This window comes from Monodon monoceros, unplaced genomic scaffold (genome assembly GCF_005190385.1).
Source record: "Monodon monoceros isolate NGI ecotype Baffin Bay Population unplaced genomic scaffold, NGI_Narwhal_1 Super_Scaffold_11, whole genome shotgun sequence".
NCBI lineage: Eukaryota > Metazoa > Chordata > Mammalia > Artiodactyla > Monodontidae > Monodon > Monodon monoceros.
The window spans coordinates 121,890,645-121,962,733 of NW_021703767.1; the positions used below are offsets into that span (position 1 = coordinate 121,890,645).

The window sequence follows — 72,089 nt, forward strand, 5'->3', positions numbered from 1 at the left end:
AAGGAATGAAAATGTAGTCATGCATAGATTCACAGCAGCTGAAGAACTCTGTTTGGGACTCTATTTTGCTACCTTCTACACTTTGGTAAAAAATTCAGGCTTCTGGGCTCGGTTCAGCTGTGCAGTAACCCGTGTCCCTTGGGCTTCTCCCCAAATTGCATCTTTTCCTAGATTCAGTCAATTATTTGCCTTGGAGTGCATTAGTCTTTCTGAGAACTTCTACACAACCTGACTCTTCCGGTTGTTCACTGGCAAAGAAATCCTTTGATTTCAAACCAGAATGTCCTCACAGATCATTTGGAACCCAGGGTGACAGGGAAATGTCCCACCTTATCCCTTCCATCACGTCAGCCCTCCCTGTTCCTTTCCTGTCACAGAGCTGTGCCTCTTTATTTTTTATTGGAGTAGAGTTGATTTACAATGTTGTGTGTTGGTTTCAGGTGTACAGCAAAATGATTCAGTTCTATGTGTATATATTCTTTTTTCAGATTCTTTTCATTATAGGTTATCACAAGATATCGAATACTGTTCCCTGTGCTATACAGTAGGTCCTTGTTGTTTATCTATTTTATATACAGTAGTGTATATCTGCTAATCCCAAACTCCTAATTTATCCCCACCCCCCTCCAGCTTTCCCCTTTGGTTGCTATAAATTTGTTTTCTATGTCTGTGAGTCTGTTTGTTATGTAAATAAGTTCATTTGTATCATTTAAAAATATTTTGAATTTCATTTTATTTATTTTTTTATACAGCAGATCCTTATTGGTCATCAGTTTTATACACATCAATGTATACATGGCAATCCAAAACGCCTAATTCATCACACCACTACCACCACCACCCCACCGCTTTCCCCCCTTGGTGTCCATACGTTTGTTCTCTACATCTGTGTCTCCATTTCTGCCCTGCAAACCAGTTCATCTGTACCATTTTTCTGGGTTCCACATATATGCGTTAATGTACGATATTTGTTTTTTTTTTTGACTTACTTCACTCTGTATGACAGTCTCTAGATGCATCAACATCTCAACAAATGACCCAATTTCGTTCCGTTTTATGACTGAATAGTATTCCATTGTATATATGAACCATATCTTTATCCATTCATCTGTTGATGGGCATTTAGGTTGCTTCCATGACCTGGCTACTGTAAATAGTGCTGCAATGAACACTGGGGTGCATGACTCTTTTTGAATTATGGTTTTCTCTGGGTATATGTCCAGTAGTGGGATTGTTGGGTCATATGGTAATTCAATTTTTAGTTTTTTAAGGAACCTCCATACTGTTCTCCATAGTTGTTGTATCCATTTACATTCCCACCAACAGTGCAAGAGGGTTCCCTTTTCTCCACACTCTCTCCAGCATTTGTTGTTTGTAGATATTCTGATGATGCCCACTCTAACTGGTGTGAGGTGATACCTCATTGTACTTTTGATTTGCATTTCTCTAATAATCAGTGATGTTGAACAGCTTTTCATGTGCTTTTTGGCCATCTGTATGTCTTCTTTGGAGAAATGTCTATTTATGTCTTCTGCCCAATTTTGGATTGGGTTGTTTGCTTTTTTAATGTGGAGTTGCATGAGCTGTTTATATATTTTGGAGATTAATATTTTGTCTGTTTGCAAATATTTTCTCCCATTCTGAGGGTTATCTTGTCTTGTTTATGGTTTCCTTTGCTGTGCAAAAGCTTTGAAGTTTCATTAGGTCCCATTTGCTTATTTTTGTTTTTATTTCCATTACTCTAGGAGGTGGATCAAAAAAGATCTTGCTGTGATTTATGTCAAAGCGTGTTCTTCTTATGTTTTCCTCTAAGTGTTTTATAGTTTCTGTCTTACATTTAGGTCTCTAATCCATTTTGAGTGTATTTTTGTGTATGGTGTTAGGCAGCGTTCTAATTTCATTCTTTTACATGCAGCTGTCCAGTTTTCCCAGCACCACTTATTGAAGAGACTGTCTTTTCTCCATTGCATATCCTTGCCTCCTTTGTCATAGATTAGTTGACAATAGGTGTGTGGGTTTATCTCTGGGCTTTCTATCTTGTTCCATTGATCTATGTTTCTGTTTTTGTGCCAGTACCATATTGTCTTGATTACTGTAGCTTTGTAGTATAGTCTGAAGTCAGGGAGTCTGATTCCACCAGCTCTGTTTTTTTCCCTCAAGACTGCTTTGGCTATTCGGGGTCTTTTGTGTCTCCAAACAAACTTTAAGATTTTTTGTTCTAGTTCCATAAAAACTGCCATTGGTAATTTGATAGGGATTGCTATGAATCTGTAGATTGCTTTGGGTAGTATAGTCATTTTCACAATATTGATCCTTCCAATCCAAGAACATGGTATATCTCTCCATCTGTTGGTATCATCTTTAATTACTTTCACCAGTGTCTTACAGTTTTGTGCATTCAGGTCTTTTGTCTCCCTAGGTAGGTTTATTCCTAGGTATTTTATTCTTTTTGTTGCACTGGTAAGTGGGAGTGTTTCCTTAATCTCTCTTTCAGATTTTTCATCATTAGTGTATAGGAATGCAAGAGATTTCTGTGCATTAATTTTGTATCCTGCAACTTTACCAAATTCATTGATTAGCTCTAGTAGTTTTCTTATGGCATCTTTAGGATTTTCTATGTATAGCATCATGCCATCTGCAAACAGTGACAGTTTTACTTCTTCTTTTCCAATTTGTATTCCTTTTATTTCTTTTTCTTTCCTGATTGCCATGGCTAAGACTTCCAAAACTATGTTGAATAATAGTGGTGAGAGTGGACAACATTGTCTTGTTCCTGATCTTAGAGGAAATGCTTTCCATTTTTCACCATTGATAATGATGCTTGCTGTGGGTTTGTCATATATGGCCTTTATTATGTTGAGGTAGATTCCCTCTATGTCCACTTTCTGGAGAGTTTTTTATCATAAATGGGTGTTGAATTTTGTCAAAAGCTTTTTCTGAATCTATTGAGATGATCATATGGCTTTTATTCTTCAATTTGTTAATATGGTGTATCACATTGATTGATTTACGTATATTGAAGAATCCTTGCATCCCTGGGATAAATCCCACTTGATCATGGTGTGTGATCCTTTTAAAGTGTTGTTGGATTCTGTTTGCTAGTATTCTGTTGAGGATTTTTGCATCTATATTCATCAGTGATATTGGTCTGTAATTTTCTTTTTTTGTAGTATCTTTGTCTGGTTTTGGTATCAGGGTGATGGTGGCCTTATATAATGAGTTTGGGAGTGTTCCTTCCTCCGCAATTTTTTGGAAACGTTTGAGAAGGATGGGTGTTAGCTCTTCTCTAAATGTGTGATAGAATTCACCTGTGAAGCCATCTGGCTTTTGTTTGTTGGAAGATTTTTAATCACAGTTTCAATTTCATTACTTGTGATTGGTCTGTTCATATTTTCTATTTCTTCCTGTTCAGTCTTGGAAGGTTATACCTTTCTAAGAATTTGTCCATTTCTTCCAGGTTGTCCATTTTATTGGCGTAGAGTTGCTTGTAGTAGTCTCTTAGGATGCTTTGTATTTCTGTGATGTCTGTTGTAACTTCTCCTGTTTCATTTCTAATTTTATTGATTTGAGTCCTCTCCCTTTTTTTCTTGATGAGTCTGGCTAATGGTTTATCAATTTTGTTTGTCTTCTCAAAGAACCAGCTTTTAGTTTTATTGATCCTTGCTATTGTTTTCTTTGTTTCTATTTCATTTATTTCTGCTCTGATCTTTATGGTTTCTGTCCTTCTGCTAATTTTGGGTTTTGTTTGTTCTTCTTTCTCTAGTTCCTTTAGGTGTAAGGTTAGATTGTTTATTTGAGATTTTTCTTGTTTCTTGAGGTAGGCTTGTATAGCTATAAAATTCCCTCTTAGAACTGCTTTTGCTGCATCCCACAGGTTTTGGATCATCATGTTTTCATTGTCATGTGTCTGTAGGTAGTTTTTGATTTCCTCTTTGATTTCTTCAGTGATCTCTTGGTTATTTAGTAATGTATTGTTTAGCCTCCATATGTTTGTGTTTTTTACGTTTTTTCCCCTATAATTCATTTCTAATCTCATAGCATTGTGGTCAGAAAAGATGCTTGATATGATTTCAATTTTCTTAAATTTACTGTGGTTTCATTTGTGACCCAAGATGTGATCTATCCTGGAGAATGTTCCGTGTGCACTTTAGAAGAAAGTGTAATCTCCTGTTTCTGGATGGAATGTCCTATAAATATAAATTTAATCTATCTGGTCTATTGTGTCATTTAAAGCTTCTGTTTCCTTATTTATTTTCATTTTGGATGATCTGTCTATTGGTGTAAGTGAGGCGTTAAAGTCCCCCACTATAACTGTGTTACTGTCAATTTCCTCTTTTATAAATGTTAGCAGTTGCCTTATGTATTGAGGTGCTCCTATGTTGGGTACATATATATTTATAATTGTTATATCTTCTTCTTGGGTTGATCCCTTGATCATTATGTAGTGTCCTTCCTTGTCTCTTGTAACATTCTTTATTTTAAAGTCTATTTTATCTGACATGACTATTGCTACTCCAGCTTTCTTTTGATTTCCATTTGCATGGAATATCTTTTTCTATCCCCTCACTTTCAGTCTGTATGTGTCCCTAGGTCTGAAGTGGGTCTCTTGTAGACAGCATAGAGATGGGTCTTGTTTTTGTATCCATTCAGCAAGCCTGTGTCTTTTGGTTGGAGCATTTAATCCATTCAAGTTTAAGGTAATTATTGATTTGTATGTTCCTATGACCATTTTCTTAATTGTTTTGGGTTTGTTTATGTAGGTCCTTTTCTTCTCTTGTGTTTCCCACTTAGAGAAGTTCCTTTACCATTTGTTGTAGAGCTGGTTTGGTGGTGCTGAACTCTCTTAGCTTTTGCTTGTCTGTGAAGCTTTTGATTTCTCCAACGAATCTGAATGAGATCTTTGCCGGGTAGAGTAATCTTGGTTGTAGGTTCTTCTCTTTCATCACTTTAAGTATATCATGCCACTCCCTTCTGGCTTGTAGAGTTTCTGCTGAGAAATCAGCTGTTAACCTTATGGGAGTTCACTTGTATGTTATTTGTCATTTTTCCCTGGCTGCTTTCAATAATTTTTCTTTGTCTTTAACTTTTGCCAGTTTGATTACTATGTGTCTTGGTGTGTTTCTCCTTGGGTTTATCCTGTATGGTACTCTCTGTGCTTTTTGGATTTGGGTGGCTATTTCCTTTCCCATATTAGGGAAGTTTTTGACTATAATCTCTTCAAATATTTTCTCAGGTGCTTTCTCTCTCTCTTCTCCTTCTGGGACCCCTATAATGCAAATGTTGTTGCATTTAATATTGTCCCAGAGGTCTCTTAGGCTGTCTTCATTTCTTTTCATTCTTTAGTCTTTATTTTATTCTGCAGCAGTGAATTGCACTATTCTGTCTTCCAGGTCACTTATCTGTTCTTCTGCCTCAGTTACTCTGCTATTTATTCCTTCTAGTGTAGTTTTCATTTCAGTTATTGTATTGTTCATCTCTGTTTGTTTGTTCTTTAATTCTTCTAGGTCTTTGTTAAACATTTCTTGCATCTTCTCGATCTTTGCCTCCATTCTTTCTCCGAGGTCCTGGATCATCTTCACTATCATTATTCTGAATTCTTTTTCTGGAAGGTTGCCTTTCTCCACTTCATTTAATTGTTTTTCTGGGGTTTTATCTTGTTACTTCATTTGGTACATAGCCCTCTGCCTTTTCATCTTGTCTATCTTTCTGTGAATGTGGTTTTTTTTCCACAGGCTGCAGGATTGTAGTTCTTCTTGCTTCTGCTGTCTGCCCTCTGGTGGATGAGGCTACTAAGAGGCTTGTGTAAGTTTCCTGATGTGAGAGACTGGTGGTGGGTAGAGCTGACTGTTGCTCTGGTGGGCAGAGCTCAGTAAAACTTTAATCCACTTGACTGCTGATGGGTGGGGCTAGGTTCCCTCCCTGTTGGTTGTTTGGCCTGAGGCAACCCAACACTGGAGCCTACCTGGGCTCTTTGGTGGGGCTAATGACAGACTCTGGGAGGGCTTATGCCAAGGAGTACTTCCCAGAACTTCTACTGCCAGTGTCCTTGTCCCCACTGTGAGCCACAGCCACCTCCCGCCTCTGCAGGAGACCCTCCAACACTAGCAGGTAGGTCTGGTTCAGTCTCCCCTGAGGTCAATGCTCCTTCCCCTGGGTCCCAGTGCACACACTACTTTGTGTGTGCCCTCCAAGAGTGGAGTCTCTGTTTCCCCCAGTCCTGTCAAAGTCCTGCAGTCAAATCCCACTAGGCTTAAAAGTCTGATTCTCTAGGAATTCCTCCTCCCTTTGCTGGACCCCCAGGTTGGGAAGCCTGACGTGGGGCTGAGAACCTTCACTCCAGTGAGAGAACTTCTGTGGTATAAGTGTTCCCCAGTCTGTGAGTCACCCACCCAGTAGTTATGGGATTTGGTTTTACTGTGATTGTACCCCTCCTACCGTCTCATTGTGGCTTCTCCTTTGTTTTTCGGTGTGGGGTATATTTTCTGGTGAGTTCCAGTGTCTTCCTGTCGATGATTGTCCAGCAGCTAGTTGTGATTCTGGTGTTCTCACAAGAGGGAGTGAGAGCACGTCCTTCTACTCCACCATTTTTGTTCCTAATCTGTCACTGATTCTTATTGAGGCCTTTCTTATATATTTTGCCACCAGGTGACTCCTAAACTGCTTGTTCCAAGTGGAAGGTAGTGTGGGGCTGTCAAATGGGGATCATGTGCATGATGCCCTGCTTTTCCAGCTTCTAGGGGATGCTCGCATTATGTATTCTGTGGCCCCCTTCCCGGCAACGGTTGTATCACTCCAACCTCTATCTTCACATCCCCTGCCTCTCCATTTGTATCATTTTTAAAGATTTCACATATAAGTGATATCATGATATTTGTCTTTGTCTGTCTGATTTACTTCACTTAGTACAGTATGATAATCTCTAGGTCCACCCTTATTGATGCAAATGGAATTATTTCATTCCTTTTTATGGCTGAATAATATTCCATTCCATTAATATTTGATTACATATGCACATATATAGTACAGTGTGTGTGTGTGTGTGTAAAATTTCACTGACCTTGGAATGGATGACATGGTTCAGATGCAGTGAATGTGGAGCACTTGTGTGCATATATGTGTGTGCCCGTATGTGTGTACATGAATGTGAGTATATTAGTATATGTGTGTGTGTGTGTGTGTGTGCGTGACACAGCTGAGTGTGTGGGTCTGGGTGCTGCTGAGAGTTTGTACCAGGAAGACATGGCAGTGGGCAGAAACAGGGGTACTTGTGGGTAGCAGCACTCCTGCCATTTTGGGGTTCATATTATCTCTCTGTTCCCTGCATATACCCCTTTATTTATCTTGGAGCAGAGCAACTGTTGAAATGATATTGATAATTTAAATGATATCAACAATTTCCCCACATATCCTGTTTTTCATTATCTCTCAAAGCAAAAAGAGAGATATATAGCACAGGGTAAACTCAGAGTTTAACAACTCAAATCAATGAGCATTTTCTGAGGACTTGTGCTGCCCAGCTCCCCATTCATTCCTGTCTCCCTGCCCTTTTGCAAGCCGTCCTTGTGGTGCCCTTCCCTCTGGCCTGTGCCTTGTCCAATTCCTGCCCATTCTTCAAAGGCTAACTCTGGTCCTACTGCAGCCAGGAACCATCTTCCCATAACTCAGGCCACCATCTAGTGGGTCCCAAATATTTGCTGGTCTGGGAGAGCGCTGCTCCTCATGGTCATCCAGAGGCTTTTAGGAAACACCAATGCCCAGACCCCTGTGCTATATAATCTGATCAGTGGCTCTGGGGCGGGCTCAGGGCATCTGTATTTTTAAAACGCTCCATCGGTGATTCCAATTCTCACTTGGGGTGGGGGTAGCTCCAGAGGCCAAGCAATATGCCCAGTTGCTTTCCAGTTGGCCTTGTGGTTAGGAAGCAACCCGAAGATGGGAACTAGCTTTAAGTCTCTCTGGTCTCTCCTGAAGAGCCTAGCTGAGCTGGGGACAGTTGATGCCATTAGCATTCTAGCAAATCACAGAGTCACATTCACTGATGATTCGAGTTTGTGTCCCTAGCCCAGGCCTATCCTTTGGGTCCTAGTCTTACAAAACTGTGCCAATTATTAAGCTGGTGTCTCCCAGCCCCTACCCCGCCTTTCTGGACTCGGTCTCTGATGCTGAGGCTGGGGCTCTGCAGATATAGCTTTTTTTTTTTTTTTTTTTGCCAACTGGCTCCATGTGGTTCTGCTACTAGGGGACACCAGAGGAAGACTGGATGCCTTGAAGGGGGTGAAGGAAAGAGCTCCTTTCTGTCTTGCTCCCTCTTCTGGGTGGCATCACTGCCCTTCCCAGTGATGGTCCTTCCCAGGTTGTGGTAGTTTAGCTGTTACTGTCAGTTTCCAGATCTTTTCCCCACACTCCTAGAACTGGCCTCCTGGAACTCCCCCAGAGACACCAGCACAAGTCTGGCAGCGACCCTCGCTCAGAGATCTGGGCCCCAGCTCAGCAGGGCTCCTCCTCTGAGCCTCTGGTTCTGATAACCCCATCCTCTTCCCTTCATTTCCCCAGTCCTAGGGGTGACAGTGGCTCCTAGGGGTGATAGTTGCCACCTCTGTGTTATCCCAGTGTCTCTTTTCTGTCCCGAGTCCTCCAACATCTATTGAACCAATTCCCATATTCAGTTCTCTCTGTTAAAAGGACTGGTGTGTTTTCCGTTTTCCAGATTGAATCGGGCTGATACAATAACCAGCTGCTGCTGTTTGATTCTGCTCACTAGTCCCTCAAGTATCTCCATTCATCCAAGGCAGAACTCTAATACTTCCCCAAACTGAAACTTGTCCATTCTTTCCTGTTTGGATCCGTCACCCACCTGGTGCTTAATCCAGAATCTTCGACACCATCCTTGATTACTCTCTCCTGCTCACTCATACACACCCCACTGGTCCGAAAGGGCTCTTGATTCCACCTCGAATCTGTCCCCTCAGCCCAGGTAACCACACTTGTGCTAACAGCCCTCCTGCCTTTTCTCTTGGCTCCCTGCAACTCACTGCCCATACAGAACCGAAAGTAACACTACTGAAATATAAATAGGGTTGTGACATTGCCTGGCTTACAACTTCCTGAGATGCATGACCTCTGTGATGGCCCACAAGTTCTGCCAAGGCCATTTACCCATCCTTCTTTCCTCCTTGTTTCTTGCAATGCAGCCTCCGGGGCTGTGTTCCTGTTTTTCTTCCTGCCACAGGACCTTGGCACCTGCTGCAGCTCTATCAAAAATGCTTTTCTCCTCTGCTTGTCACATGACTGATTCCTCTCCATTCTTAAGGAGACAGGTTTAAATTCACCTCTTGGGAGCCCTTCACTAACAGCCTCTGTTTTAGTCCGTTTGGTTGGCTATAACAAAGTATCATAGACTGGGTGTCTTACAACAACAGAAATTTATTTCTCACAGTTTTAGGGGCTTGAAGTCCAAGATAGGGTGCCAGCATAATCAGGTTCTTGTGAGGACCCTCTTCTGGGGTGCGTATGGCTGTCTTCTCGTTGTGGTGGAAAGAGAGTGAGCTAGCTCTCTGGCTTCATCTTATAAAGGCACTAATCCCATTCTTGAGGGCCCCACTCTCATGACCTAATTACCTCCCAAGGTAATTAGGAAACACCATCACACTGGGGTTAGGGTTTCAACACATGAATTTTGGAGAACACAACATTCAGGCCATTGCACCCTCTTTAGAATCGATACCTCCCAGCTCCATGCTCCTTTCCTCCCTAGCACTTTTCATCATTTCTAGTCATCTATATACTTATAGCTTTATCTGTCTTCCTCATTAGACTATAAAATATGTGGGGCAGGGACCATGCCTGTTGAATTTCCCACTGCGTTCCTTGCACCCAAGTCTCATTACAGATGTGTTAAATGAATGAATGAATCTAGAGTGAATATAAAAAGAAAGAGAAAAAGAAAAAAAGTAAGAAGAGGAGAGGTGCCAGAAAACTACCATTTTCTTAGCTATCAACTGTACTAATATACTATAAGCTCTTTTCAAGTAGACACTGCCACTAATTATCTGTTCCTATAGCCATACACTGTTCTCTAAAGAAAGACTGATAGAGATGCTGAAATACATAGATATACAGAGAGATTATGGCTGGACACAGTGGTGTATATAGATGAATCTCTTTGTTATATTTGGCACATAAATATATATATATATATATACACACACACAAACATATATGTCCTACTGTGCACGTGCAGAATTACAAATCACTATATTGTATGCCTGTAACTTACATAATATTGTACATTAACTATACTTCAATTAAAAAACTTTCCTCCTTAACAGTATTTTCCACTTTGTAACACGCTTTCGTGTATATTACTCATTTGAATTTGACAACAATCCGAAGAAGCAGGGAAAGAAACATTATTCTTATTTAATTAAAGATCAGCTCTAAAATACCTAATCAAACCACATCATCATATAGACAAAGAAACTGACATCCAGGGTGAGAGAGGGACTCGCTCAAGGCCATGCAACTGGTTAGTAAAGATAAAGTGCTGGTATTACACCAGATCCTTGCCTCCCTTTTTATACCACAGGAAGGGTCCTGGGAGGGTACACTCTGTGTGAATCATAACCCCAGGGAACAAATGATGTGCAAGGGTTTCTGCATCATTAAGAAATTTCATCTTGTGTTTGGAAGAACAGCTCAGCTACCGCTTAAATGGGCCTCTCAGAGAATGCCACTAACTTCATTGTTGCTGAATGCAAGTTTACACGTTCTCTAGAGAGGCAAGATCAGGGTGCTGGTGCTTATCTGATTCTGGCCACCCTACTTGGCTCTGTGAGTAGGTGTGATCATTGTAATGCAAAATTCATATCATTCTTTTTTTTTTTTAGTTTAATTTCCTTTTAGTTTATCAGTAGTAAAATCCCTGCTGGCATGTCATTTAATTTGCTCCCCGTGCTAATGATGATTTTGAAGGCTTTTACAGAAATGATTATATGGTATTACCAAATCTGATGGTGGATTCAAGCCAGCATTTATAGTAATAGGATCATAACGAAGCTCCCTCGGGTATTCCTTCTTGTAGTGCTGTTTGGGGGCGGGGCAGGAATCTGCTTGGCTTCATCTCACATTATTAGATCATCACTAGGGATCCTTCACAGGGAATGGGGCTTTTCTGGCTCTGATACTGAGCCTCCGGGCAAAATAATGGGTTGCAAAGCCATGGCCCTCCAGGTGAAGCCAGATGAGCTGGCCACACCTGCCACGGGACAGCTCATGAAAAGGATGGGATTAGAGGAGGTGGAGACCACTGACCACCGGTCCCTTTCCATGCGCACTCCCACTTCTCTGTGTAGACCCTCATGGTGCAAACTGACATGTCGGGGATGGGTTCACAGGAGGGTGACTCTGCGTGCCTGCCTTCCAGCAGTAGTTCCTCTGTCCCTGGTATTAATGTGCAATGTGAGTTTCATTGAGCCACCCACTGGGACAGAATGAATGAGATGCCATCTCTGTCCTAGAGACTGGGGACCAATGAGAGCGCCTGAGCATCACGGGCTGGAAGAGATGTCCCTGTGGGGGATGGGGTGGGGGAGGAGGGCTCGGGGTTTAGTGAGAACCCAGGAGAAGAAGGAGGTATCATCCCCACTTAGACCACCTGGAGAATCAGCAAAGGCTTCACAGAAGTGGTTGAGCTGGGTCTTGAAAGACTGGTGGTATTTTCTAGGCAGCAGTGGGGTGGGGTTCACGAGTGGGTCGTTCCAGGCAGATGGGGCCTTGTCAAGCTTGGGTACTTCACCTTGTCTGAAGGGCCTGGCCAATTTCAGTGAGGCTGGAGCTGACACATGACTCTGCCATTCTTTCTTGCCACGCTTCAAAGAACCATAGGGGGGTGCCTCCCACCAGGCCTTCTACCGCTCTTCCTTTGCCTGGGGATCAGAAAGAGTGAGGAGAGGGAGTACTCTCCTTCTTATGGCTCTGGGGCAGACCTCAGACCATGGGGTTAAAGTTATGGGAAGGCAAGTTGAGGCTCAATAACGAGGAAGCGCATTCTAACAACGTTGGCCTTTTCATATTAAAATAGTCTGCATAGTGAGGGAATGAGCTCCCCATCAATCAGTGACTTGCCCAAACACCGACAGCTAGTTAGACCAGGGTCAACATGCATACCCAGGGAGGCTGACTTCAAAGAGAGTGCCTTTTTAATTTTTTTCAACCAACGCTACCTCATACAAAACACCACAGAATTCTGAGCCTAGGATTAGGTCTGAGCTCATGGAAATGTAGCCACTTGCTGACTTTTGTATCTTAGTTTCTATTTAATGAGCAAACAGCAAGCCATGACATCAGGCATTTCCTTTTATTAGCTCTTAGTAGACTTCTGCTGAAATGGCTCAGATGTCCTGGGAACATGGTCTACAACCTCATTGAAGAATGTGGGGAGAAAGATACATATACACACGTGTGTGTGTCTACATATGTCTATTTTGTGGTATGTCTCTGAGGTTGCTGCCTGTCCTGCGGGGGGCACTCAGAAGCGTTTCTGGAGGGCAATCTGGATATTCTTCAGCAGGCCCCACTTAGCTCGGCTCTTCCCACGCCCATCCGGTGTTACCACCTGCAATCAGAAGCAGAGATCCATGGCACCAGCCACAAGGGAAGCAGCAGCTCCCAGGAGCCCGGCCCCGGCTGCGGGCCAGGCGCTACACACATCACAGCATTAGCTCCTCATGTCGACAGCCACATGAGGCCGGTGCCATGGACCCCATTTTACCAATGAAAAAACGAAGGCACAGAAGAACCAGGTAGCTTTCCTGAAGTCCCGCAGCTAATATGTGGTGGGGTTGGGATTTCACAGACAAGGTCCCACTTCTTTAAGGCAGGTCAAGGACTGACTGCTGATTACCGTGTTGTGGTTGTGACCCCAGGTGGGCTTCACCAGAGATTAGCCCCAGGGGTCCTCCCCCCAGTCCCTAGAAATTGCTTCTGTCACAGCTCTTATCATTTGTAAATTTCAGTGAGTGTGTTTAATTAATTTTCTTACCAGACGGTGAGCACCTTAAATGGGGTGTGGAGGCAATGACAGTCTTTCCTCTCTGTAATCCCAACAGTGCTTATGGTACAGAGAAGTTTCTTACAAAAGTGAATGAAAGGTGAATAGAACCATTATTTGTACATCTGCCAACTGTTTCTCTTTGCAGCATCATACTATCTCTGATCACAGTGAATAGTCAATGCTCCCTAGAAAAGGCAGCTTACATTGGGTAGCAGAACCCTCCTAGAGGTCTCACCAACTCAGCTTAGATGTGGAGCTCCGTGCCTTACCTTGAAGGTGGTGGACTTCTCCACAACTCTGGTCTGGCAGCATTCCTATTCCTTCCTAATACACATTTACTGAGAAGGCATTTAGGGAGTGAGGTCAAGATCCAGGTATGAGAGACAGCCCACAGGATCAATCAGGATTCATGGGGCAGATGGGGCTAGGGGTGCAGTGTGGATGAGGAAGAGCAATGTTTGTACAAAGTACAAAGTATATGCAAAGGCTTTTATGTTTGTTTTCAAAGGGAAAGGGCAAAAAATAGACACCATTATTATTATGCTCTCTAGTTTTACAAAATTTAGTTTTAGAGAAAACAGGGCTTCATGCAAGATAAAGATTATGTTATACCTACGATGTTAGATCACTCATTGCTGGATAAAAATGGACATAACACATAGAGATAATCCTGATAAGGGTGGTATAAATGTGTAAGATATACACACAGAGCTATCAGGGGGCAATGAGGAAGGAATAACAGTGTTATGGTGGGTTGGGAATTGATTCATTAAAAATAGGGAATTGAAGTTCTGCCTTAAAGTATAGTCAGGATCTCCAGAGATAAAGACTTGAGTGGGACATGTGAATGGGGCAGTGGGGAATGAGGTGTGTCTGTGAATCAGAAGATCAGATGAAACAGGACAGAAGAAACAGAGAACAGAACTTGAGATACTAAAGAAATTGAAATGATAGTTGGCATTCCTTCCCCTGCCCAAAAGGCTCAGATGGTTTTCCAAATGAATTCTACCAAACTTTTAAGAAAGAGTTGTTCTAGAAAATAGAAAAAGAGCAATAGTTTCCTAGTTCATTTTTCAAGCTAGTAAAATATTGATTCCAGAACCAGACAAAAGAAATATAGGCAAAGTATTATAGGTCTGGTTCACAAATGATGAGAGATGCAGTACTCCAAAACAAAATATGAGCTAACTAAAACCAAGTATATTAAAAAAATAATACATCATGATCACATAGGGTTTAGTCCATGAATGCAAGTAGAGTTTAACATCAGAAAAATCAGTGTCATTAATTTCATTAATGCCTAAAGGAGAAAAGTCATATGATTATCTCAAATAATACAAAAAATTCACAAAGTTGCACAAGCTCTCAGAAATTTAGAAGTAGAAACAATTTTCCTTAACTTAATAAGGTTTATATATAAAAAATTACCACTGAATTATACACTTCAAAAGAGTGAATTTCTTAGTATGTGAACTATATTTTAATAAAGGTTTTATAAAAAATGAAAAGTCAGAACACTGTTAAAAAAACTAAATCAAAAATCATCATAGCTCAATGGAGAAACATTAAGATCAGGAATAAGACAAGGATATTAACTCTCACAGCCACCATTTTCTGTAGGACCACTAGCCCTGGCCAAAGCTATAAGGAAAGGAAAAGAAATAGCGGTTCAAGACTTGTAAGGAAAGAGGTAAAACTATCATTATTTATAGACGATAGGATCATACACCTGGAAAAACAAGCAGACTCAACAGAGAGACTCTCAGAATAATGAGATATTATTGATATTGCTGGAATCAAGATTATCCTACAAACACAGTAGTTTTTATTCTAAACCAGCAGTACATTAGAAAGTATAATCAGATATAAAAATAACATTAATAATATCAACTGAATCTGTAAAATATCTGGTTTAACCACGAATATATAGTACCTCTATGGGAAGAGTTTAAAAGCTCCATGCTATTCTCCATAGTGGCTGTACCAATTCACATTCCCAACAGTGCAAGAGGGTTCCCTTTTCTCCACACACTCTCCAGCATTTATTGTTTCTAGATTTTTTGATGATGGCCATTCTGACTGGTGTGAAATGATATCTCATTATAGTTTTGATTTGCATTTCTCTAATGATTAATGACATTGAGCATTCTTTCACGTGTTTGTTGGCAATCTGTATATCTTCTTTGGGGAAATGTCTATTTAGGTCTTCTGCTTATTTTTGGATTGGGCTGTTTGTTTTTTTGATATTGAGCTGCATGAGCTGCCTGTAAATTTTGGAGATTAATCCTTTGTCAGTTGCTTCATTTGCAAATATTTTCTTCCATTCTGAGGGCTGTCTTTTCATCTTGTTTATGGTTTCTTCTGCTGTGCAAAAGCTTTGAAGTTTCATTAGGTCCCATTTTGTTTATTTTTGTTTTTATTTCCATTTCTCTAGGAGGTAAGTCAAAAAGAATCTTGCTGTGATTTATGTCATAGAGTGTTCTACGTATGTTTTCCTCTAAGAGTTTTAAAGTGTCTGGCCTTACATTTAGATATTTAATCCATTTTGAGTTAATTTTTTTGTATGGTGGTAGAGAGTGTTCTAATTTCATTCTTTTACATGTAGCTGTCCAGTTTTCCCAGCACAACTTATTGAAGAGACTGTCTTTTCTCCATTGTATATCCTTGCCTCCTTTATCAAAGATAAGGTGTCCATATGTGTGTGGGTTTATCTCTGGGCTTTCTATCCTGTTCCATTGATCTATATTTCTGTTTTTGTGCCAGTACCATACTCTCTTGATTACTGTAGCTTTGTAGTATAGTCTGAAGACAGGAAGCCTGATTCCTCCAGCTCCGTTTTTCTTTCCCAAGATTGCTTTGGCTATTTGGGATCTTTTGTGTTTCCATATAAATTGTGAGACTTTTTGTTCTAGTTCTGTGAAAAATGCCAGTGAGTTTGATAGGGATTGCATTGAATCTGTAGATTGGTTTGGGTAGTATAGTCATTTTCACAATGTTGATTCTTCCAAGCCAGGAACATGGTATGTCTTTCCATCTATTTGTATCATCTTTAATTTCTTTCATCAGTGTCTTATAATTTTCCGCATACAGGTCTTTTGTCTCCTTAGGTAGGTTTATTCCTAGATATTTTATTCTTTTTGTTGCAATGGTAAATGGGAGTGTTTTCTTAATTTCACTTTCAGATTTTTCATCATTAGTGTATAGGAATGCAAGAGATTTCTGTGCATTAATTTTGTATCCTGCAACTTTACCAAATTCATTGATTAGCTCTAGTAGTTTTCTGGTAGCATCTTTCGGATTCTCCATGTATAGTATCATGTCATCTACAAACAGTGGCAGCTTTACTTCTTTTCCGACTTGGATTCCCTTCATTTCTTTTTCTTCTCTTATTGCTGTGGGTAAAACTTCCAAAACTATGCTGAATAATAGTGGCGAGAGTGGGCAACCTTGTCTTGTTCCTGATCTTAGTGGAAATGCTTTCAGTTTTTCACCATTGAGGATGATGTTGGCTGTGGGTTTGTCATACATGGTCTTTATTATGTTGAGGTAAATTTCCTCTTTGCCTACTTTCTGGAGGGTTTTTTTTTTTATCATATATGGGTTTTGAATTTTGTCAAAAGCTTTCTCTGCATCTATTGAGATGATCATATGGTTTTTATACTTCAATTTGTTAATATGGTGTATCACATTGATTGAGTATACTGAAGAATCCTTGCATTCCTGGGATAAACCACACTTGATCATGGTGTATGATCCTTTTAATGTGCTGTTGGATTCTGTTTGCTAGTATTTTGTTGAGGATTTTTGCATCTATGATCATCAGTGATATTGGCCTGTAGTTTTCTTTCTTTGTGACATCTTTGTCTGGTTTTGGTATCAGGGTGATGGTGGCCTTGTAGAATGAGTTTGGGAGTGTTCCTCTCTCTGCTATATTTTGGAAGAGTTTGAGAAAGTTAGGTGTTAGCTCTTCTCTAAATGTTTGATCGAATGCGCTGTGAAGCCATCTGGTCCTTGGCTTTTGTTTCTTGGAAGATTTTTAATCACAGTTTCAATTTCAGTGCTTGTGATTGGTCTGTTCATATTTTCTATTTCTTCCTGGTTCAGTCTCGGAAGGTTGTGCATTTCTAAGAATTTGTCCATTTCTTCCAGGTTGTCCATTTTATTGGCATATAGTTACTTGTAGTAATCTCTCATGATCCTTTGTATTTGTGCAGTGTCAGTTGTTACTTCTCCTTTTTCATTTCTAATTCTATTGATTTGAGTCTTCTCTGTTTTTTTCCTGATGAGTCTGGCTAATGTTTTATCAATTTTGTTTATCTTCTCAAAGAACCAGATTTTAGTTTTATTGATCTTTGCTATCGTTTCCTTCATTTCTTTTTCATTTACTTCTGATCTGATCTTTATGATTTCCTTCCTTCTGCTAACTTTGGGGTTTTTTTTTAATTCTTCTTTCTCTAATTGCTTTAGCTGTAAGGTTAGGTTGTTTTTTTGAGATGTTTCTTGTTTCTTAAGGTAGGATTGTATTGCTATAAACTTCCCTGATAAAACTGCTTTTGCTGCATCCCATAGGTTTTGGGTCATCATGTTTTCATTGTCATTTGTTTCTAGGTATTTTTTGATTTCTTCTTTGATTTCTTCAGTAATCTCTTGGTTATTAAGTAATGTATTGTTTAGCCTCCATGTGTTTGTATTTTTTACAGATCTTTTCCTGTAATTGATATCTAGTCTCATAGCGTTGTGGTCGGAAAAGATACTTGATATGATTTCAATTTTCTTAAATTTACCAGGGCTTGATTTATGACCCAAGATATGATCTATCCTGGAGAATGTTCCATAAGTACTTGAGAAGAAAGTGTATTCTATTGTTTTTGGATGGAATGTCCTATAAATATCAATTAAGTCCATCTTGTTTATTGTATCATTTAAAGCTTGTGTTTCCTTATGTACTTTCATTTTGGATGATCTGTCCATCAGTGAAAGTGGAGTGTTCAAGTCCCCTACTATGATTGTGTTACTGTCGATTTCCCCTTTTATGGTTGTTAATATTTGCCTTATGTATTGAAGGTGCTCCTATGTTGGGTGCATAAATTTTACAATTGTTATATCTTCTTCTTGGATTGATCCCTTGATCATTATATAGTGTCCTTCTTTGTCTCTTGTAATAGTCTTTTTTTAAAGTCTAATTTGTCTGATATGAGAATTGTTACTCCAGCTTTCTTTTGATTTCCATCTGCATGGAATATCTTTCTCCATCCCCTTTCAGTCTGTATGTGTCCCTAGGTCTGAAGTGGGTCTCTTGTAGACAGCATATATATCGGTCTTGTTTTTGTATGCATTCAGGCAGTCTATGTCTTTTGGTTGGAGCATTTAATCCATTTACATTTAAGGAAATTATCAATATGTATGCTCCTATTACCATTTTCTTAATTATTTTGGGTTTGTTATTGTCTTTTCCTTCTCTTGTGTTTCCTGCCTAGAGAAGTTCCTTTAGCATTTACTGTAAAGCTGATTTGGTGGTGCTGAATTCTCTTAGCTTTTGCTTGCCTGTAAAGGTTTTAGTTTCTCTGTCAAATCTGAATGAGGTTCTTGCTGGATAGAGTGATGTTGGTTGTAGGTTTTTCTCCTTCATCACTTTAAATATGTCCTGCCACTCCCTTCTGGCTTGCAGAGTTTCTGCTGAAAGGTCAGCTGTTAACCGTATGGTGATTCCCTTGTATGTTATTTGTTGTTTTTCCCTTGCTACTTTTAATATTTTTTCTTGTATTTAACTTTTGATAGTTTGATTAATATGTGTCTTCGCGTGTTTCTCCTTGGATTTTCCTGTATGGGACTCTCTGTGCTTCCTGGACTTGATTAACTATTTCCTTTCCCATACTAGGGAAGTTTTCAACTATAATCTCTTCAAATATTTTCTCAGTCCCTTTCTTTTTCTTTTCTTCTTCTGGAACCCCTATAATTCGAATGTTGGTGCATTTAATGTTGTCCCAGATGTCTCAGAGACTGTCCTCAATTCTTTTCATTCTTTTTTCTTTATTCTGCTCTGCAGTAGTTATTTCCACTATTTTATCTTCCAGGTCACTTATCAGTTCTTCTGCCTCAGTTATTATGCTATTGCTTCCTTCTAGAGAATTTTTAATTTCATTTATTGTGTTGTTCATCACTGTTTATTTGCTCTTTAGTTCTTCTAGGTCCTTGTTGAACGTTTCTTGTATTTTCTCCATTCTATTTCCAAGATTTGGGATCATCTTTACTATCATTATTCTGAATTCTTTTTCATGTAGACTGCCTATTTCCTCTTTATTTGTTAAGTCTGGTGGGTTTTTACCTTGCTCCTTCATCTGCTGTGTGTTTCTCTGTCTTCTCATTTGGTTAACTTACGGTGTTTGGGGTCTCCCTTTCACAGGCTGCAGGTTCGTAGTTTCCGTTGTTTTTAGTGTCTGCCCCCAGCGGCTAAGGTTTGTTCTGTGGGTTGTGTAGGCTTCCTGGTGGAGGGGACTGGTGCCTGTGTTCTGGTGGGTGAGGCTGGATCTTGTCTTTCTGGTGGGCAGGTCCACGTCTGGTGGTGTGTCTTAGAGTATATGTGGGCTTATTATGATTTTAGGCAGCCTCTCTGTTAATGGGTGGATTGTGTTCCTGTCTTGCTATTTGTTTGGCGTAGGATGTCCCACACTGGAGCTTGCTGGTCGTTGAGTGGAGCTGGGTCTTGGCATTGAGATGGAGATCTCTGGGAGATTATCGCCATTTGATATTAAGTGGAACTGGGAGGTCTCTGGTGGACCAATGTCCTGAACTTGGCTCTCCCACCTCAGAGGCACAGCCCTCATACCTGGCTGGAGCACCAAAAGCCTGTCATCCACACGGCTCAGAATAAAAGGGAGAAAACGAAAGAAAGAAAGAACGAAAGAAAGAAAGAAAGAAGAATATAAAATAAAATAAAGTTATTAAATTAAAAATAATTATTAAAATAATTTTTTAAAGTAATTTTAAAAAAAAGAAAGAAAGAAGAGAGCAACCAAACCGGAACACAAATCCACCAATGAGAACAAGTGGTAAAAACTATACTAAAAAACAAAACAAAACAAAAAAACCAAATAAACAAAAAAAAGACAGACAGACAGAACCCTAGGACAAATGGTAAAAGCAAAGCTATACAGACAAAATCACACTAAGAAGCATACACATACACACTCACAAAAAGAGGAAAAGGGGGAAAAAATGTATCGTTGCTCCCAAAGTCCACCTCCTCAATTTGGGATGATTCATTGTCTATTCAGGTATTCCACAGATGCAGGGCACATCAAGTTGATTGTGGAGATTTAATCTGCTGCTCCTGAGGCCGCTGGGAGAGATTTTCCTTTCTCTTCTTTGTTCGCACAGCTCCTGGGGTTCAGCTTTGAATTTGGACCCGCCTCTGCGTGTAGGTCGCTGGAGGGCGTCTGTTCTTCGCTCAGACAGGACGGGGTTAAAGTAGCCGCTGATTCGGGGGCTCCGGGTCACTCAGGCCAGGGGGGGAGGGGTACGGATGAGGGGTGAGCAGAGGCCGACGTGACATTGCAGCAGCGTGAGGCCCACCGTGCGTTCTCCCGGGGAAGTTGTCCCTGGATCCTGGGACCCTGGCAGTGGTGGGCTGCACAGGCTCCCCGGAAAGGAGGTGTGGAGAGTGACCTGTGCTCGCACACAGGCTTCTTGGTGGCGGCAGCAGCAGCCTGAGTGTCCCATGCCAATCTCTGGGGTCTGCGCTGATAGCGGTGGCTCGCGCCCGTCCCTGGAGCTCCTTTAAGCAGCACTCTTAATCCCCTCTCCTCGCGCACCAGCAAACAAAGAGGCAAGAAAAAGTCTCTTGCCTCTTAGGCAGGTCCAGACTTTTCCCCGGACTCCCTCCCGGCTAGCCGTGGCGCACTAACCCCCTGCAGGCTGTGTTCACGCCGCCAACCCCAGTCCTCTCCCTGTGCTCCGACCGAAGCCCGAGCCTCAGCTCCCAGCCCCGCCCGCCCCGGCGGGTGAGCAGACAAGCCTCTCGGGCTGGTGAGTGCTGGTCAGCACTGATCCTCTGTGCGGGAATCTCTCCGCTTTGCTCTCTGCACCCCTGTTGCTGCTCTCTCCTCCGCGCCTCTGAAGCTTCCCCCCCTCTGCCACCCGCAGTATCCACCCATGAAGGGGCTTCCTAGTGTGTGGAAACCTTTCCTCCTTCACAGCTCCCTCCCACTGGTGCAGGTCCGTCCCTATTCTTTTGTCTCTGTTTTTTCTTTTTTCTTTTGCTCTACCCAGGTACGTGGGGAGTTTCTTGCCTTTTGCGAGGTCTGAAGTCTTCTGCCAGCGTTCAGTAGGTGTTCTGTAGGAGTTGTTCCACATGTAGATGTATTTCTGATGTATCTGTGGGAAGGTGATCTCCACGTCTTACTCTTCTGCCATCTTCAGAAATTCTCCATTTTAAGGATTTTTAAAACAAAACTTCAAAAGGTCAAACCATGAAAAAAATAATTGATGACTTTGATAACAACAAAATTGAAGATTTCTGCTGTTTCATGACATACACGATGAACAAGGTTATAGACAAATGTCAGAATGGAGAAGATATTATCAATGTCTAAAGCCATTATCTAGAATATATAAGGTAATAGTGCAAATCACCTATAGGAAAAGAAAAGTGCAATAGGAAGACGGGTAAAAGATATTTAGCAGGCTATTTACAGAAGAGGAGATCCTGAAAACAACCAAACGAAATGAAATTTTAAACAATAAGGAGATAGCACTTTATACCTATTGGGCTAGCAAAATAGTAAAAGCTGGATCATGTCAAATGTAGGTGGGGCTTAAGATATGGGGTCCTCATTCATTCCTTATGGAAGTGTACATGCGTGCAGTCCAATGAAGTACGCACACCCTCTACCCCCCAGCAATTTCACTCATGGTGCATGTCTGATAAGGGCTGAATTGTGTCCTCCCAAAATTCTTGTGTTGAAGCCCTATTCCCAGTACTTCAGAATGTGACTTATTTAGAGATAGTGCCTTTGAAGAGGTGATTAAGTTAAAATGAGGTCATTATGGAGGGTCCTAATCCAATCTGACTGTTGTCCTTATAAGAAGAGGAAGTTTGGACACACAGAGACACACCAGAGGTGCACTCACACAAGAAAGGGCCCTGTGAGGGCACAGGGAGAAGGCAGATGTCTGCAAGCCAAGGGGAGAAGCCTCAGAAGAAAGCAGACCCACCAAAACCTTGACCTTAGACTCCTGGCCTCCAGAACTGTGAGAAAATACATTTCTGTTGTTTATGCCACTGAGTCTGTAGCATTTTGATGTGGCAGCCCTAGCAAACTAATACAATGTCCCAGAGAAAGTCCCACGTCCCTATCCCACCCACAAAATGTCAGGAATGAGGCTGTTTACCGCAGCATTATTGGAGGTCACCTGGGTGTCCATCCTGGCTGAATAGACAGGTAAAACGTGGTGAACAAACGCACACTGTAAAGGATGAGGCAGCATTAGGAGTTAGGGACTAAATGTGCCCAGTGACATGGATGGATCATTAAAAACACAGTGTTCAGGGGAAAATGGTAAGACACAGTAAGTTATGTAACAATACTAGCATTTGTGCAAATTAATAACACATTCAAAACAATACACGCCATGTAAGAACACATAAAGGCAGCAAGATGTACATAAAACATATTAGAATGGATATCTAGGGAGGGTCACAAAAGGAAACAAATACATAAACAAGAAAAGGGCCTTGCATGCACCAGTACTGGTAAAGGACCATGAATTGAGGTGTCTGACTAATTCAACCTTCTGTGTATGAGGTTAAAAATGATAGGTCCAGCTTGAGCCTGAATTAGACTCATTCCAGGGTTCTAACCTATTGGCAGGGCAAGTAGGGAGGGACCAATAGGGTTCTATTTACGTGAATGATCAAGAGGCCTTTGGGAAAAGAATGAATTCTAAGGAGATGAATGCAAACGACTTTGATTTCGTTTCAGGGCATGGAGTCACGGTGAGTATGTGGGTAGGTGAGCGGGTAGTTTTGGGGTAGTTATTCCGAATGTGGACTAGTGTTGGTCACTCAAATTCCTCTAACCCCAACCCCTGAAGATGTGTGTCTCAGCCTAAGGCAGAGTGTCTGCAGTAGGGACAGAAGAAAAACCAGAGGGGGATTTCATGAAACCGAGGTAAGATGCCCAGGAAGGCCAAGCAGCCCTGCTCTGTGGCTGGAGTTCCAGCCTGAGTGTGGCCTGAGCAGGTAGGAAGCAGTACTACAGATGCTCAGTTTATCTGGCAGGACCACTTCCTGAGCACACGTGAGGCACTGTTGGGGGGTGGGACCCAGTATAGACTGAGAAGGAATTTGAGAGGATGGGTGGGGTGAAGGGTGGGTGCCTTTCCTGAAGAGCTATAGGGGAAGACCCAGAACAGTACCAGTTTGTGAGTATTCTGGGGCCTGAATATTTACCTCCAAGTCTGATGTAACCTGGGACATCTGGTCTACCTCAGATTGTGGTAGGCAGAATAATGGACCCCCAAGTCCATGTCCTCCTCCCAGGAACCAGTGGACATTTTATGTTACATGGCAAAGGGGGATTAAGGTTGCTAGTCAGCTGGCTTGAAGACAGGGAGATTATCCTGAATCATCAGGTGGATCCAGTATGATCCCAAGAGTCCTTCAAAGTCAAAGAGGAGGCAGAATCGAACCAGAGAGATGATGGTGTGAGAAGGACTCAGCCTAACGTTATTGGCTTTGGATATGGAAGAAGAGGCCATGAGCCAAGGAATCTGGGCAGCTGCGTGAAGCCAGAAAAGGGGAGGAAATGAACTTTCCCCTAGAGCCTCCGGAAAGCACACAGCCCTGCTCACACCTTAGATTTCTGATCTCCGGAATTGTAAGTTAATAGGTAAAATTGTATTGTGTAAGCTACTAATTTGTTACAGCGGCAACAGGAAACCAGTGCGCACGTGGAAAGTTAGATATTTCATAGGAAGCCTTCCTGGAAGTTAGCAGAGATTTGCAGTCAGTGGGAGACATCAAGGTGAGGAGGCTGTTTTCAAAAATGGGGGCCATGGTCATCAGGTACACTGAGGTTTAGATGAAAAACAGGAGGAGGAACTGAGGTCACAGGGTATGTGATTTGCCTAAAAACACATCTCCATTCCTTCAAAAAATATCAACGAGGCACTGGGACATTAGAAGCTCTCAGCTGGGGACTTGGGAGCCAAGAGAGGTGAGGAAGGCCGGCACGATGTCCTCGCTGAGCTTGCTGCCTAGCAGACTGGGGGCTTGGACCCAGGTACACCCGCCCAAGTCCAAAGATCTTCCCAACGCATGATCTTGCCTCGCAAGAAAAATAAAAGTGCCGCTCTAACGGCTGTTGCTCTGACAACATCCTCCTAGAGTGTGGTGCCAGGTCCCTAAGGCTGAGCCCACTCTGCCTAGACTTTGCTGCATCTGGTTATCTGATTATGGTACAGGAGACGAAGAGCTCCTGCCTTAGATGAGACCTAGGTTCCCACTCAACTCCTTTGAGTTACACGAGGCCAGACTCTTTTCCTCTCTGAGCCTCAGTTTCCTCATCTGTAAAATGGAGGCAATAACTCCCTGCCTTCCGAGCGGTTGGGATGATCAGTGATATTGAATATACAGTGTCTGACACAGAGTCAGCCTTCAATAAGTGAGACCTTTAAAAAGCATTAAAGTTAATTTTCATGCTTTGTCTATTAGACTACATATAAAATCCCTCAAAAAAAAGTCAAGCGACAGACTATGAAAATCAAATATAAAAGGTGTTACTTCACTTCCTTTACAAAAGGATGTATGGTGGAAATATTGCATTTTGGATAAGAAATGATTCTGCTGCCTTGTTACAGCATTTTAAATGAAACCTTTCAGGAATACCTGCTTAGAACTGATGCTGAAGGAAAAATATTTCGATTTTATGGGAAGGAGCTAAAGTCATTACTTTTATGAAGCTTTATAAATGTCATTCAAACACACCATCTTCTTTTCATTTGCTATTGAAGCCTTTACTTAATGCAAATCATGACAAATGTGAAGGAAAGCCAAGCTTCCCCTGGAATGCTAATATAATCACAAAGAGGGAGGAAGAATTACTTCTGAAGGAAAAATCTATATTGCAGCTCTGTGAGTCAGATGAAAATGAAGCTTCCAGAAAACCTCATTAGTTAGTGCTCTGCTCATTAAGAAATTGTGTTAAAAAGCAAAGAAACTGGAATGAGTTTCCTTCCCTTATAGGGAGCGCAAATTCATCACATAAACACAATTTCAGGGGGATTGTTATTTCTTGATTGATGGTAAAAAACACTTAACAGCTCTCAGGCCTCTTATGGTACTTTGCAATTATTAATTTTATTTATTTAGACGTTCGTTCATAGATTCATTTGTTTGGTCACGTTTTCACTCATGTATTAATTCAATAACCATTAAGAACAATTAAGCTATGTGCACAGGGCTGGTAAAGCATTGCGGCAGAAGGAAAGATGAATTAGACGTGAATTTTGTTTTCAAGGGGTTCAAAGTTTAAGAGGGATGACAAAATATCTACCTGAGAAAGGCTGACACACTCCTGTCTCTCCACCCCCGTCCTTGGCCCTAGCATCTAAAAATGACTTAAGATACACATAAAAAAAAATTAGTAACAGCACTGAGTGCGCCCTTCATGAGGAATTAAAAAAAAAATGAGAAGGCAGATGGAATTAGATTGAAGGAAAAATCCATAGTCAAAAGGACCTGCTGTCAAACATGGTAGCAACTGTGGGTGTTCCATGCTCTGGAGAGAAGAGCATCAACAAGAATTGGTCTATGGGGCAACTGACGGACAGGGTACCTGGCTGGGGTCTAACAGGAGGAGTAGCTAGGCGACTTTCTCATCCCACGTCCTTCCCGTGTGGGTGTCTGACCTCCGTGGAGGGGGAGGGGATGCACATGGGTGCCAGGCTCCAGAAGCAGAGCATCGGGATGGAGTAGAGAGCCCCCTCCGCCCGCCTCCAGGAGACTTGCTTCTGGTATAATGACCAAGAGCATAATCCTGCCCCACCCTACATCCTGCTTCCCTTTATCACCAGAGGTAGCAACCAATCAGATTCTCTTCTGCAAACATGTGACCAGAGCCCAAGGGCGTGAAGCTAGTCAGATTGTGTTGGTCTCACAGAGCATGGGCCAGGAACCTCCAAAACCACATGCAAGATGAATTTAGGGGAGGAGAAACAATGGGCTAGCTGAAAATGGTGCAAATTTAGAGAGAAGCAGAGATGGAAGGAGGGGGTGTGGGAGACACAGAGGGAGGGAATAGAGAGAGGGAGATTGATTGAGAGATTGAGAGAAACTGATGACTTTCCAATTTTTTTGGGTATCAGATGTATGTCCTGGTTGGAAGGGGTCTCATGAGACTCCCTTCTCTCTCGGCTTTTCAATAGCCGAAATGAATGGATTTATTCTCTTTACTTCTAAAGAATCCCTGATTAAGACTTAATCTACTCTGATTCCTAAGAACACCATCATGGCTGTACAGTAAGATAGCTCTAGGCAGTCTTGACATTTTTCTTCCCTTTCTCCTTTGAATATCAATAAAATTATACCCATGAATGTATTTCCCCTGGGGATATAAAGCAGAATCAACCTTGCGTCACAAAAAAGGTAGGAATAGTCTTGTCCCTTCCATTATTTGGAGTCCATCCTGGCTTACTCACTGGCTACTCCTTAACTTTCAGATAAACAACAAATAAATTTTTTTAGTATTATAAGTATATCCTAAATACTGCGTGAGACATACTAACACTAAAAATTTATTCATTACATGTGATATACTAACACTAAAAATTTATTCACTGCATTGTATAATTATAAATTAAATTTATAATTAAATTTATATTAATTATAATTTATATTGCTTAAATCTGATACCCTATCCTTGCTTTGATTCACCACTGACGCTAATACTTAACTCTTTTTTTGTCCTTCTCACACCACAATTATTTGTTTGCTAGACCCTGAGCTCCTTGAAGGCAAGAATTACATCTTATTTTCCTCGGAACTCTACATACTAACACAATACCTGGCACAAATGTTTTCTGAATGAAAGCGAACTGACGATTCTCATTTACAAAGTTGGCTGAGGCCAGAGGCCCTCCCTGTGCCCTTGAGTTAATGAGTTTTCTGGGAGTAGAGAGGGAGGTCATATGGTGGGTTCCATGACCTCATGATCAATGCTAACAGAGCTGCATCCATAGTGGATGAAGAACTTCCAACTGAGAAATAAAGTGCCTGGTACCTTGCAGATGTCACTCCACTGCCCAGGACCGTTATCGTTGACGGCTCTCACTTTAAACAGATACTCGGTGTTGGGGGTCAGGTTGTGCAGCTCCAGGTTCTGCTGCATTATATCCCGAATTTCTGCACAGAGCTCTGTCTGCACATTGTTCGGAGGGGAATTAATGAGTTCGTAGAATTCCATCTCAAAAGAGTCCACGTCTTCTATTGGGCATGTCCAGTAAACCTAGGAAGAAATGAACATGTCAGTGGGGTACTAGCACACACCATTCAGCTTTCTTTCCCATGAAGATCTGTATCGTGGATTCTCTGGGGTGAGTTTAAGCTGACTCATCCCCTCTAGCTGCTGAAGACTTTGAATTAGACCTTGTGCAACAGTCCTGAAAGGCTTCGTGATGAATCCTGACGTGAGGCTTTCAATGCGTTTCAAGAACAGAAGAGTGCTCCTCTGGCTTCTGCTCCTGTCACTGTGGAGGTGAACTTGTCCTCCTGACACCACTAACCAAAGTGGCTACCATTTATTGAACACATATTACGCATCAGATTCTGTGTCAGACATTGCCTGCCTCGTTTAGTCCTCACAGTTCCCTAGGAGGGAGATTTCATTACCCCATTTGACAGTGGAGGCTCAGCGGGCTTACGTTCAACAATTCCAATGGAACCACAGACTACTAAAGTTGAACAGTGTATCTATTTCAACTCCCTGTTTCACACACAAGGAAGTAGAGTCCCAAAGAGGTGAAGTGACTTATCCAGGTCATGGAGAATATATGTTCACACTCAAATCATAAAATGTCACCTCTTGGGAAGACGTGTATTAACCAGTGTCCATTAGCAGATTGTGCCTGGCATATAAATATTTTATAATAATTGCATTTTTAAACAGATATTGCATGGTTTATTTAAATGTTAATAAGTTTAAATGTTATCGTGTATAAAGTTAATTTATAATTACTCATAAGTATATAAATTTTAAAATTTGTATGGATTTGTATAATTAATTTATAATTTTTTTATGAATTTACACTTTTAAAACTGTACATTTACGTGACTTGTTAATAAAAATTAACTTATCTTTTCTGATTATCAAAACATACTCATTTAAAATACATACCTGGAAAATACAGAAAAATTATAAGGAAAGAAAGAAAATAAACATCTCTTTTAATCCCACAATTCAGTTAATAATTCATTATATTTCTTTCCAATTTTGGAATATACACAAGCACACAAATACATATAATTTGGATTATTATTGCTCTGATTCCTGCTTTCTTTCACTTATTACATTTTATATATACCCCTATATCATTAAAAATTCAGCGAAGCACCATTGTAATAACTGCCCTATAAGTGATTTACTCCTTCTATAGCTGAACATTTAGGTTGTTTCTAATTTTACACTCTAATAAGTAATGATGCATTGAACACTTTGGGGCATGAATCTTCATTGAATTTTTAATCACTTCCTTGGGAACGAGTTCTAGAAATAAAGTTGAGTTTTTATGAAAAAACTCTTCAGGATTTTTAAGGTACAGAGTGACAAGTATAAGGCTAACTTAAAGAATATTTCCCATGCCAAAAGAGTACTGTTAGCCAACCATCACTTGAGAGAGATGCCAACACAGACTTCCTCTCCTGCATTACTGAGTACTATGATTCCTGTGTGAATTACATCCCGTGATCCTGAAATACGGATCAATGATATTTTTACATCAAATACCACTGTTTGGCAGTAGGTTTAGGTGTTCTATCTTGAGAGTCAATAACTTGACTGGATTTTTTCTGTGTAGGGTCCTTTCTTGAGCTCATCAAGGGACCATTTACAGGTGGCATAGGGTGACTGTTCTCCAAGCCCAAGTACAGAACAGGTACCACCAGTCCTTTCCCTGCAGAGCAAGATCCTGCCCACCTCCCAAGTGGTCTGAGTTGTGTGAGATGAGACCTAATGCCATCCCTGATATAATATCACATACACTGCAGGTTTTGCTGATCTAAGATCATTTGGAAATGTAGGTTCAGCTGCTCCGTTGCGGGCATCTGCTATGTGAAGGGCAGAGATACTTTTGCTGTGTCTGACAGCCTATGGGAGGATATGTTGTATATGTTCTACCTTGCCACATAAGGTCATTCTTGAGGTCAATTATAAATGCCAAGACATAGATTATAATGTCTCAGGAAAATAGAAAAGTAAGGCTTGGTCAGTGTCTGGCTTTTATTTTCTTGTTTTTAGACCCTTGATACTAAATTGTGGTCTGCAGACCGGCAGCAATGCCAACATCTGGAAGTTTGTTAGAAACGTAGAATCTCAGGCCCCACTGAGACCCACTGAAGCAGAATCTGCATTTTAACAAGATCCTCAGGTGCATATTAATGTTTGAGAACCACTAGTTTAGGATTCAAGGATGCTAAAAGTCTTTGTGAGTGTCCTCGGATCATGGAGACAAAAGATGGGCTCTGCCACATGGAAGCAGGCAGTGGGTTGGCTTGGGAGATGTCCCTGTAGGACCCCAAGAGGAGGCAAGATATGCTCTGATAGAATATCTTTTTTCCTCCCTGGACTTTAATAAAACATTCTATAAACAATTCAATTTAGGTTCAGCTGGATTTGAAAGGAATGTTAAGAGATGCACCATTTGTTCATGTTAGGCCTAGAAGGTCAAAGAAGAGCCATGTCCCCTGAAGCTGGGTGATGGTAGCTGTAGAGGTCTGTGAGACATCCACACACCTCCAATGCCACCCCCCCTTCCCCAAAAAGCTGAATCTCGGGAGATAAGAATTGGAATTCCATTGGGGATTATCCTTCTAATCTTTCCAAATCATGAAGAGTCTGGATAGTTTCTTTAGAAGAAGTAGCAGTTTAGAGGAATCACAGCTGATAGACAACGGAGCCTGATTTTCTAATTCCAATTTCTGTGCTCCCTCTACTGCTACACGTTCTCCTCTGGAAAATATTACCCTCTCCAAGAAGTCTCTTCAAATTACTTTGTTTCCCAAATTGTGCTCTCTTTCAATAGAGAAGCTGCCTTTGAAGTGGAGTTGGGGCTTTCAGATGTACTTCTGGCTATGAGTTAAATACATTGTTTGGTTTAAAACAATCTTGGGCTACTTAAGATTTCGGGAACTTATCCCTTTTGAATGGACTGACCACAAAGAGTCTAGAGGGACAGATTTGAGTGACCGGACCCTAGAGGTCAAACAAGTAAGTGCAACCTTTCCTGACTACCCCGCTCCATTCCATAGCCCACACCCTCCCATCTTCCCTACAGGGCCCGGAGCCTTTCTTACCTTGGCAGCTCTCGGATACACCAGAGTCTGGTAGATAAGAATTGGGCCTGGAGTCTTCAGGGAGCTATCATTGAACGAGTACCAGTTGTGGAAGCTGCTGCTGTCCTGCACAGGCTGGTTTTCTACCCCTGCACTCCAGTAAGTGTAGAGGCTGTCTGTGGGCTTGGCAGGTTCAGCTGACTGGGCTCGCCCATAGGCCTCCAGACCCATCTTGGTCTTCTCACAGCTGGGGGCATTAAAGGACAATAAGGAGGAGCTTCGCTGGCATATCTGCTGGTTGCCGAAGCTGTGGGTACTGCAAGTGACCTTCCTGGCCATCATCATTTCTGAGTGCAGGGGATAGGGTGATGGCAGGGAGTTCCCTGAGGAACACACCTTCTTGGGCCCTGCGGGGAAGAGTTCGTGGATGGCATTGGAGAGCTCAGCAAAGTCCAAGGGCATGCAGCTCAAGGAGTGGAGCCGGAGCTGTGGGTCTGGCCTGTAGGTGCTCTGGATGCCGTCCTCGATCTGGTCCACCAGAATCTTGGCCGACTGCAGGAACGCCACCTGGCCTGTCTCCTTCAGTGCTTCCTTGGAGTAGGCGATCAGGCCACCCATTTCGTTCACCTTCATGGTGGTGACGTACACATATTTTTCAATCTCCTTCTGCCTGGACACTTCCAGATTCTCTATCTGCTCCATGATGGTTTTCTCTTTCTCCTGGAGAATGCTGCGCAGCTTGAGGAATCCATTTCTGATCTCTTTGCGTTTTACCTCCTTGTCAGCTTTAAAGCTGTTTTTTAAAATGTTGAATTCCATGAGGTCATTATCAATTTCGTATCGGACTGCAAAACAACCAAGTGAGTTACTTCAGTTAAATTTTTCATTTCCCCAGATGTCAAAGCCAGTGGCAAACTGGAGCAAACTAACTTGGGCTCCAAAGATGTGGGTGGAAAGGGAGGGAAACCACTTGTTGCTGGGCTGAAAGATGCTAGCATATGTTTATAAAATGAATGTGGCCTCTCTCCATACACCCCTCTCTTTCTCCTTGTGTAATACTTCCCTTGGGTAGGACAGCCATCCTTCCCTGGCATACTTCTATCTAGTAATCCCTGCAACCTTGGGTCTAAAGTTGGGAGTTCAAGGCCACCTTTGATGTTAGTTTTCACCAGACTTCACTTGTCAGCAAGTTTTACTTGAGAAGAGATGATGTCACAAAGTGATGGGTTTCCCCTGTGTGAAAACTTAAGCTTTTGCAGGGGTGGGAGAAAGAACTAAATTTCTGATGACTGCTTCTAAATACCGCCTTGCCTTGTTCACCAAAACCCAGCCCTAGACAATGGTGGCAGATCAGCAAAGTTCCCCTTCACTGTGGTTGCTCTTTAACATGTTCCTTTTCTCTGCTGGGGACTTTGGCTCCCTTGGGTTCAGCTGGGCTCCCTCTCTTGCTTACTCCCCACTTACTTTCCGGAAAGCATCTGCTGTTACACTTCAAGGAAAACCGAGTTTATCCTGCCGCCTCTCACATGGCATTTGGATTTTAAGTTCTCTCAGTCATTCAACAAACATGTGACATCTGTTCCATGTCACATGCTTTTCTAGGCTCTAGGGATACAGATATGAGTGTGAGAGGCCACTGATGTTCCAGGCACGCATAAACCCAACGATACTGCAGTGTGGAAGATGCTGGGGCAGGATGAGCATGTGGGCCACCTCTGTCTGTGAAATGGCAACTTCACAGTTGCCATTTATAGGGTCTTAGGCATTAGGCAGTGATCTCAAGACATGTCAGCCTTCTGTGGCCTACTCTAGAGGTAAGGTCCTCCCCATGAAAGGCTGACTCTGCAGTGATTTGATGGGCTATAATCCTCTCCAAATTTTACTCAGCAGTGGGGGTGACCAAGTCATGTTTCTTAACATAGCCCTGGGTCCACAGTAAGTGGGATCTCTGTGGGTGGTGGCACAGAGATGTGCATTACAGTAAGAGAAACCCTCGGGTTCTGGCAGACCATGAGAACAGGACCACAGCTGTCTCAGTTACCACCGTGACTAGGATGTGTAGAGGTGCTAGAATGGTGTTTGTTGAGTGAAAGCCATTCTGTCCTGTTTTCTAACATCTTTGGGGTGAACGTCAGCAGTGTTGCTCTCTGGCCTGCTTTCTGAAGCCCCCATTTCCTCTGCTCACCTCCTCCCTCACACTGACCCAGAAGGGATGGGGAGGCAATACAGATGGGGGCTGAACAGGGGACTGTCATGATGTGATTGCAGTGGTGCTGAGAAATGCTCCCTGCCCTCTCCACGTGCAAGCCCTGCTGTGACTTAGGGCCCCTGAAATTCCACGTTATACATTAATTCCTTTGACTCTTCAATAGTTACTCACTGTTAGAAGAAATCTGAATAGGAAATTCCTTGCTTTATTAGGGATTGGTTAGGCTCCTTAGAGCTGAGTCTGGAGAGGTAGGATAAAAATGTCTTAGATGAGGGGGAAGATGCCCCTTACAAATAAGGCAGTTTTGCAAGAGCTAGTCTTAGAACAAAGTCAAAGCAAGGTCCCTTTCAGGCACTATATTTAAAACTAGCTACTATTTTTTTTTTTTTCTTTTTGCGGTACATGGGCCTCTCACTGTTGCGGCCTCTCCCATTGCGGAGCACAGGCTCCGGACGCGCAGGCTCAGCGGCCATGGCTCACGGGCCCAGCCGCTCCATGGCATGTGGGATCTTCCCAGACCAGGGCACGAACCTGCGTCCCCTACATCGGCAGGCAGACTCTCAACCACTGCGCCACCAGGGAAGCCCAAAACCAGCTACTATTTATTAAACGTTTATATAGATCCAATCCATACATTATCATGTATCACACATATGGATCATATCTATATATTATCATACATTACATATAACTTCAGAAGAGGAAGATGTTGTTTCCATTTATAGATGAGGACACTAAGGCTCAGAGAGGTTAAATGACTGCCCAGTGTCACACAGCAAGTAACTAGAAGGACCCAGGGCCTGTCCCTAATTCTATTTGTCTAACTCCAGAGCCTATGTTCTTAATTGCTCCAGTTGCCCTTCTCAGTCTTCTGTGATATCAGAATCACCTGGGGTACTTAAAAAAGAATCCAGCCAAGCTCAGGCCACGGGTTCCACCTTAAGAAAACCCTCTAGGAACCAATGGGGGCTTCCATTGGCCTGGCAACGCGGCTCCTGTAGGCTTTCTTTAATATAAGGGCTTCCCTGGTGCTGTTCCCAAATTGAATAAGTGTCAATTGACAAACAATGTTTCTAGGCATGGAGCAATTGAGAAATCAAGTTATTCCTGAAATATTCATGCTGGTGAGAGGTCCTAGGGGACATATTTAGCAAAGTCTGTCCCTGACCCACTTCTATGTCCAATGGGACCTTCCTGTGCAGCTCAGCGGAAAGCTGCCCCCTGGTCAATCTGTTCAGACCTGTTTGTATGGACACTGAAATTTCTGACAGGGGAGAGGCTGGGTTGATCTGGAGCACGCTGCTCTTTTGACTCTAGGCCACCACGTAGGGAAACAGACCACAGGTGTGGTGGTGGTTCCCATTGTTTTTCAATCTCTTTATCTTTAGATTCTGGTCACTGTTTAGCAGAATAGGTTGTCAAATGTTGTGGAATTAACATGGACTTTGGAGTCAGAGAGACCGGCTCTGCCATTTACTAGGGGACTTGTGCCAGTTCCTTCTTGGAATCCCAGTTGTCTATCCTGGGGGGGGGGTGGAATGTTAGTGCCCGTACTGTAGGATTATGGAGAGGATTAGACGTAAGTCCTCTAAAAGGCCCCGGTAAAGTAGGCCTCTGTTCAAGGAAGCTATTCCCAGGGGCAAAGAGCCTAAAAGGATCCCTGAGATCCTCATATCTAACCTGGTGGATATACACCCAGAAATTATTGGGCTCTTTGCTGAACCCTGTGAAATATCACTGTACTGGGTTCCATCACGAAAACCTGAGTCAGTTTCCCTTATAGAAACTATAACTATATTATATGTAGCCAACATAAAATAACCATGAGCAGGCATGCAGAGGAAAAGTGAGCTGTTGACTACAACATTATTGGCTATTTCTGGGTTTTCCCATTATTATGTATTTGCTATCAGTTCCTTTACTGTGCTGCTTGCAACTTCAAGGGAAATTTAAAACTGAGGTAACCCTCAGCATCGACTTAATTCTTTTCCCCTTTAAATTGGGAAGATACTGAAGAAATCCATCTTTAGGGACAAAACACCTTAGAAAGGCTCACAGAACTTCAGGATACTACAGGATCAATCTCTTCGTTCTCCAAAGGAGGAAATGAGGCCCAAGGTCATGAAAATTATAACCAAGATTATAGAATCTTTATGTACTTATTATGGGCTAGATCATTTTTTGCATGCTTCAGTTAGAGTATCTCATTTAATCCTCACAACCACCCAATGAGGAAAGAACAAATTGTTCAGGGAAGAACAAATCTGACATGGTATTAGATCTGTTCCTTTTGCTTTAACCTTTGTGCTTTGTTAACATGTGGTTAGTCCTGCAGGCTCTGCACCTTTTGTAAAAGAATGTTGCCTATAGCCTGAAATATACGGGATAGCCTATTCTCAAGGCTCTCATCTTTAAAAGTCCATTCACATAGAGATAAAAAGTTGCAGAACAGAGAACAACATTTGTCTTGTTGGAGGTTTGCAGGAACATCGTGCAACACCTGACCTATGTGGACAGCTGCAAGAACAAAGGATACAGACACCAAGAAGCTTGCAGCAACCAACCTGACCCCTCCCTCACCTTGCTTTTAAAAGTGCCTTGCTGAAACCCCTCCCAGAGCTTGGGGTTTTGGGGGACAGGAGCCACCTGTCTCCTTGCCTGACCCTGCAATAAATCTTTCTCTGGTCCAAACTCCAACCTATTGTCAGTTTGTTTGGCCCCACTGTGTGCCGGGCACACGAACTTGCATTGGGTAACACCATTATCCCCATTTTATAGATGAGAAAACCAAGGCACAGGGAGGTTAAGTGGCTGGTGGTAGTTGCCAGATGTGGATTCCAGGCCACTGACTTGCAGCCTGGCTCAGTGTCTCCCAGGCCTTGGACTGCCCCACCAGGTGGAGGTAAGGCTCTCTCTAAACAGATCCTCCCACATCACCTTCCCCATCAGTTCCTGAGCTAGGAGTGGTGGAGGGAGAAGAGGGGACCAGGACCTGCTTTGAACTTGGCGATGGCGCTGAAGAGCGCGGCAGCCCTCTCGGAGCAGGCATCGATGAGGCTGATGGTGTCGTGGCCATTGTGTAAGGCAGTCTTGCAGAAGCCGCAGAGCAATTCGTCGTCGTTCCGGCAGTACTCAATGACGCGGCTGGACGGGTGGTGGATGCAGATCTTCTCGTCCTGGTCCTCGGTGCTGGTGTCCACGAACACGTGGTCCTGCATGGTCACGTCCGAGTGGAAGGTCTTGAGGCACTCGTTGCACAGGTTGAGGCGGCAGGTGATGCAGCGCTTGTAGGCGATGCTCTGGCTGCGGCAGACCTGGCAGACGATAGGCCCGCTGGAGCGGTCGAAGCGCCACCTGAGGTAGCCATGCTGCTGCATGTAGCGCTTGGTGAGGCGTCCGCGCAGGTAGTTCTCGGGCAGCAGCATCTTGTGGCTGTAGGGCATGCAGTGCGAGCGGTTGCACACGGGGCAGATGAGGATGAAGAAGTTCTCCGTGACCTCGGCGTGCTTCTGCAGCTGCCGCAGGCACTTCTCGCACAGGCTGTGGTGGCAGGGTAGTATGAAGGAGTGCAGGCGCAGCCGGCTGCAGATGGGGCACAACAGGTGGCTGACCAGGTTGCTTTTCGCGGGCATCATCTTCACCTTATCCAGTTGCATGTCGCTGCTCCCGATGCGCAGGGCCATCTTGGAGCTGCAAGGGGAAGCAAACACGGGACCTCAGGAGGAGAGCTCAGTTTCTCCACCTCGGAAGGAACCGAGTGTCACTGAGCCGCTTTGTGGTGTGATGGGGAGGGGCATGGCTGTGCCGGGGTGGAGGGGGGGGAGCGGGCGGATGATGCCTGGGTTCTAACCCCCCCTCCACTATCCTTTAGCTGGACGACGCCAGGTAAGTTAATTAACCTCTCTCTGCCTCTCTCCTCGTTATAAAATTAGTACTCGCCTGATAGAGTTTCTTGAGAAAATTAAAATTGATTTGAATACCTGCACGGCCTTAGAGCGGTCCCTGGAACACAGTAAGTGCGATACAACTGCTTGTTATTTTTTGAGCAAGAGAAAAACAGTCCAGAGGGGCTGGCACTGTCAGCTGGGTCTTGGGGTTCTGTTGGCCCTGGATAATATCACAGAACGCCCACAGCAGACAAGGCCATTCTGGGGCTGTGATGGAGCAAAACAGAAACAAGACCACTTCTTCACGTTTGAACTCAGACAAAAGCAAGAACATTGTCCAAACCACAAAAATGATCAAACATCCCCTGTCCTGGTTAAGGACAGTGACTGCTGCTTTTTCACCAGTTGCAGCATCAGGCTCAACTCTGTTCTTCCCACCTTCTAGGCAAGATTTATTAAGATACCTAATAGGAGATTTACCCCTGTGTCCTCACCTAACATGCGCCTAAATCCTGTAATAACTTAGTGATGCCTTCTTACGGAGACACCTCACACTTGCTCGTGGTGTATCTCTCAGTTGTTGCACTGGGCCAGTAATTCCAGTCTCCTCTGGGCACTGACATTACTATTGTGTGTGAGATGGAACATAGAAGAAGATGGGCAACGTGTTCTTCACAGGACACCAGGAGGTTAGTTGCCCAGCCAAGCCCAGACCCCGTGTGTTCTGATCACCAGACCTCAACTACGACTTAAGGGGCTAGGTGTTAGGGGCAGGTTGCACATGGTGAAATGCGCTGCTTTAGAGTTGCACTTTTGAGATAAGTTTCTTCACCTCTCTCACCCTCAGTAAATCAAAGCTCACAATATTACTTCCTTCATGAGGATTTTAAAGTCTCTATGAGATAATCCATGATAAGTGCTTAACTCCCTGGACATAGTAAGCATTCAATAAATGGCCACTACAGTGACTCCCCTCTGTTCCTAGCCAGCTCATGTCCACAGCAGGGGAAAACAGTGGTCAAGTCTATGAAAAATATGTGCTTGTACGGGGTGTGTGTGTGTGTGTGTGTGTGTGTGTGTGTGTGTTGAATCTTTGTCTGATATCTGAGGCTGATTTCATATATTGTAAGAACTATGGATGAAGTAAGTGCATACTTGTAAACTTTCAAGAGCATGTTCTAAGAAGCTACAATCAGGGCAAAGGCAGTTTATGAAAATAAATGAATTAGCCATGGGGATGGAGGTATAAAACATACTTATTTGGACCTAGAGTCTGTCATACAGCGTGAAGTAAGTCAGAAAGAGGAAAACAAATACTGTATGTTAACACATATATATGGGATCTAAAAAAAAACAATGGTTCTGAAGAACATAGGGACAGGACAGGAATAAAGACACAGATGTAGAGAATGGACTTGAGGACACGGGGAGGGGGAAGGGTAAGCTGGGACGAAGTGAGAGAGTGGCATGGACATATATACACTACCAAATGTAAAGTAGATAGCTAGTGGGAAGCAGCTTTGTAGCACAGGGAGATCAGCTCGGTGCTTTGTGACCACCTAGAGGGGTGGGATAGGGAGGGTGGGAGGGAGACGCAAGAGGGAAGGGATATGGGGATATATGTATACGTATAGCTGATTCACTTTGTTATACAGCAGAAACTAACACACATTGTAAAGCAATTATACTCCAATAAAGATGTTTAAAAAAAAAACATACTGATTTTGTGACTATTCCTGTCCCTTCTTCTCTGTTTGTATTAGCGATGTCTAGGGGTTGCGTTTGACATTCTGCCTGTGTTCTCTTTTGTGTTCTTGCAGTCCCTATATGCCTCTGGATCCTTCCCCATTCCCTTGGCCAGGGACCCAGGTCTCAGAGCCCAGGCAGTCAAGGGTGATACCCAAACATGTTGGAAGGGAGTGGCACCATGGGGACAGTGCCGGTTATGGAGACTCGGGCACCTGGATAGCTCCTCCCTTAGAGATTTGCATGCTGGTGTCCAAGCCTGCCAGACTCAATGTTCTCAGCTTTGTTCCTTCTCTGCTTTCCCAGCCTCTCTGCTTTCTCCTGCTCCAGCTTTGGAGGGGTCATCTGGAGGGGGGAGGGCAGATGTATACATGAGAGCTGGGTGGATTTCTCTAGTTTCATAAGGTGGGGCTATGAGAATCAGTGTGTAATATAAAGGGAGACAGCACGAGAAATCAGAAAGAAGGAGGGAGAGAGAAGGGTGCTGGGGAAAGAGAAAGAGAGAACAGGGAGAAGAGACAGGTGTTAATGGCCCAGGGAGTTGGGGTGAAGGTGAAAAAGGAAGTGAGAAAAAGAGATGAGTAAAGGCAAAGGGGGATGAATGAGATCAGAGTGAGGCAGGATGAGGAAAATGCTGAGAAGGAAGCAGTGACGAGGAACAGGGGAGGCGGTGGGCCAGACACCAGGAGAGAGGCCAGGTGGAAGATAAGCCTCAGCGGACCCAGCACCAACCCCCTGACACTTGCAATAACATCTCTGACCATCATCAGAAAGCCTCAGGCTTGGACTTGGGCATTCAGTGGTCATGATTCCACGCCACAACCATCACCGAGCCCAGCAGCCTTGTCTTTTTGTTGAGATAACTGGCCTCTGCTCCTCTGTACCGTGGCAGCCTCCTCCCAAATTTAGGCCTGTTCCCCTTGTACTTGTGTTCCCATATATCACCTGGCAAGTCTCCTGGCTTCCCTTCTTTTTCCCTCCAGGCCATTCTGCACTTTAGCGCCACCTGGGGGCAGGAGAGTTTTTTAAAAATTCTGATGCCCAGGACATACCTGAAGCCAATGAAGTCAGAATGTCTGGGGGCGGGCGCCAGGCATCAGTAGTTTTTAAAGACCCCCAGGTGATTCTAATGCAAAACAAGGTTTGGGAGCTACTGGTCTAGGCGTCTCCAAAGCACCAGTGTCATCCTTCCCCTGTTGAAACGGGCTTGGTGACTCTTCATTGTTGATGTGCAGGAAATGGGGCAGTTGAGAGGAGAGAGGGGTGTGAGAGTTACTTTCTGCACCTTAGAACTTCTGCACTTGAATCCAGAACCCCTGGGTTCTCTGTTCGTGCAAACACCACGCGAGGTCCATGAGCTGAGAGTAATTTTTATTAACCAGCTACAAAGGGCTGAACTGTGAGAGAGATCATATCCTTCCCCTGAATTCATGGAGCGTTTGCTCACAGAATTGTTTTTCCAGCCTCGAAAGGCTTCCAACCTGCCTCTCATCTTTCCGCCTCTCCAAGTGCTGTCATCTTAGAATGCTGAGTTTTGGTCTTTCCCCTCTAAGAAGTCTGCCTCTGCTATTCCAGATGCCCCTCATGTGTGACATGAAGAGACCGCCTTGGTCAGGGCAGGAAGAGGCTATGCAGTGCCTGACACAGAGGGTTAATGCCCTAAGTGAGAAATTGAGACCCTCAGTGCCATGACTTCTGGGTAGGAACAAAGATAGGCTGGCAGGAGCTCATGGCCACCTGGGGTACTTACACAGGCCATAGGGGTTGAAAGCGGCCTGTGGAAGTTACTGCTTTTCCAATGAGTATTGCAGATATCAAGGGTTCAGAGGAGGAAGGGCAATTTATATTTTTATATCACATAACAGATTTCAAAGCAATATTAGGCCCCTGAATCATTGCAGGTACCATACTGTCTATTTTGCAGGACAGCATTTTAATTTAAGCACACAGACTCTGGGTTCAAATTCTGACTGCATCTTACTAGTTGTGTGATCTTGGGCCACTCAACTTCTCAAATGTTCAGTTTCTTCACTGGTGTGATGGGCATGAGGTAGGGGTTACCTGGGGTCACGCACGTGGTTCCCGGCAAGTTGCTTACACACTAAGTATTAGCTATTAGTATTTTGTAGAGGTGAGAGTGGTGGGGTTCAGGAGAGCTCAGCACTCACTCACACAGCTGAGGGAGCTTGGATTTGGAACTCAGGTCTATACTGATTAGTGACTGTTTAAGACACGTACACTTAATTGCTACAAAGTGTAGTTTTTTTTTTCTTGCAGTTGAGGTAAATTTTATTGCTACATTTTGAAACAAAAAATATTTAAAATAATAACACCATTGAATATACGTTTTTACTGTTACATTAAGTGCAAAACAGACTTTATAGTATTTTTTAGCTCTTTTTTTCTTCTAGTTTTATTGAGATGTAATTGACATATAGTACTGTATAAGTTTAAGGTGTACAACATAATGATTTGATTTACAAATACCACACAGTGATTATCACAGTAAGTTTGATGAGCATCTATCAACTCGTACAGATACAAAATTAAAGAAATAGAAAAAAATAAAGAATTAAAAATATTTTTCTTGGGCTAAGAGCTCAGGATTTATTCTCTTAACTTTCATATATAACTGACAGCAGCGTTCATTATATATATCCTGTGGTACATCACATCCCTAGTAACCTATCTATCATAACTGGAAGTCTGTGCCTTTTGGCTGCCCTCATCCAATGCCCCACCCCTACCCCCTGCCTCTGGTAATCACACATCTGATCTTTTCCTATGAGTTTGTTTGTTTTTGAAGAGTAATTGACCTACAACACTATGTTAGTTCCCGTTACACAACGTAGTGAGTTGCTATTTCTATACATTTCAAAAAGATCATCACGATGTCTAGTTACCAACTCTCACCATACAATGACTGTGTGATATATTTGCACCAAGACATATTGTAACGAGAGTTAATTGCTCCCAAGTTCCTGGCCTCCCTTTTTCAGACAAAGAGGTGGAATTGGGGCGGGGCTGATGACCTGCCCTGTCCCCACAGCTGGCAGGGGCCCCCCGCCCCCAGTTTGCCTGAGCCCCGGCGGCCCGCGTCGGGCGCGCGGCACTTACAAGGTACGGATGCTCTGGAGGCGGCTCCTGCGGAACGTGATGGTGGCATTGCGGCAGCAGCGGCTCTCATAGTAGTGGCACTTGCGGTTGCTGCTGGCTGTACAGCAACACTTACAGTCGGGGTCATTGGCCCAGGAGCAGCAGCAGAAGTGGCAGTTGGGGCTCTCGGAGCAGGTGCAGTGGCAGCATTGGCAGTCGCGCTCATCCTTGTAAGGGCAGGGAAAGCAGGTGCAGTTCCGCTCCGAGGTGAAGAGGAACTTGAAGCACAGACAGGAGCATAAGCGGGGACACCTCTGCCATGTAAAACATGGAGAGCAAACACACATGGCAGTCTCCATGGCGCCTACACGATTGCCACCCGCTCCCTGGAGCTCTTGGTGCCTCCTCTACCAGGATCCTGCTGTCCGTTCTCCCGTGGAGGGGTCCCTCCTCCCCTGGATGAGGCAGTCAGCTTGGAGGTTTCAAGAGGTTGGCTGTTGTGAGGCCTTCACAGGCGGTGTCCCTGCTAGGAATCTCACGGGCTGGCATTTACATAGATCAGTTCCAGGCCATTTGCTTATGTCACAATCCCTGTCTCCCCACCATATCTCACCACACAGGATAGGAGGGAGGGTGGGATCTGGGGGGTAGTGGCAGGTGGGCTGACAGATACTCCCTGTTTCCAGAGGACCAGCTCCAGAGGAGTGTCAATGAAAAGAGCATCCTGTCCTGTATCACACTTCGGGTTATTGGCTGGATTTCCGAAGCTATTTCTCTTTGCTTGGTCCTTTTCCTGCAGCTTGGGCAAGTTGACTTCAGGGTATGTCTTCATGGGCTGAAAGCCTGGGTATGATGCATTGGAAAATACAGACTGACGTGATATTCCTCTCCTTGGGCTTTTTTTTGTATTGATAGAACTCTTTATTTGATGAACAAAGTGCAGTGTTTACAAACAATAATGCCACATATAAAGGGAATCACCATTTGGAGAAAGAATTAAAGGAAAAACAGATATAGGTTCTTTAAAGCACTTCTGTCAGTAGTGATTGAGTTTGTCAGTTGCTGCATAGTCACTGCTGATTTTTATGAGGCTTGAGGTGTTAGTCACTGTGAATATTTCTTGGCATTTTTTGCAGCCTCATGGGGTTAGGCTGAGACTCAAGCTCTGTTTCCTACGCCCCTGCACTCTTCCCCAGTTCTATCTCACTGTATCCCTTTTATTAAAAGGCTGGAACTCTACATGAGACTCTTTATCTCTTCTTTTAGTATATGCTCAGCATCTCTAGAAATGACCTTCTATTTTAGGAGAGAATTTTGCTTTCCACTTTATGCAGCTTGCAAAGATCGAAAGAGCAGAAATTTCATTATCATACCATATATATGATATGAACACTGTCTTATTTTTTCCAGAAAGAAGCAGAGGTGGGAGCTGAATTTGGCTGTAGGAATTTATTGCATAATATATTCTCTCTTCCTATGATTATCAGCTTTATAATAAGAAAGAACATTCACTGAGTGTTAACTGTTCCAGCCACACTTTGATTTTAGATTCCTACAGATGAGAATTTTGGATCATAGGCTATATACTTTATTTATGTATTTATTTATAATTACTAAATTGCTTACTTAAATGAATGTGACAGTTCATACTGACAGCAGTGGTGTATGAGAGACACTTTTTCCACACATGCTTTCTCAAACAGAGTTTTATCAATATTCCTATCTGTTCTCTAGACACAGAGGTTTGAGTTTGAGTTTCACTCCTGAATTTATTTTCATCATTGGTCTGTGCAAGACTTCCTCTTTTTAAAAGAAAAATAAAATTTTTATTAAGATATAATTCACTATTTAAAAAAATTTATTTATTTTAATTAATTAATTTTTAAAATTTTGGCTGCGTTGGGTCTTCGTTGCTGCGCGAGAGCTTTCCTCTAGTTGCAGCCAGCGGGGGTACTCTTCGTTGCGGTGCGCAGGCTTCTCATTGCGGTGGCTTCTCTTGTTGCAGAGCTTGTGGGCTTGTGGGCTTCAGTAGCTGTGGCACACGGGCTTAGCTGCTCTGCGGTATGTGGGATCTTCCTGCACCAGGGCTCGAACCCGTGTCCCCTGCATTGGCAGGTGGATTCTTAACCACTGCACCACCAGGGAAGTCCCATAATTCATTGACTATTAAACCCACTGTTTTAAAGTGAACAGTTCAATGGTTTTTAATATAGTCACAAGATTGTGTAACTATCACCAAGATTTATTTCCAGAACATTTTCATCACCCCAAAAAGACACACTGTACTCATTACCTATCATTCTCTACGCCCCATCCCCACAGTCTCTGGCAGATATTAATCTATTTCCTGTGTCTATAGATTTGTCTATCCTGGACATTTCATATAAATGGAATCATACAATATGTGGTCGTTTGAATCTGGTTTCTTTCATTTAACTTAATGTTTTCAAGGTTCATGCATGTATCAATATTTCCCTTTTTTATGACTGAATAATACCTTTATAATAATACATTTGGATTGTTTCCACTTTTTGGCCAATATGAATAATGTTACTGTGAACATTTGTGTACAAGTTTTTGTATGAACATGTGTTTTCATTTCTCTTGAGTGTATACCTAGCAGTCGAATTGCTGGGTTATATGGTAACTCTATGTTTAACTTTTTGAGGAAATTCCAAACTGTTTCCAAAACAGCTGCACCATCTTACATTTTTACATTCCCACCAACAATATTATGAGGGTTACAATTCCTCTACATCCTTACCAAAACTTGTTATCATTTTTTAAAAATAATGATTATTATAGCCATCATGGTGGGTATGAAGTGGAATCTCATTGTGGTTTAGACTTGAATTTCCCTGATGACTAATGATGTTGAGAACATTTTGATGTGCTTATTGGCCATTTGTATATCTTCTTTGGAGAAATGTCTACTCAAATCCTTTGTCCATTTTATTTTATTTATTTATTTTTAAAATTAATTAATTAATTTTTGGCTGCATTGGGTCTTCGTTGCTGCACATGGGCTTTCTCTAGTTGCGGTGAGTGGGCTCTAGTTCGTTGCGGTGCGTGGGCTTCTCATTGCAGTGGCTTCTCTTGTTGTGGAGCATGGGCTCTAGGCACATGGGCTTCAGTAGTTGTGGCTCGTGGGCTCTAGGGCACAGGCTCCATAGTTGTGGTGCATGGGCTTATTTGCTCCGCGGCACGTGGGATCTTCCCTGGCCAGGGCTCGAACCTGTGTCCCCTGCACAGGCAGGCAGATTCTTAACCATTTTGCCACGAGGGAAGTCTCCCTTTGCCCATTTTAAAATTGAGTTGTCTTTTTTATTGTTGAGTTGTAACAGAGTTCTTTGAATAATATAGATACTACGCCATTACCAGATATATGATTTGTAGATATTTTTTTCCATTCTGTTTTTAGTCTTTTCACTTTTTTTCACAGTGTCCTTTTTAAAATTTTTTTTCTTTTTTTGCGGTACGTGGGCCTCTCACTGTTGTGGCCTCTTCCGTTGCAGAGCACAGGCTCTGGATGCGCAGGCTTGGTGGCCATGGCTCACAGGCCTAGCTGCTCCACGGCATGTGGGATCCTCCCAGACCGGGGCACGAACCCATGTCCCCTGCATTGGCAGGTGGACTCCCAACCACCGCACCACCAGCGAAGCCAAAAATAATTTTTATTGGAGTATAGTTGATTTACAATATTGTGTTAGTTTCAGGTGTACAGCAAGTTCATAGTGTCTTTTGAAGGACAAAAGCTTTAATTTTGATGAAGTCTAATTTATCTATATTTTTGTTGTTATTGCTTGCTCTTTTGGTGTCATTTACAAAACCTTTGCCTAATGCAAGATCATGAAGATTTATACCTATGTTCTCTCTTAACACTTTATAGTTTGAGCTATTACACTTAGATCTTTGATCCATTTTGAATTAATTTTTAAATTTGATTTGAGAAAATCCATTGACCACAGATGTACAGTTTACTACTGGACTCTATTCTATTCCTTTGATCTATATGTCTATCCTTATGTTGACCACACTGTTTTGACATTGCAGCTTTGTAGTAGGTTTTAAAATTGGGAAATGTGAGCTCTCCACATTTTTTTTTCTTGTAAAGATTATCTTGGATATTCTGAGCCTCATGTATTTCAGTATAAATTTTAGGATCAGCTTTTCTATTTTTTCAAAAAAGGCCATTAGAATCTTGACAGGGATTGCATTTAATCTTTAGATGACTCTGGGGAGTACTGCCATCTTAACAATATTAAGTTTTCCAATCCTTGAACACAGGATGCTCTTCCATTTATTTAGGTCTTTTAAGATTTCTGTCAACAATGTTTTTTAGTTTTCGGTGTACAAATCTGGCACTTATATGGTTAAGTTTATTCCTAAGTATCTTTTTTGGATACTACTGTAAATGAAATTGTTTCTTAATTTTATTTTTGTACCGTTCATTGTTAGTGCATAGAAATATAACTGATTTTTCTATATTGGTCTTGTATCCCGCAATGTTGATGAATTCATTATTAGCTCTAATCTTTAAAAACATTTTTTTAATTTTTTTAAACTTCATACCATCTGTGAATAGAGATACTTTTAAATGATGTTTTTGAATATGACACCAAAAGCATAGGCAACAAAAGCAAAAATAGATGAGTGGGACTACATCAAACTAAAAACTTCTGCACAGCAAAGGAAATAATCAATAGCATGAAGAGGCAACCTGTGAAATGGGAGAAAATATTTGCAAACCATATATTTGATAAGGGGTTAATTTCTAAAATATATGAAGAACTCATACAACTCAAGAACAAAAAAAAGACCCAGATCGTCCAACTAAAAAGTGGGCAAAAGACCCTAATGAACATTCTTTTTCCAAAGAAGACATACAGACAGTCAACAGGCACATAGAAAGGTGCTCAACATCACTGATCATCAGGGAAATGCCAATTAAATCCACAATGAGATATCACCTCAGGAGGTGGAGAAAAGGGAAGCCTTGTGCACTGTTGGTGGGACTGTGAAATGATATAGCCACTGTCTAAACAGTATGGCAGTTTCTCAAAAAATTAAAAATAGAACTAACATATGATCCAGAAATCCCACTTCTGGTTATATAGCTAAAGGAAAAGAAATCAGTATCTTGAAGAGATGTCTGCCCTCCTATGTTCATTGCAGTATTATTCACAATAGTCAAGATATGGAAACAACTTAAGTGTTCACTGACAGGTGAGTGGAAAAAGAAAATGTGATCCGCACACACACACTCGTACTGGAATATTCAGTCATAAAAAAGGAAATCCTGCCATTTGTGCGACAACATGGATGAGCCTGCAGGATATTATGCTATGTGAAATAAGTCAGGCAGAGAAAGACAATTATTGTATGATCTCACTTATATGTGGAATCTGAAAAAAAAAAGTCGAACTCATAGAAACAGAGAGTAGAATGGTGGTTTCCGTGGGGGTCGGAGGATATGGACAGATGTTGGTTAGGGAGTACAACCTCCATTTATAAGGTGTACAAGTTCTAGGGATCTTATGTACAGCATGGTGAATAGAGTTAATATTATAGACTTGAAATTCGCTAAAAGAGTAGATCTTAAGCATTCTCATCATACCAAAGGTTATGGCTGTATTAATTAACTTGATTGTAGTAATCGTTTCACAGTTTATATGTATATCAAGTCATCAAGTTGTATACTTTAAATATATACAATTTTACCTCTTAATTATTCCTCAGTAAAGCTGGGGGAAAAGAAATCAACATACAAAAATCAATGACCAAATGTCATGAAGAACCTAGGGGTAAGACAGGAATAAAGACACAGACTTACTGGAGAACGGACTTGAGGATATGGGGAGGGGGAAGCGTGAGCTGTGACAAAGCGAGAGAGAGGCATGGACATATATACACTACCAAACGCAAAATAGATAGCTAGTGGGAATCAGCTGCATAGCACTGGGAGATCAGCTCGGTGCTTTGTGACCGCCTGGAGGGGTGGGATAGGGAGGGTGGGAGGGAGGGAGACACAAGAGGGAAGAGATATGGGAACATATGTATATGTATAACTGATTCACTTTGTTAGAAAGGAGAAACTAACACACCATTGTAAAGCAATTATACCCCAATAAAGATGTTAAAAAAAAATCAATGACTTTCATATACACAAACAAAAACAGAAGATGTAAAAGGAAAAAATACCCATTTACATTCACAAACAAAACAAAAGCAAAAACCAAAGTATATAGGTATAAACTTGACCAGAAAAGTTCAAAATCTATATCAGGAAAGCTCTAAAACGCCCTTGAAAGACTTAAATGTAGACTTGAGCAAATGGAAAGATGTACCATATTTATGGATAGGAAAACTCAACATCTTAAAGATGTCAGTCTCCCTAAATTAACACATTCAATGCAATTCTGATAAAAATAGAATTTTTTTCTGATGCTAGAAATGTTTACTTAAAGAACAAATAAGCAAGAATAGTCAGGAAAATTCTGATGGAGAATAGAAATAAGGGGTGTACTTGTACTAAATATTTTTTAAAAATTTAATGCCTCTATAATTAAACAGCATTGGTGTTGGTGAAGAAATAGACTGACGCTGAAAGATAAATAGAAAAATACAAATAGACCAAATTGCATATGGAAATTTAATATGTATATAAAGGTAGCATCTCAGGTCAATGGGGAAAAAACAAGGTACTTAATCTATGTGGTTAGGAGGATTAGATAGTCTTCTGTAAAAAAATAAAATTTAATCCATTCTTCACACCAAGATAAGTGCTGAGTGAATAAGAGATTTAAATGTGGTGAAAAATTAAATCATACAAATAATAAAAGGAAACATGGATTAATGGCTTTATAACTTGGGAGTGGGGAAAACCTTCCTAGTTATGACAAAAATGCAAAAGCAATAAAGGAGAAGATTGATAAATTTGATTACATAAATAAAAATATTTTAAAAGACTGAAACAAAACACAAACAAAGAAGTGAAACAAAACCCTCACAAAAGTACCAAACCCACCCACCATTAACAAGTAGAAAGACAATGAAAAATTGAAAACAATGTGTAAACTATGGGCAAAGATTTGATATCTTTAACATCTAAGGAGCTTCTAAATATTGTACATGGAAAAGATCAGGTTTCCTTCAGAAAAATGAGCTAAAAATATGAAGTTTATAGAAAAAATGTTATTAGCCTTTAATCAATATAAAGGTTCTTACCTTTGTTCATCATAAGTGGAATGCAAAATAAATCAACACTGAGATACCATTTTCCACCCATCAGATTACCAAAATTGCAAAAAATTGAGAACATACTCTTTTGGCAAAGCTCTAGATGAACAGAAGTTCTCATATATTATTGCTGAGAATGTTACAAATGGCACAAGCACTAGGGAGGGGAATTTGACATAATTCTCGAAATCTCATCTACCTGTTAACTCAGCAATTCCAGTTCTAAGACTTTCTCCCAAAGATATACTGACAAAAATACAGTAAAGATTCATTCATGGTGTTATTTATTACAGCACTATTTGTAATAGCACAAGACTAGAAACAATCCAAATGTCCATCATCGAGGAATTGATAAACTGAAGTACATCCACACAGTGGTATCTAATGCAGTTATATAAAAGAATGAGAAAAGACCTCTGTTGATTGTTTGAAAATGATTTCCAAGGTATTTTTCTCAATGCAAAAAGGTGTAGAAATGTGCGTATAATATCCTACCATTCATCTCAGAAAAGGTCTTAAGTCATTGGTTTATCCTGACATATGAGATAGAAGGATAAACCAAAAATTTAGATTTATGAGGGAGTGCAAAAATAAGGTTGAGGGGAAAATATATCTTAATTTATAGAATTGATTTAGAAACCACTTAAATATTTTAAATAATTATAGCACAAAATTAAACTAAAAAGAGCAATCCTAATACTAAAAGCAAAATGAAAAAATGAGCCTGTGACTTGAGTTGGTGGCATAGCTATACAAAGAGGAATTATCTTGTTAGTTTATTTTTTATTAAAAATTTTTTTAACATCTTTATTGGAGTATAATTGCTTTACAATGGTGTGTTAGTTTCTGCTTTCTAACAAAGTGAATCAGTTATACATATACATACATCCCCGTATCTCCTCCCTCTTGCGTCTCCCTCCCTCCCACCCTTCCTATCCCACCCCTCTAGGTGGTCACTAAGCACCGAGCTGATCTCCCTGTGCTATGCGGCTGCTTCCCACTAGCTATCTATTTTACATTTGGTAGTATATATAAGTCCATGCCACTCTCTCACTTCGTCCCAGCTTATCCTTCCCCCTCCTCGTGTCCTCAAGTCCATTCTCTAAGTTAGTTTAAAACACGGTGATTTGATTGTACATTCCCAGTGGGGTTTATCCCTAAGTAGAAGCAAAACAAAACAAAACAAAGAGAAATCTTATGTTCTTTCAGTAATCATACTGTTAATGGTGGTGTTGGTATTGTTATTCTGAAAGGGTTGTGTGTGTATTTTTCAATAAAATAAATGAGAGATTTTGTTGATGTCAATGAGAATCACAATTTTTGGCATGGGAGAAAACATACAGATGGGTGACTGCTGAAGTTACGAAAATCAGTAGTCCTGATTTCAATTAAAAATACCAATATCAACTCACGATGTATTTTACCTGAAAAAAAAATTTCTTAACTCTGGCCACTGAAAAGGTCAAGAAACCACGACTTATCCACTAATAATGAACCCCCTTGTGGTCTCTGAATTTCAGCAAAACGAACCAGGGCTCTTTGGAGAAATGGGTGATCCCAGGTCTGGGGCAGGAAATGTACAAGACAAATGTGGGTTTAGATCTACATTTTACAAAATTCCACAGGTCCCTTTTGGCACTAGTTCTTTTAGCTTTGCTAGAGAATATAGGACAAGAAGAGCAGCATGCCAGCAGGGCAGGGGAAGGAGTGACAGCTCAGGTATAAAGGAATGAGACCAAATGAGTGGGTATAGTGATGCTGTAGTGCACCACCCAGGTATCCTTGTTAAGTCTGAGATGCTCCTCTTGCTGTCTGGAGTGTTGGCTGCTCGCAGTGCACACCTGAATCTTTCTCTGGAAATTGCTTTCAGTGGAGGAGAGCTGCCTTGCTAAAGGTTACACCGCTATTCAGGGGACAGTCCTGCCTAAATTGGGGCCACTTTAAAGGGCCATCCCAGCTACTGAGGAAGTCCTATTAGAATGGTTGAGGAGCCCAGCTGTAACGATATTACAGTTTACCTCTTCCCGCTGCACTCCCTAAGAACCCTCCCCAATAAACCTCTTGTGCATAAATCTCCATCTAGTAGTTTGTTTCTTGGGGAACCTGGCCCAAGAGATGGGTATGGGAGCCATTCCGGCTTATAAACCCCACCCCCATATAAGCCAATATGTTTTATTTCCTCCCAGGGGAATAAGTTCCAGGGGTCCTAGCAAGGGGCATGCACAGTTACAAGAATGCACTGCATTCAGAGAAGCTCAACCTATGGATTCCCCCTAGGTATTTATTTATAGTTAATTCATAGTGCTCCAGGCAAGGTGTAGCTTACTAACTATAAGTCATTTCGTAAGCAAGGTTGCCTGGTAACATAGATGACTTCCACCTTTATTATGTTTCCAGGGGAACAGAGCTAGGAAGTTAACTCAAGGTCATTTTTTTCATAGAGAAAGAGAAAGAGTTTGTTAACCCTTCATTCACATTTTAAAACCTATGAATTCATAAAGATAACCAAAATAAAATAAAAATCCCAACGACCCTCACTTAGAGGATACTAGGAAACTAACTTGTTATTTTGAAACCTTGTAATAAAGGGAGAGAATTTATTTAGACTTTGTTGTATGAACTGTGCTTCAGGATAATGAGTTGATAAAGGGAATTTTCTCTTTATAGAAGTATCCCGGCTAATAAATGAAGAGGGATGGAATTGAATTATCATCCATTGCAACTCCTACTGAAAAGATGAATCTAGACAATATCACCAGGAACTGCTAATAGATGATTATATTAAACAGTAAATGTAGGGACTTCCTTGGTGGCACAGTGGTTAAAATTCCCCCTGCCAATGCAGGGCACACGGGTTCTAGCCCTGGTTCGGGAAGATCCCACATGCCACGGAGCAGCAAAGCCCGTGCGCCACAACTACCGAGCCCGTGTGTCACAACTACTGAAGCCCACGCACCTAGAGCCCATGCTCCGCAACAAAAGGCACTGCAATGAGATGCCCGCGAAATGCAATGAAGAGTAGCCCCCGCCTGCCGCAAATAGAGAAAGCCCTCACACAGCAACAGAGACCAAACGACCCAGGGACTACTAATAGAGCCAAACCAGAGACCACCAGACATTGTTGGGTCGTTATTTAAAAAAAAAAAAACCCTCATTATTAAAAAAAAAAAGACAAAAACTCTACCCGTGCATTTTTGTGTACTATGTGTATATGAAAGGGAGACCAGAGGGGTGTTGACATGGGTTCCTTGGGGTCGGGGGAGTGGGAAAGTGTTTGGGTGGATGGTGGAGAGATGAGGCTGCTGAAAAACGCTGGTAAAAATATGAGGAAGCTATGACGTGGCCCCTGTCACTGGCAGGTGGGCTCTATAGCACGAGCATGGGTTGTGGGATCAGGTCACGTTCCGGTTCAGTTTTGCCCCTTACCAAGGGTGTCAACGTGGAGAGTTCAACAGTGTTCATGGAGCACTTCCTGTGTGCCTGGCTGGCCTAGGAACTGGTGATACAGCGGTAAAGATGCAGTTCCTGTCCCTTGGAAGCTGCCATGCTAATGAGGGAAGGAGAAAGGTTGACATGTATAAGTTGCGCAGGGTGCAATGGGCATATTGCTTAACTTTTATGAACCTCAGTTTCCTTATCCATAAAATGAGTTACGACATCTGCTTCACAGGGTAACTATGAGGTTTAAATAGGTGCAACATGAGTCTCGCTGCACCATCTTGGGCCACAGTTTTCTGCAACCTGCTGGTATTTCCTCCAGGGGCGGGAAGATGGGCACTGAAAGTGGTAAGGTGGGGCAGGGGCTTCGGTCAGGGAAAGTCAGTCTGAGAGCTAAGACAGAAGAGTGAGGTAGAACTGTATGATGGTTTCTTGAGAACATAGAAAAAAGGAGCCAAATGAGTGCATTTATCCTTCACTTGAAATCATTCACTTCATGCTTACTACCTTATACAGCAGTGAACACGATAGACCAAGATCTGTGCCCCTTCAGAGGTAATAATCCAAAAAGAGGAGACAGACAATAGACATTAAAAGGAATAAATGAGTAAATTCTGTGATACATTAAAGTTCTATGGGAAAGAGGAAAAGCAGAGCAGGGGAAGTGTATTAGTTAGCTAGGGCTGCTGAACAAAATATCACAGACTGGGTGGCATAAACAGCAGAAATGTATTGTCTCACAGGTCTGGGGGCTGGAGGTCTGGAATCAAGACCAGGCTCCCCTGCAGGCTCTAGGGGAGGATTTGTACCAGGCACCTCTCCTAGCTTCTGGTAGTTCCCTGGTAGTTCCTGTGGCATCTTAACTTCAGTCTTCACGTGACATTCTCCCTCTCTGCATGTGTGTCTCAATGTCCAAATTTTACCTTTTTCTAAGGAGACCAGTCATATTAGACCGGAGGCCACCCTACTCCAGTATGACCTCATCTTAACTAATTACACTGACAATGACCCTATTTCCAAATAAGGTCAGATTTGGAGTTATTGGGGGTTGGGACTTTAACATGGATTTACAGAACAGGAAGGGAGATCGAAGTGTCCAAGGGGTTGAGCAGCCTGCTGTGTTAAATAGGGAAACTTGTTGAGAAAGGGACACTGGAGAGAAGGTTTGAAGGAGGTAGGGAGTGAGCCATGTGGATATCTGGAGAAAAGAAGGGTGTCCGAAGTAGAGGGGACAACCAGGCACCTTGGCAGGAATGTGCTTGAGATTTTCCAGGAGCAGCAGGAAGGCAGCATGGCTGCAGCAGGGAGTATGTGGAGTGAACCAGGACATGAAGTCAGATGGGATCAGGCCCAGATCATGCAGCCCTTGGAGGCCCATGAAGGACTTTGGCTTTTATCAGATATCGGTGGTTCTGGGCAGAGTGGCTATGTTGATAGGACACTGTGGATGGGTGGGGAAGTGGTTAGGAAGTCGTGGCTGTGACCCAGGTGGGAGATGACTGAGATAAGACTGGCATCCTCTACACCCACCCCACTGTTCTCCATTCCCCATCACTCATCTTAATCTCTATCGGTTCTTTAATCCTTAAAGAATGTGGGCTGGTAGTGGCTTAAAGAAATGTTTTGAATGGTTGTCCAATGAATCCTAGGTTTTGGAGGCAGTGCCTTGGGGCCATGTGAGGGTGCAGGAAATCCTAAATGGAGGAGCTCCCAGGTATTCCCACCCATTTCCCCTGCCTCTGCTTCATTGCCCACTTTATCCAGAAAATTCAATATCTATGGTTTGTATAGAGGGGCTTATTAAAGAGTTTTATTTAAAAGCAAGAAGATTCCTGCTTCTTAAAAATAACCCATTGTCTTACAGCATTTCTCCTGTCTGAGATATTTTAAAACCCTCTAACTCCAAAGAAATGAATCTCTAACGGTGGAATTTTAGATCATGGTTCTGCTTGTTTTGCTACAAATAGATTTTTTTACTTCATCAAATAATAATGATGATGACAATGATAACTAATATTAATTGAGGGCTAAACTTGCCCGTGTTTAGGATCCTGCCTAGGATTATAAAGAATGAAGCTATTCATAGTCATAGATTCGTGAAGTCATTCATGTTGGAGCCTGGAGAGCTCGTAACAATATTCTAGTTTCAACCCTCTCATTTTATTTACAAATAACTGAGAGAAATGTTGACTTGGTCGAGGTCATCCAAGAACAGCTGGGTTTAGAATCCAAGCGACCTATATCCCAGGTCCCCAATTTTCCAATTACATCCTGCTGGAAGGCAGGTGTCCTCAGACTAGGATAAGGAGTGCCATATCACAGCTGTTGAAACAGAGGGTAGACAGGAAATGAGTGCTGAAGACATTTGATGTGACATTTACTGTCCCTGGGAGTTCAGGTTTATAAGCTCCACCACATTTAAGAGCCTTTTAAAGTCCCTAATTGCTCATTTATCTGATGTTACAAAAACAGTCTCCACAGATACAAACTGGCAGGTAAATAGCTTGTTGAGAATTTATTTAAAGTGATAAACTAACATAATGCATCTTCTCTTCAGAGAATTGTCAAAAGCACACAGGATTGTACCACAGTTTGTAGTAATATTTCTTCTGGAGTCATTATTGGCTGTGGCCTCCTAATTTCCTGGGAGAATATTTCATTTCTTGATCCACGAACTACTGCACTGTAAATAAACCTGCCAGTTCCCATGGGGACAAGTGGATCAGAGTAACCTGGTGAAGGGTAAAGAGGATAATTTGGGGCTTGGTCAGATCTGGGTGTGAGTTCTGTCTGCCCCTTAGATCTGTCTTACTTGGGGTAAGCAATTTAGTTCTCGATGCCTCATTTTTCTCTTTGGTTAAATGGGAATTATAATATCTACCTCATAGGCCGGTTGTGGGAATTAAGGGAGTAAAGGCTACAGGGCATCCTCTGCCATGCCTGGTTCTAGTAGGTGCTAAATAGTGATCCACTCTATTGGGAGGCAGAATAGAGATGTGACTTGAAGGCCAAGTGCAGTCCTTGGACCAGCAGCTTCCACACACTCCAGTTGGGGGCTTTGGAGTCAGTCTGGTTGGGTTCAAGTTTCAGTGTGGTTACTAATTAGCTATGTGGCTTTGGATAAAATCACTTTCTCAAAGTTGCTGTTTGTTCATCTGTGAAATGGGAAGGATACCATAGGAGGACCCAATTTATGGGTCATTTTTATGTATCAGTGAGATGCTGCAGAGTCTCTCGCCATGTCTGGCATGTGATAAATCACTTTTAGGATTTTCTAGAGCCTGCCGTCCATAAGCAGCAAGCCTGTGGTAAATAAAAGTTTAATAAAAGGTAAATAAGTTTAATAAAAGGTAAATAAAATGACAGTTTGGGATAAGGAAAGCTATTTCCATGCACCTGCTTCAAACCAAGGTATTAGATGGATCTTTGGTTTCCAGACCACAACCTACCACCTGTTTGTCTCAGTACTAAATCTTATTAGCGGTTAGCACACTTTGGGAGCAGAAGAGGTGAGGGGAGAAGAGGGCTGGCAGCTGGCTCGAGCATCTGATAAGAGGGTCATACCAGCAGGATTGGAACAGACCTGACGGTCATCTGCTCCAGCCACTGTTGATACAGCAACACTCCACCAACAACCTCGACTCATGCACCCTCAGCCTCTCCTCGTACTTCTCTGGTGTTGGGAAGCTTCTTCCTTCTGTCTGAGGAAGCCCATTTCAGTTCAATTTGGGAGATCTCTAGTTCTTGGGAAGCTCTTGAGTCAATATGCAGTAAGACTCAAGGAAACAGAGTCAGTTTGGAACTGCTCTAGACTGAATATTTGTGTGCCCGCCAAAGTTCATGTGTGGAAACCTAATCTCCAGTGGGACGGTATTTGGAAATGGGGTCTTTGGGAGGTGATTAGATCATGAGAGTGGAGCTCTCATGAGTGGGATTAGTGGCCTTAAAAAAGAGACCCAGGGCTTCCCTGGTGGCGCAGTGGTTGAGAGTCCGCCTGCCGATGCAGGGGACACGGGTTCGTGCTCTGGTCCGGGAAGATCCCACATGCCGCGGAGCGGCTGGGCCCGTGAGCCATGGCCGCTGGGCCTGTGCGTCCGGAGCCTGTGCTCCGCAACAGGAGAGGCCACAACAGTGAGAGGCCCGTGTACCGCAAAAAGAGACCCAAAGATTTCTTTGCCCCTTCTGCCATGTGGGGACCCAGCAAGAAGACTTCCATCAATAAACCAGAAATGAGTCCTCACCAGATCCCAAATCTGTACCTTGATTTTGAACTTCCCAGCCTCCAGAACTGTGACAAGATAAATTTTTTTTGTTTAAGCCACTCTGCCAGTGGCAGTGTGAATGGACTAAGACAGGAGCTATATCTCAGGGTTGGGAACAAGGTTCTTCAACGTATTACTTTCTTCTTATGAAATCATTTTGGTTGATTTTTATTCATTAACCAATTTGGGGGACATTTATACTCCCAAATTGTAGACACATTTTTTTTTCTATGACGTATTCACATGTTTAATTCGCAGTAAAAGATTTTTGAATTCCACAGGAAAATAAGTAGTTTCCTGATTGGATTAAGTAAACAACCTATTTAATTTGTATTAGCTCCAAGCTACATTCAAAACCTCATATGTCTCTTGTGCTAATTATATGACAGGGAACATTAGCCTTATTATTCAGAACTCTCCTTTTATGACTGCCCTGAGTTAGCTTAACAGGAACTGGTCAATGTCACTTACTTGAACAATCTGAATCCTTGCCAGCCCGGCGGATCCTGTCTTCACTGGGTAGAAAGGGTTTAGTAGCTGGGTTCCAGGCATCAACACTCCCTGTAGCAACCAAATTTCCCCTCAATAGTTAGGATTAATCATCCCAGGCAGAAGAGTAATCCACTTCTTTGCTTGTTGGATCACTAGCACGCGGAGTCCAACTTGACCAGCTCTCAATCTTGACTTTCAATTCAAAGGACTTCCAGTGACAAGTCATCCAGTGGCAAGACTTCCCTCTTGGATCTAAGACTTGTAAAACGAGTAGAGCCCAAAGGTATAGAGACAGCAAGTAAAAATTCTGCAAGTGGATTATCAGGTGTGATCATGAGAAGGGCTACTCCTATTTTCACCTTGTGATTCTCAGACACATGTACACTAGCTGTAGGGAAAACTACCGTATATTGGATATAGGTTCAAAAACACCCTTTAGCAGAGCACTCCAATGTAAGGTATTGTTTCCCAACTGGCTCTGTGCTGAGTCCTCAGAAGGCTGTTCTCTGATTCTATGAGTCCAGGTGCTTCTAGGTGATGGGGTAGGTAGTAGGACGGGTTGGAATTCCATGAGTGTGAGCCAGTGCTGTACTTCTTTTGCCGTGAAAATGAGTTATTTGGTCAGAAGCAGTGCTGTGAGGGGTAATGAGACAGTGAATAAACATTTAAGTTCACGGATGGCTGTGCGCTCAGTAGGGCTGATCCATATTCAGTAGAAGGACCTATTTCAGTGAAGTCAGACCGTTGCTCCTCTAGGATGGAAGGGCCGCATGGTAATCACTGTACCACCAGGTGACTGGATGGCTCCCCAGGGAGTGGTGCCAGGTTGGGCTTCCAGCATTGATCTCTGCTATTGGCAGGTCACCACTCAGCAGTGGTTAGGCAGGTTAGAATTGGTGGGGGAGGTCCATTTTGAGCTCACGTATAGTCTCCATTCCTGTCGCTACATTCAGGGGCTCGTTGAGCAAGCACTGCGGTGACTGGGGCAAGAGGTTGACTGACATCAACAGATTCTATTTTGTCCCCCTGATAATAACAACCTCCTTTGAATGAGCAATCAGATAGATAGACATATCCAGATGTTATGTCCATTTTTAGAGGTCCATCCACACACTTTCCCTCCAGACTTCCTGGTCACCAATTCTTTTCTTTCAAAACACTGACCTTATAGCCAAACCTTTAGCCACTGCCTCTGAATCAATGTAGGCTCTAACCTTCTGTGAGTTGATTCATCAGGCTTCATCCTGCCCGACCTAGAGTACTTGCAGCTATCTAGATACATTAATTCTTCAGTAGGTTGTCAACCTGTTTCATTCCGAGGGATACTGTGATCAATTATCCATTGCCCAAAGTCCCATGGAGTCAAAAGTTTGATAGCCAGTGTATCTAAGTTTCCCAGCATGCTGGTTACACCAACCTTGTTCCTGGTGATTAATTTCTACCACCTGGTCTCTCTGCTATTTCCAGATCCCATTATTTCCATTAAAATAATGGAGCCATTAAAATGGCGATGGTATTGCACGTCTTATGTTAACTTTATTCCTGAAAGAATAAGTTTGTTGACTGCACTGTAACTGAAAATTTAAATTTCATTTTCCATTTGTTTTCTGCTGAACTTGATTTTAGTGTATTGAATTTGTATGCTATGAACTTGCTAAATTCACTTATTAATACTAATAATTTCATTGTAGATTTCTTAAGATTTTCTACACCATCATGTCATCTGTGCATAAATACTTTACTTTTTCCTTTTCATATTTTTTCTTACTTATTGCAATGGCTGGGAATTCCAGTACAATGCTGAACAGAGGTGGTGATAGTGGACATGCTTACTTTGTTCCCAATCATAGGGGAAAAGTATTCTATCTTTTACCCTTGAGAGTGATGTTGACTGTAGTTTTATTGATATTGATTGTATTTTTTAAATTATATTCCTTTTATAAATTCCTTCTGTTCATAGTTTTAAAATTATTAATGGATGTTACTTTATCAAATAATTTTCTGCTTTTATTGAGACAATCAAATGGTATTTTAAAAAAATGTTCTTAATTCACAAATGAGACCATCTATCCTTTGAGTTTTCATTGCAGGAAATTTTTTTTTTTAAATACAGATTCAGTGTCTCTAATAGTTACAGGGCTATTCATATTATATATTAAGTCTTGTCAGTTTTGGTAGGTTGTGTTTCTAAAGGAACTTATCTATTTTTTTAACTTGTTGAATATATTGGCATAGTATTCATAATCCCTTATTATTTAGTATTTACAAGACTTGTAGTGATGTCTGTGCTTCAATTTCTGAAATTGGTATTTTGTATTTGTTTCTATTTTTTCTTGTCATTCTTACTAGGGATTTTTAAATTTATTAATTAAAAAACCTTGGTTTTATTGATGTTACTTACTATTTGTTTTCAATTTTATTCATTTCTATTCTTATTTTTTATTGTATGGTGGTCAAGAATGTACTCTGTAAGATTTCAATTTTTTGAAATGTCTTAAGCCTTATATGATCCAACATACGGTCTAGATTGGAGAACATCCCATGTTCATTCTTCAGTTGTCTATAAATATTAATTAGTCCAAGGCACTTGATAATGTTCTTATCATCTGTATTTTTAGTGATTTTTTTGACTAGTTCTTCTATAAATTACTCAGAGAGGTGTGTTGAAAATTTCCAACTATGATTGTAGTTTTATCTATTTATTTCTCTAGTTCTGTCAGATTTTGCTTTAATTTGGAAGCTCAGATATTAGGCGCATACACATATATTAGTGCCTAATGAATTGGTTCTTTTAGCTCTCTTTTTTCTGCAATAGGTATATTTATTTATTTATTTTTATTTTTGGCTGTGTTGGGTCTTTGTTGCCGCGTGTGGGCTTTCTCTAGCTGCGCGGTGAGTGGGGGCTACTCTTTGTTGCCGTGCGCGGCCTTCTCATTGCGGTGGCTTCTCTCGCTGCTGAGCACAGGCTCTAGGCACGCGGGTTTCAGTAGTTGCAACCCGCAGGCTCATTGGTTGTGGCTCACAGGATTAGTTGCTCCGTGGCACGTGCGATCTTCCCGGACCAGGGATCAAACCTGTGTCCCCTGCATTGGCAGGCGAATTCTTAACCAGTGTGCCACCAGGGAGGTCCCTGTAATAGGTATTTTTAAAAATATGATTCCGTCATATTAATTAACCACCAATTTTTAAATGTTCAGTATTTGATGGAGTATGTTTTTGCTTTTAACTTATTTTTCCTTTATATTTAAAGTTCATCTCATGTTGACAGCATATAGTTGGTTCTTGCTTTTTTATTCAGTCTGACAACCTCTGACTTTTTAAAAATTGAGGTATGGTTGATGTTTAATGTTATATAAGTTACAGGCGTACAATATAGTGATTCACAATTTTAAAGGTTATACTCCATTTACAGTGATTATGAAATATTTGCTATATTCCCTGTGCTGTACAATATATCCTTTTAGCTTATTTTATACCTAATAGTTTGTACCTCTTAATCCTCTACCCCTATATAGCCCCTCCCCCCTTCCCTTTCCCACTGGTAACCACTAGTTTGTTCTCTATATTTTTGAGGCTGCTTCTTTTTTGTTATATTCACTAGTTTGTTGTATTTTCTTAGTCCATTTATATTTAATGCAATTATTGAAGTTGGATTTAATTATAGTATCTTATTGTTTTCTATTTGCCCCATCTGTTGTTTTTATCCTTTGTTCTCTCCTTCTTATCTTTTTTTGGGTTAATCAAATAGATTTTAATATTATACTTAAGTTCTTTAGTAAGATTATTATAACAGTTTGGTTCTATTTTACCCCCAGTCCTTTGTGCTATTTTTTTTTTTTTTTTTTTTTTTTTTTTTTTTTTGTGGGACACGGGCCTCTCACTGTTGTGGCCTCTCCCGTTGCGGAGTACAGGCTCCGGACGCGCAGGCTCAGCACCCATGGCTCACGGGCCTAGCTGCTCCGCGGCATGTGGGATCCTCCCGGACCGGGGCACAAACCCGTGTCCCCTGCATCGGCAGGTGGACTGTCAACCACTGCGCCACCAGGGAAGCCCCTCTTTCTGCCTTTTGACGGTTGCTTTCTGCCAAGGCTCCAGGTATTTTCTTCCATGTGTGTGTAATTCACGGGTCAGCTGAGGATTTGGGTTGGCTTTACATGCAGATTGTAGGCTTTACCTCTGTAGCCCCCTGAGTCTCCAGCCACCCCGGCAGCCATGTATTCCATCCTCTGAGTCCTTAAAGCTGCAGAACTGTGGATGTTTGCTTGACTTCCAGCCCCACTTTGTATGGATTGGGGAAAGCCTGCTGATGAAAATCTGCATGAACTAATATCCAGCGCTGTCCCGTTTTATCAAGCTCCTCCAGTATCTACCTGTTTTTGATTGCTCTTTAATGCTTCCAGGTAGATTAGATTTTCCCCAAGTTTGTCCAGAGTTTATAACTGATATCTGTGGGAAAGTCTATCTGATATAAGCTACTCTTGTTACAGAAGCAGAATTCCTGTACCTTAAACTTTTAATTTTACCATAAAATATATACTTGCACACAAATTCAACAAGTTTTTCAGTACGGCCATGCCATTTTCCTTCGAGTATGTATCTTTTTTTGAGTACGTATGTCCACAGTTTCTAATTTGGATTTCTTCAAGAGGAGTAGAACAAGAACTTAAAGACATTTGTGAAGGACAAATCCTGTCTTGGTGGTCTTAGGCTCAAACGGACAATTATACTCACCCGACTTCAGCAGGCACAGTTGGCTTCAGCTTCAACCGGAAGGATATAGGACAGTAAATACAGCAAGACAGCATCAGGTATACTTTTTCTGTGGTGTTCTCATAACAGCCAAAAGTCTATTTTTTAGAGCTTTGAAGGACAGCTCAGGTACTATGAAGGAGACCAGAATTGTGGGTATGAAAGTGAGACTGTATTGTCCAATTATGGACATGACAATATCTCCCATCCTATATGCTCTCCTTAAAATGTGAAACTGTGAGTTCTTTCACCGGGTGGTAGAGAGTTTATCCCCTTCCTTTGGACCTACTTTAGAACAATTTTGGAAAAAAATGAGGATCATCTGCCCCTCAAATATTTGCTAGAATTCATTAGTAAAATCATCTGGGTGTAGTATTTTGGGCAGATGTGAGATCTTGATGGGGTAGCTCTTTGACATATTTTTTAGTTTCTACCATGGTTTTCTCCTTAATTTGGCAGTTTTGGTAATTTATATTTTCTTTTAAAAATCATATATTCCTGGCTTCCCTGGTGGCGCAGTGGTTGAGAGTCCGCCTGCCGATGCAGGGGACACGGGTTCGTGCCCCGGTCCGGGAGGATCCCACATGCCGCAGAGCGGCTGGGCCCGTGAGCCATGGGTGCTGAGCCTGCGCGTCCGGAGCCTGTGCTCTGCAACGGGAACGGGAGAGGCCACAACAGTGAGAGGCCCGCGTACCACAAAAAAAAAAAAAAAAAAAAATCATATATTCCATTCGTATTTTCAAAGTTACTAATACGGTGTTGGGCAAAATGTTTCTTATGTATCTTTGAATTTTTCAGGCATATTTGTTTTCTTTATTCATTTCTAACTTTATAACTTTGCACTTTCTTTCATTCTTGATTAGGCTACCTAATAACGTATTAGTTGTGTTGATTTTTTTCTCTAAAGAACCTGATCTTAAAATCTTTAATTCTATTAATTTTTGATCACAAGTTCATTGTTTTTCCTTGAACTTCTTTTTTTTCTTTCCCTTTTAACTTTCTATGTTGAATGCTTATTTAATTCATATTCATTCTTGTTTATTTTTGTGTTTAAGTGTTTAAAGTTATGAATCTCCCTGTGGGTACAATTAGAATGTATCCCAGTTCTAACTTGTGATGTTATTATTTTATTTTTTAGATATTTGACAATTGCAATTTATCTATTATCTTTGACCCAATAGTTAATTGAGTGATGTTTTCCCCCTAATTTCCAAGTGTTTGGCATTTCTATGTTTCTGCTTGCTATTTATTTATTGTTTTATTGTATTACAATCTTAGAATATAGCTTGCATTATAACAGCTTCTTGGAATTTATGCCTAAAAGATGGTAATTTTTATAAATGCACCATAGCAACTTGGAAAAACTTAAATTTAATTATATAGTTCATATATTTTATATCCTTATTTATCTTCATATACTCGATCTTTGGAGATCTAAAGAGGTATATTAAAACCTTCTATTAGTCATATTTTTGTCAGTTTCTCTCTGTATTTCCTGTGGTTTTACTTTACAAATGTTGATGCTTTGTTATTTGATTCCCAGCGGTTCATGACAGTATTATCTGCACTGTGGATTGTAGCCTTCATCATTATGAAGTGACTGCTTCTGCCCTCACACAATGCTTTTGACCTTGAATTCAACTTTGTCTAATAGCAGAGTCACAATTTCTGCCTTTTCTCCATTCAGGCTTCTGCCCCAGGTTAGGAAGCTGGTTTGGAGACCGGAGAAGTGGTGTGGCTGCCTGTCTCTCTCTGTCTACCCTGCCTGTATTGTTTCTCTCTACAGTGGAAGAACAGCCTCCCACAGAGGGCCCTGTTTCTCCTCTGGCCCACCCAAGCACAATGTCTCCATGTCTCCCAGGTGAGAGCTCTTCAGGTCCCTCTCCCTGATCTTTTCAAGTTTCCTAAGCACTGGAGATTCACTGGTGAATAAGACACAGACCCTGGGTCTTAAGGCCTCTCACTCTAGTGGAGACATTCAGAGGGAAAAGTCACACTAGAGAATAGCAAGGGTTACAATTGATGCAGCCTCTGCTCTATATGGGTGGATGCTGTAGGACTCAGACACCCCAATCCAGTCCTACTGAGGAGGTCACACAGGTGACATAGAGCCTACATAGAAGATAGCCAGGCAAATGGCAAAGAATATGTGGGCATTCAAGACAGAGATGATGCAATGATCAAAGGCATGGAGATGGGTATTTATATACATACATCACAAAGAAGGTGGTTGAGTTTCAAAGGAGTGAAATAATTAGCCCAAGGTAACAGTTAGTAGGTAATAGAATCAAGATTTTGAACCAGGTCTTTCTGACTCCAAAGTCTGTGCTCCGCCCACTCCCTTGTGCCACTTGCCCAAATGCCATTTTGCCCTCAGTGATGTCGCATTTCCTCATCCTCTTCATGTATTTATGTTATTAATTATCACACTTTCGGGGAATTCCCTGGCGGTCCAGTGAGTAGGACTCTGTACTCTCACTGCCGGTTGGGAAACTAAGATCCCGCAAGAAGCGTGGCACGGCCAAAAAAAAAAAAGAAAAAGGACTAATTACTAATTATCACACTTTCTAGTGACAAAGTGACAAAGCTTTCACAAAGAAGAGCAAACGGCTGACAACGGTTTAAAGTCTGAGCTATTTTCTCTCCAAAGAGATCTGTATTTTAATGAGATTAAAGTCAGAAGCTAAAAGAATGCAACACCAGCCGTGGAATTCCATTCCTTGTTTCGAGAAGGGAGTCTTTCAGAGCCCCCTCTCTTCTTTGGTTTTCTATTTTGTTTTCCTTTGTTCACATGAATTCCCAATTCTTTTGTACGGGGGAGTCCTAACCCATCGCTTCTGTGATTGAATCCACACAAGAGCCCTGGACCTCTGGGAGGAAAGTGCTAAGAGGAGACACAGGCTTCAGTGGGTGAGAGCCAAACTTTGCTCAGTTTACAGTTTTCTAAAGCTGTTTCTTCTTACGTATAGGTTCTTCCTTCATTTCCAGGTCTTGTGAGTGCTCCTCTGTCTTGGAGTCCAGGGCCTTCTTAGTCTGAAAGGTGTTTTGAGTTGTCAAGGATGCTTAACTTACCAGTGACAGGAGGAAGCCAGCTTCTTCCTGCACCGACCTCAGGCTCTGCGTGAGTTTCTTCTATAAATTCATGCTTCCCCTTTTATCCCACGCCCTCACACCCCTTTGAGGTGGGAGGCACTCTGAGGCCCTGAATCTGATTGTTCTCTGCTCCAGGGGTGCATCTGCAATGGGGAGGTGGGAGCGATGCCTACCAGGGTTCTTGGCTTTCGATAGAGATTGATAAGAAGCCAGATAAGAAATTCAGGCAAGTCTCTTTCGGGGCTTCTGTGGCTGCAGAAGGGAGTGAAAACAAGTAACAGGTTCCCTTGATTGATCCCCAAGCGGGGCGAGCTGGTTCCTCATATGGGTGAGGGTGGGGGTGTGTCCATGGGTTGGGCTGGAGGCATGGCTTAGGTGGTTTGCCCACCCCTTTGGTGGTGTTGAGTGCAAGGGGCATGGGCAGTACACTGCTTTTGCTCCTGACACCCTGTTTTTGCTTCCAGCTCTTCAGAAGTGGCAGTGGGATTTTTTGGTCTTTTTGTATCTTCTTGTCCATAATTTGTCCCAACTGTGCATGCATGCAGTTATTTTTAGTCCCTTATAGTTTCTTTGTATTTTGTTCCTCGAGGAGACATTTGTCCAGCTGCAAGCACTGCAGTAAAGGGTCCCAGGTCCCAGGTCCCAGCCTGTCTCAGGATGGGGGGGGCTTCCCTTAAGCTTTGTCTCTTCTCTCTTTCAGGGACACAGGTGGCCTTGTCAAGAGTCTGGCCAGTGAGAGCCTTCTTGCTCACAGGCATGTCATTCTGTGGCTCAGCCTTTCCTGAGCTCTGCTCTTTCAACATTGATAGGCAGTTGCATATTTACACTGGAGATTCCAAATGCCAGTGGTTGTTGTTTTGAAACCCAAGGGTTTCCTAACACTTGACATCAATTATTCTTGACCTTCCTTCAGTGTCCCTTCATTCAATCAGTCCAACAGACACCACACACACTCTCTTGGGAAGTTAGAGTATGGCCAGGATGTGCTAGCTACTCTAGGAAATGTAGAAATGCAGGCTGTTTGTCACTCACTCAGTTTACACTTTTACTTTCACTGAATGTATTTTTCGAACTTAGAATCAGGGTACATGGTGCGGCATTCAGGATTTTTTGTTTGGTTTGGTTTTGAAGTAACAGAATACCCAATCAAAACCTGTTTAAGCAGAAAAGAGGAAATTTTGGCTCATTTAACTGAACCATCCAGAATTATAGATGCTTTCAGGCACAGCTGGATTTAAAGATTCAAACAGTCTTATATCAGGACTCAATTTCTCTCCACATCTCATCTCTGCCTTTCTGTCTTGGCTACATTCTCAGGTGCCATATGGTAACATGATGGTGGCAATAGGTCTCAAACTCTTTCCTCCTTACAGTTTAAATCCAGAAATGAAGACACTTGTCTCTCTCCCAGAAGACACAGCAACATCTTATTGGCTCTGGTTGGGTCATGTGACCATGCCTAAGCCAATTGCTGTGGCCAGGGAAATGCAGTGTGCTTAGATCCAAGTTATCTGTTCACCCCTGGAGTTGGGCATGGGCTGAACCCATCAGGAGCACATGGACTGAGTGTGGGAGGAGGTGGCTCCCCAGAGAAAGACAAGGAATAGTTACCAGCATGGCAAACGGATGGTAGGGAGCAAAAACTAGATATTCACCACACCTGCTCTGGCCAAGAATTTTTGAACTTCCAGACATAAAATCAGTTTGAGAGAAGTAATATGATGCCAGTGTATTGTCATTTCTGGGACATATTTTTTGTGCAAAGACAAACTTGTCACAGAATATCAGTGATTTATGGTCACTGAACTGTTACCTCAATCCCTACGGTCTTTATAATTATTTGGTAATATCTCCCAGGGGAAACCAACAAAGAGAAAACAGTGTGTCTCACCCAGTCTAGATATTGTTGGCAGTTTTAATAGAGATCGTTTTGAAAATCTATTTATTATATGTGCCGAGAACCTATAAATTGCTCTCAACGTTTTCCAGAGAAGTGTGAAGTGCTGTGAAGGCTGCCAACAAAATGTCAAGTCGGCCAGAGAAACCTTTGGAAAAGATGTTATTGTTTCCCATTAGCTTTCATTCCATCTGAATCTGAGCCGTTGACCTGAGGAAGGAAATAGGAGAGAATAAAGGCATGAAATGCTGAGTAAGCCCTTTACTAATGATTTCAGTGGGAGAGATGCCACCTTTATCATTGTAATTATAAGGGAAACACCCATAGTTTCAAAGACATTGGAGTGTCTCTGCTTGCAGAGCATAACATTATAGTGTGAAAAAGAGACCTCAGCACAAATTCTGGTGGGGGGCATCTTTTATAAGTAAACTCAAGCTAACCAAGTGATTCCCCAAAGTTCATCAGATTTTCAAGAAGGCAACCAAAATTATTAATCATTGCACATATTTTAGAATGAGCACAGAACAACGAATTTATTCCAGGATGGTGACCTAATAGTTGTGGGGACACAGAACCACGCTGCATAGACCAGAAAGCAGGGCAGTGGAGGACTGGATACAGGTGAGTAGAAGCCATTCAATTCAGGAGTCTCCCTGAGAAACTTCCATTCCACTAGAGGAATGGTCTCCCTGCCGGCGAGGGGAAGTATTTGGGCAAACTCATTAAAGACAAAACCATGGTAAGTTCCTAGAGAATAGTAGGCCCATAAACTTTGAGGGGCTTGTCTCTTGGGGCCTTGAGTGGTAAAATCACTAGGCTGGAAGGTTTTTATTTTTCATTTTGTTTTTATAAATTAAATTAACATGATGTATTACTTTTTGGAAGGATTTTGTGCCAAAAGGCCAGTGGTCTTTCCTATGGTCCTGAGGTCTTCTAAAGGATGATCTTAGGGACTTAGATGGCCAAGAAAAAAAGGTAAAAGCAGAAGATGCTAGTGGCCTTATGTAATCTAGAGCTGTAAGGCCCGATGTACTAGTTAAGTTTTATCTCCCCTTTCCCCCTTCTCTCATGTCTCATGTGCTTATATGTAAAGGTCAGCGCACCTTCTGCCTGGAAAGGGCCTCATCTAGAAAAGGCCTGGATGGTAACCTGAGAAGGTCAGCTCTACACTTGGTGTTAGAAATTCCTTTCCAGCTATTTTTGGGGTGCCTTCCTTTGAGAATACCTTTGCTCCTTTTTGGAGAGGTGAGACCTTAAAAGGAAGTATCTCAGATGGCTTGGGTTACAGCTGCCTGTCACTCAGGTAACGGAAGCCCTCTACATGGCCCAGCCTAGCTTACAGAATGGAATTTGGGGCCACAAGCTCATGGTAACACATAAGGTGTCTCTGCAGGAGGTTGTTCCTGGGATATATGACTCCTGGGATATACGAGGCAAGGAGGGGAAGCTGAGACAGATCGTCATGCAGAAATGGATCCTGAATATTTGGTGCCCTCGTTCCAGACACGCTCAGCCTCTTTGCATCATTCATAACCACCCAAGGTGGAATTTAAACCCAAGTCAGTCCGAAGCCACACCCATGCCCTTTTCCCTAAACTTTTGCTACCGAGGAGTAGGGCCATGAAGTACAGGTAAAATTTGGAAAGGCAGAGGGATGGGGAAGGAGGATCTGACAGAGGACAGAGGAGAAAGAAAAGACACAAGAATGAGAAGGCACTAGGTGTACTAGGGGTGGAAGGAGGCAGGGTAATTGACTTGAGGCCCATGGGACCTGAGGCCCATGGAGTAGTGGGAATGAAAAGTCATGGTGGAGAATTGGTGACCAGGAAGGGGCTCTATCTTTGGGAACCAGATGGAGAGTCTGGGAGGTTTGAGCAGTCATGGGACATGATGGCAGCCAAGTATCAGGGGTAGGAGCCTGCTGGCCACTGTGGTTATCGGTGGTTGAGCTCCCCAGACTCTTTTATAGACAGGAAGCCCATCCACTGGGCTCCGTTTCCATTACTGCCACAGAGAAGGCTGTGCCGTTGGCTCTTCTTGCTGCCTTGGGGACTTGTGGGCCCATGACTGAGGAGGTGTGGCTCCCAGACTGCCCTCGGCACTGTCAGTTAGAGGAGGCTGAGTCCCAAGGCTCTTGGTGGGTGTTCCAGAGTCCCCACAAGCCAGTTATGGCTAGATTTAGATGAGTCACAAGTGTGGAAGAGATCCTGCAAGTAGAAGAAGATGGGTTTAGAAAGAAAAAAATGGCTCCTTATTAGCTGGTCTATGTCACAGATGCACAAAGACATCTTGGAGGGAGGGCAGCATGCTGGGTAAAAAAATGGGGATGAGAGTTTCCAAGAAATAAGCTGCCTCCACCCCGCTTCTTCCTTATCTTTAGCACTTTGGAACCAGTGTGGCGGAGATGCATTTAGTTTCCAAGAAATGGGGGGAAAAAAAATCAACTGGCTTAAACAAATAATGACTTGCATGACTAAAATGCCCATACGTAGAAATTGCCTCCTTCAGGCTCAGGCTGACCAGGACGCTGCTCCATTGCTCCAGCATTCTTTCTGCTCTGCTCTTGGTCAGCTGCATTCCCAGACTGGCTTGCCTTAGAATTCAGGATGGCTGCAGCAATTCTAGGCTTCACATCCACACACCACTCCATCCAGAGCAAAAGAGCTGCTCTTTTCTTTCCTTCCTTCCTTCTTTCTTTCTTTCTTTCTTTCTTTCTTTCTTTCTTTCTTTCTTTCTTTCTTTCTTTCTTTCTTTCTTTCTTTCTTTTTAACATCTTCATTGGAGTATAATTGCTTTACAATGGTGTGTTAGTTTCTGCTTTATAACAAAGTGAATCAGCTATATATATGCATATATCCCCATATCTCTTCCCTCTTGCGTCTCCCTCCCACCCTCTCTATCCCACCCCTTCAGGCGGTCACAAAGCACTGAGCTGATCTCCCTGTGCTACGCGGCTGCTTCCCACTAGCTATCGATTTTACATTTGGTAGTATACATTAGTCCATGCCACTGAGAGCTGCTCTCATTCCTGATATTGGCTCTTTTCTAAACCATCCAAAGTCCCGAGTTTTATTTTAATTGGATCAGTTACTCTGGTGAAGAAGAGGGAGTTATGCTGATTGATGTAGGACATTTGGGGCCGATATCAGGAATGAGAGTGGTAGGTCAGCCTCACTTGGACCATATGCCTGCTATACAGTGGGGTGGTGAGTGATAGACATTGTTGGGGGGAGGGGGCAACCAACAACATCCGCTCCAGGGCTGATCATTTTCTCATCAAGGCAGAGGACAAGTGCATCCATTTTGTGGTAAGTGTGTGGAAGAGAAAAATAAAAAACATTTATACCAATACAGATCTAGGACCACAGATGGGATGGGTATGCATTGCAATGGAAATGCTGTACAATTCACAGCCCATCATTCTTTTTTGAAATTAACGAACTACCTTATAAACATAGTAGTACTGGGAATTCATATTAAATAGTTGGTCTAAATGTGGCATTTATAAATGAGCTGCTTGCTCAAGGTAAGTTATTACTTGAGTACATAATGGTGTTTGCCAGGTAACTGAATACTTAAAATGAGTAACAAAAATTTACTATGAATATGAAGTATTTAAATAAGTAACATTTTCTTTATTCCCACAAAAATATATCATTTGCAGCAAAGGCAATGACTGTAGAGTCATTTGCTCTATGACATTTCCATAACGTTGTCATAGAGATAGATAGATAGATAGATAAAATGACAGAAAAGGTGAGTTATCTCCCTTTACCATGTTTTTCCCAAATATCTTGACAGACATAGGCTTCTGGTTCCCTCTGTCTTGATGGGACACAAAAAAGTTGATGACAGCTGTTCACCCACCCAAACTAGAGCACAGCATCTCTCTACGTAAAATTAATTTGAAAACCAACATGTTTTCCTCAATCTCTATCTTTACGGTGATTTGACTCGGGTAAGGAAAGTCATTGCAACAGCCCCAGCAGAGGCAACAGAGGACACACAGGTCCCTCACTCCTTCAGGGGATGCAGAAACTCAGGATAGACCTATCCTGTTGTAGGTGTGGAGAGGTTTGCCTTACCTGTTCAGGGGAATCAAAATGAGAGGAGTTTGCGATGGTGTTGGATTTTTAAGCCCTTTGGAATGTGCAAGAGTTCGTTGTTCATGATGCTGGGGTATAATTATCAACATCAGCAAAATAACACCTCTGAAGAGATAGGGCTGAGCCATGTGCTGAGGCCAGAACAGTGCTAACAAATCACCTAGAATATAGAGTTTGACAGTTTGTAGATTTGGGTCTAGTCAATGACACGGCTGCATTTTTTCTCATCTGTGGAAGGGCTCCATGGAAGCACCTGGGATCCCAAATCTGTCCCCTACTATTCTGTCTCAGGAGCTGAAATTTTGTTTAAAACTGAACTTTTTTTTTTTTGGTCCATAAGACACATGTCCCCAGACTTTGCTGATCACATGCTTCAGCTCAAGGCACATTATCACTGCCTGTTTGGTGCACATACCCTCTTTCATTTATTTTATTTCCATTTTTCCCCTTTATCCCCCAAACCCACTTAACTTCCCTTATTCTGTAGGAGTCTATTCTAGAATATTTTATGTACATCCATTCAATCCACCTTCCATGTGTTTATTCAGATAAGTCTGTTCTTCAAGACATATCATGCAGGGCTTCCCTGGTGGTGCAGTGGTTGAGAGTCCGCCTGCCGATGCAGGGGACACGGGTTCGTGCCCGGGTCTGGGAGGATCCCACATGCCGCAGAGCGGCTGGACCTGTGAGCCATGGCCGCTGAGCCTGCGCGTCCGGAGCCCGTGCTCTGCAACAGGAGAGGCCACAACAGTTAGAGGCCCGCGTACTGCCAAAAAAAAAAAAGATATATCATGCACAGTGCTGTTTACTTTTTCTACTCAATAGTTTTTTAGATTTATCGATGTTGCTATGTTAAAAATCAAATCTATTACTCCTCCTGCATAGCATTCTATCATAGGCAAATTCCACAATTATTTATTCAGAGGGACAACTAGGTTGCTTTCTTCTCTTTGCTATCACAAACAACACAGTGATAAATATTTTTGCATGTTTCTTCTTGTACTTGGATTTGTGTAAGTGTTTCTTCCGGATAAGCATCAAGTTATGGGGCTTATCTTGTCACTTCTTGTCACTCAGACCTTTTTTTTTTTTTTAACATCTTTATTGGAGTATAATTGCTTTACAATGGTGTGTTAATTTCTGCTTTATAACAAAGTGAATCAGTTATACATATACATATGTTCCCATATCTCTTCCCTCTTGCGTCTCCCTCCCTCCCACCCTCCCTAGCCCACCCCTCTAGGTGGTCACAGAGCACCGAGCTGATCCCCCTGTCCTA

General features: G+C 42.2%; 1 protein-coding gene across 2 annotated transcripts; it reads right to left on the minus strand.

Moving 5' to 3' along the window:
• Positions 1–12,341: 12,341 nt before the first annotated feature.
• TRIM42 (tripartite motif containing 42) lies at positions 12,342–42,084 on the minus strand. Of its 2 annotated transcripts, none has more exons than XM_029215023.1 (5): positions 41,556–42,084; positions 35,798–36,495; positions 30,618–31,441; positions 27,331–27,555; positions 12,342–12,613 (listed from the first exon to the last, which is right to left on the minus strand). In XM_029215023.1, exons 1-5 carry the CDS (start codon positions 41,891–41,893, stop codon positions 12,527–12,529), a joined length of 2,172 nt encoding a protein of 723 aa, XP_029070856.1. In that variant the 5' UTR covers positions 41,894–42,084; the 3' UTR covers positions 12,342–12,526. The 2 variants fall into 2 exon arrangements, with proteins under 2 accessions (XP_029070856.1, XP_029070858.1); XM_029215025.1 differs by lacking the exon at positions 12,342–12,613 and adding an exon at positions 22,416–22,479 and having other exon boundaries at positions 41,556–42,078.
• Between the last annotated feature and the right edge of the window lie 30,005 nt (positions 42,085–72,089).

Excerpts from the sequence above, each read along its gene's own strand:
- TRIM42 (XM_029215023.1), bottom strand. The coding sequence starts at position 41,893 with ATGGAGACTGCCATGTGTGTTTGCTCTCCATGTTTTACATGGCAGAGG. Across the intron at positions 36,496-41,555 it reads CTCCAGAGCATCCGTACCTT|CTCCAAGATGGCCCTGCGCA; the intron begins GTAAGTGCCGCG and ends TTCCCCTTGCAG. Across the intron at positions 27,556-30,617 it reads TGTATCCGAGAGCTGCCAAG|GTTTACTGGACATGCCCAAT; the intron begins GTAAGAAAGGCT and ends ATTTCTTCCTAG.